Here is a 71,614-nt window from a genome sequence, read left to right on the forward strand (position 1 = left end):
CAGGCAGGTGGGATGGAGGCAGCACAGCGGGGCTTGAGCCTGGTGAAGAAGACAAAGAACCAGTCGCATCCCTACCAGACCAAACGCTCACCTGTACCTTCACAGGTATCAGAGTGAAACATTTCCTTCAACAATGAATGCATCCATGGGCGAACCTGTTGAGCATGCTTACTGATGCTCCTGGAATCACCTCCTGGCTTCAGGTACAGATTTTAAGTCTTTTTTCTTTGCATACTGTATTAGTCAGGCTTCTCCAGAGAAACAGAACCAACAACATATAGATAAATGAGACGTAGATAGAGAGATAGATAGAGAGATAGATAGATAGATAGATAGATAGATAGATAGATAGATAGATAGATAGATAGATAAAGGGAGACATTATAGGAATTCGCTTACACAATTATGGAGGCTGAGAAATCCCACAATCTGCCATCAGCAAGGTGCAAAACCAGGAAAGACAGTGCTGTGATTCAGTCTGAATCCAAAGGCCTAAAAACCAAGCACCATGGGTCTAAGTCCTAGAGGAAGTCCAAAGGCCTGAGACTCAAAATCACCAAAGTCTCTGAGCAGAAGCTGAAGTCCCAGCTCCAGCAAAAGGAGTCAAGTCACGCCTCCTCAGCCTCTTTGTTCTAGTCAGGCCCTCAACAGGCTGCGTGCTGCCCACCCACACTGGTCGGGGGGGGGGGTGAGGGGGGCTCTTTGTGACGTCTACGCGAGCAAAGGCTAATCTTTTCTGGGGAGATGCCCATCATGGCTCAGCGGCTTATGAACCTCACTAGGATCCATAAGGATGTGGGTTCAATCCCTGGCCTCCCTTGGTGTGTTAAGGATCCTGTGTCGCCTCGAGCTGTGATGTAGGTCTCAGACGCTGCTCGGATCTGGTGTTGCTCTGGCTGTGGCCTAGGCCAGCAGCTGTAGCTCCGATTCCACCCCTAACCCTGGGAACTCCCATATGCCACAGCTGCAGGCTTAAAAAGAAAAAAAGAAAGCTACTTACTCGTTTGTGGAAGCCCTCATAAACACAGCCAGAAATGTTTCACCAGCTCTCTGGGCATCCTTTTGCCCAGGGAGGTTGACACAGAAAATCAACCATCACCCATACTAAGAATACAGCAGGCTCCAGCTGGTCCCCTCCCCCCACCCCAACACTCTGGCTCAGACTCAGGAGGTTGGGGACGACAGTCTTTGCACAAAAATAAACCATTTGCCGAGTTCCCATTGTGCCTCAGCAGTAGTGAACCCGACTAGTATCCCATAAGGATGCAGGCCCGATCCCTGGCCTCACTCACGGGGTTAAGGATCTGGCATTGCCGTGAGCTGCAGTGTAGGTCACAGATGCACCTAGGATCTGGCGTGGCTATGGCCCAAGCTGGAAGCTGCAGCTCGGATTCTAACCCTAGCCTGGGAACTTCCATATGCTGCAGATGCAGCCATAAAAAGAAAAAAACAACAAATACATAAATAAATCAAGGGCAGGCTCTCAACTTGAGCCCTGGAAAGAGCGAAGCAGGAAGGAAAACCAGCGACAGCCTTGAGGACCTATGGGCAGGATGGGATCCCTCCGACTTTCTTAGGGGTTCCCTTCACTGCCTTCACGCCCCTCCCCTGTTCTGACTTCTGCAGTCTCAGAGTTGTGCTCCGACATTTGGCCTGAGGGTGGGTCGCCGTCCTGGCAGCCCCTGCACCGAGTTCCCACAGGGGACCTCCTGAGGTTTCACTCAGTGTGACCATCCCAACCCAAGGTTCAATCCAACGCCCATATGAGCTAAAGGCTCTCGAGCTACCAGAGATCAGGGGCTCCAACTCACTGACTGCCCATCTGCCAGGGGTCTGACAGCTGCCCACAAGTGCAAAAAGGTTCCAAGAACCCACTTCAAGGGGCTGCCTCACTCTTTCTCATGCCCAAGTTATTTTTGCCTTTCAGGGAACCTGAAGATACCGTCCTTAAACAAGAAGCATGGCTTCGAAGGAGCCTGTTAGCCTTTTTTCTAAAAGCCCCAACTTCTCAGCCTTCACTTCCTCAACCCAATATTTGCTTCGTGGTAAACCCTGCAGGTTTTTGGGGTTTTTTTTCCCCTTTATGTTTCCTCCTGGGGGTCCAGCCTCTGTGTGACCTGAATCTCAGATGACAAGGTCCCAGCACAACTAAAACCTTGGGCAAGTAGTAAAGCTGTGGGAATTTTCCATGATGTGGGGGGATTGTCTCATGTTTTTGTGCAGGTCACATGTGTGTGTAGATGTGTGTCTGGGACACGCCTGAGGCAAGTACCGAGGGGCACCGGCCCCCCTGCCCTTACGAGGACAGTACTAGAAATGGTGCTTTCGGGAACTCTGTCGGGGCTCAGCAGAAACAAATCTGACTACTATCCAAGAGGACGCAGGTTTGGTTCCTGGCCTCAGTCAGTGGGTTAAGGATCCCGTGCTGCTGTGGCTGTGGTGGAGGCCAGCAGCCGTAGCTCTGAGTAGACTCCTAGCCTGGGAACCTCCACGTGCTGCAGGTGCGGCCCTAAAAAGACAAAAAAGAGAAAGAAAGAAATGGTGCTTTCAGGAGTTCCCGTCGTGGCTCAGCAGTAACGAACCTGACAAGTATCCATGAGGACACAGGTTAAATCCATGGCCTCACTCAGTAGGTTAAGGATCCATCATTGACATGAGCTGTGGTGTAGGTCACAGACACAGCTCAGATCCCACATTGTTGTTGCTGTGGTGTAGGCAGGCAGCTGGAGCTCCGATTGGACCCCTAGCCTGGAAACTTCCATATGCCGTGGGTGGGGCCCTTAAAAAAAAAGAAGAAAGCAGAAATGCTGCTTTCCTCAGGTGCAATCCTCTCAGCGAGAGCAAAGGGTGGACACAGGGGGCTCTTGGCCCTTTGCTTTCTGACTCGGTCGGACTGGACCATCACCTAGAACTTCACTTGAAACCCTGCTTTGGACTTCCCGTCATGGCTCAGTGGTTAACGAATACAACTAGGACCCATGAGGTTGCAGGTTCAATCCCTGGCCTCGCTCAGTGCATTAAGGATCCAGTGCTGCCGTGAGCTGTGGTATAGGTCGCATACTAGGCTCAGATCTGATGTTGCTGTGGCTCTGGTGTAGGCTGATGGCCACAGCTCCCATTGGACCCCTAGCCTGGGAACCTCCATATGCCAAGGGTGTGGCTCTATAAAGACAAAAAAAAGAAAAAGAAAGAATTTAGACCTCTCCCTAAAGGGACAGGGAATGCTTAGCACATAAGCATGAATGTGACACCACGGGATTGATGTGGGATTTGGGGGCAGTCTGCCACTCAGAGACCGATGTGACTTTTCCATTGATGCGATGGTGACACCTTGTTTCTCCTCCTCTTCTGTGTTGCCAAGGGTGAAACACACCAGGGGAATGGCCCTGGGACAGAATCACACCACGGTGACCAGGTTCATCCTGCTGGGCCTCACAGACCAGGCACACCAAAAACCACTCCTCTTTGCCCTCTTCCTGCTCGTCTACCTGGTGACTCTGGTGGGCAACCTGGGCTTGATAGATCTGATCCGCACCAGCGCCCCCCTCCACACCCCCATGTACTTCCTCCTGAGCGTGCTTTCCGTCCTTGACGTCTGCAATTCCTCCTCGTTCACCCCCCGACTGCTGGTCAGCCTCCTCGCCACTGACCGGTCCATCTCCTTCTCGGGCTGTGCGGTCCAGATGGCTCTGCTGAACATCTTCGGCACAGAAGAATGTCTGCTCCTGTCCGTCATGGCCTACGACCGATTCGTGGCCATCTGCCGCCCTCTCCTCTACCACACCATCATGTCCAAGCACTTGTGTGTCCGGCTGGTGCTGGCCACCTGTGCCGTGGTGACGCTCAATTCGGTGCTGCAGACAGGGAATGTCTTCATCCTGCCCTACTGTGGTCCCAACATCATCGATCACTACATGTGCGACATCCCCCCCCTGCTCCACCTGGCCTGCTCAGACACCGCCACGGCCAATGTCATCTTGCTCGTCCTTTCTGCCTCCGTCACTCTCCCCACGATCTCCGTCATCGTGGTCTCTTATGCCTACATCCTGGGCACAATCTGCAGGATGAGGTCCCTGCAGGCCCAGAGCAAGGCCTTCTCCACCTGCGCCTCCCACCTCACTGCCGTCTCCCTCTTCTACGGCTCCGTGTTCCTTGTCTACGTCCAGCCTGACCCTCAGCGGGCCTCCGCCTACAACAAGATCCTCTCCGTGTTCTACACCATCGTGATCCCCATGCTGAACCCGCTGGTCTACAGCCTGAGGAATAAAGATGTCAAGGCCGCTGTGCAAGCGAGGGGCCTTCGCCTACACACAAGAGGGATGTGTCAGAAAGGTCTCTGGTAGCCCGGAAGACAAAAGCGAAACCTAGAGAACCCAGCCAGCACAGGAGCCGAGAGAGGCAAGGCACAGCCAGGAGCCGGCCCGAGAGCGGTCTCTTGTGACAGGACGTGATGGAAGATAATATGAGAAGAGGACGTGCATAGATGCATGGCTGGGCCACTTTGCTGTTCGGCACAAATCGACCCAACGTGCTACATCAATCACACTCTAACTTTTTGAAACTATAAACAACAACAACAACAACAGAAGAAGAGCCTGTGCAGGATGCCACGTAGGGAACACCACCTTGGTGCTCCCTTGAGTGAGCACCACCTGAGAGTGTCCTCCTAAGTGAAGGAAGTCGGAAAGAGAAAGCTTTCTCCCTGGCTGCAGCTAGCACTGCTGCCCCACGTTTCTGGCCCTGCTCAGCTGGTGGACAAAGCCACCTGCACCAGCCACCACACCACCCTCTACAGCATCCCACCACACGTCATTTCTACCGGTCTGAGATCTTTCCATCATTCCTTGAAGCCCAAGTCCTAGACAGGAGCATTCGCCTGTCTGGCAACATAACTCTAGTACGTCTCGTGATATACTGACTACATCCAGCAGGGCTCTCTCACACCCACTTATCTCCCACATCCCCACGTCTGTCTTCCAGAGCCCTGAGAGGTGGAAATAGGACCTACTCCGGGAGGAGGGGCTAGGTTCTAGCTTCCTCCTGTCTTTTTTCTTTTTTTTTTTTTTTTTAGGGCCACACACATGGCATGTGGAGATTCCCAGGGTCGAGACCGAATCAGAGCTGCAGGTGATGGCCTACACCACAGCCACAGCAATGGCGGATCCTTAACCCACTGAGCGAGACCAGGGATCAAACATGCGTCCTCATGGATACTAGTCAGATTTGTTTCCGCTGAGCCACGGCAGGAGCTCCCTGTCTTCCTCCTGTCTTGCGAGTTCTCAAATATAGGAAGGATCATGATCAGCGAATGCCAATGTTTCAACCAGAGCAATCTTCCCTACAAGGCTCTATAGGGAACGTTGCCCTCTGAATACATGATGTTGAAGAAAGAATCCCTGTGGTTTTTGAGTACGGGAAGGAGATAGGAGTCACGTGCCTTTGTGGGAAGCAATGGGGCCCCCTCAACAGAGATCTGCCCTGCAGTTAGCCAGGGACCAGCATGCACAGATGCAACTAGAGAGTGTCCTTCTAAGTGAAGTAAGTCAGAAAGAGAAAGACAAATACCCTATGCTATCGCTGATGTGTGGAATCTAAGAGAGGGCACAAATGAACCTATCTGCAAAACAGAAACCCACTCACAGACATGGAGAGCAGACTTGTGGTTGCCCAGGGGGAGAGGGACGGAGTCGGGTAGACGGGGAGTTTGGGGTTGGTCGATGCAAACTATTACATTTAGGACAATAAGGTCCTACTGTGTAGCCCAGGGAACTATATCCAATCTCTTGGGGTAGAAACTTACGGATGATTATATGAGGAAAAGAATGCATATTTGTAGGACTGGATCACTATGCTATAGAACAGAAATTGATACAAAACCAGAAATCAACTATACTCTAGTAAAAATACAATAAATTTTTTTAAAAAAGATTCTGTAACACCAAAAAAGCAACAATGAGCTGTCATTTCTATATAATTGGCGAATTTAAACAGAAAAACTGAAAGACCAGAATAACTTCTTTCAATCAAATTATGTTTCTGTTTTTTAGACAACGTGCTACTTTTACTGTAATAGAAATCAGTCTTAATAATTTACGTGAAGGGGTGAGGTGGTGGAATTTATCGTGAAACCCAGATGTCAGCTGGGGTTCTGTATCTCTTTGGGATTCAAATAAAATTGGCTCGAAGCCTGCTCCACGTGTGGTAGAGCCCTCACATCCCTGCCAGGCTCCCGGGGGATCCGAGGTAGCAGGAGATGGGCTGTAATGGCTTGTGTTTTTTCTGGGTGCCTCTAACTTGGAGTTCCTCAGTCCAATGAACGGCTTCAGCTAATGAATCACCCGGGGAGCTGGGGCGGGGAAGCACGGGGTTAGGAATGGAGATGCTATAAATGGGGAAGAGGGAGAAACAAAGCCCGACCATCCGACCTTCTGATGGGGAGGGAGAAGGCGGGAGAGTCAGGCAGGTGGGATGGAGGCAGCACAGCGGGGCTTGAGCCTGGTGAAGAAGACAAAGAACCAGTCGCATCCCTACCAGACCAAACGCTCACCTGTACCTTCACAGGTATCAGAGTGAAACATTTCCTTCAACAATGAATGCATCCATGGGCGAACCTGTTGAGCAGTGCTTACTGATGCTCCTGGAATCACCTCCTGGCTTCAGGTACAGATTTTAAGTCATGTTTCTTTGCATACTGTATTAGTCAGGCTTCTCCAGAGAAACAGAACCAACAACATATAGATAAATGAGACGTACATAGATAGATAGACAGATAGATAGATAGATAGATAGATAGATAGATAGATAGATAGAGATAGATAGATAGATAGATAGATAGATAGATAGATAGATAGAGAGAGAGAGAGATAAAGGGAGACATTATAGGAATTCGCTTACACAATTATGGAGGCTGAGAAATCCCACAATCTGCCATCAGCAAGGTGCAAAACCAGGAAAGACAGTGCTGTGATTCAGTCTGAATCCAAAGGCCTAAAAACCAAGCACCATGGGTCTAAGTCCTAGAGGAAGTCCAAAGGCCTGAGACTCAAAATCACCAAAGTCTCTGAGCAGAAGCTGGAAGTCCCAGCTCCAGCAAAAGGAGTCAAGTCACGCCTCCTCAGCCTCTTTGTTCTAGTCAGGCCCTCAACAGGCTGCGTGCTGCCCACCCACACTGGTCGCGGGGGGGGGGGGGGGGCTCTTTGTGACGTCTACGCGAGCAAAGGCTAATCTTTTCTGGGGAGATGCCCATCATGGCTCAGCGGCTTATGAACCTCACTAGGATCCATAAGGATGTGGGTTCAATCCCTGGCCTCCCTTGGTGTGTTAAGGATCCTGTGTCGCCTCGAGCTGTGATGTAGGTCTCAGACGCTGCTCAGATCTGGTGTTGCTCTGGCTGTGGCCTAGGCCAGCAGCTGTAGCTCCGATTCCACCCCTAACCCTGGGAACTCCCATATGCCACAGCTGCAGGCTTAAAAAGAAAAAAAGAAAGCTACTCTACTCGTTTGTGGAAGCCCTCATAAACACAGCCAGAAATGTTTCACCAGCTCTCTGGGCATCCTTTTGCCCAGGGAGGTTGACACAGAAAATCAACCATCACCCATACTAAGAATACAGCAGGCTCCAGCTGGTCCCCTCCCCCCACCCCAACACTCTGGCTCAGACTCAGGAGGTTGGGGACGACAGTCTTTGCACAAAAATAAACCATTTGCCGAGTTCCCATTGTGCCTCAGCAGTAGTGAACCCGACTAGTATCCCATAAGGATGCAGGCCCGATCCCTGGCCTCACTCACGGGGTTAAGGATCTGGCATTGCCGTGAGCTGCAGTGTAGGTCACAGATGCACCTAGGATCTGGCGTGGCTATGGCCCAAGCTGGAAGCTGCAGCTCGGATTCTAACCCTAGCCTGGGAACTTCCATATGCTGCAGATGCAGCCATAAAAAGAAAAAAACAACAAATACATAAATAAATCAAGACCCAGTCACTGAATTTACAAAGTTGCCAGGAAACAGGCGATGTGAGCAAGATGGGCAGGCTCTCAACTTGAGCCCTGGAAAGAGCGAAGCAGGAAGGAAAACCAGCGACAGCCTTGAGGACCTATGGGCAGGATGGGATCCCTCCGAATTTCTTAGGGGTTCCCTTCACTGCCTTCACGCCCCTCCCCTGTTCTGACTTCTGCAGTCTCAGAGTTGTGCTCCGACATTTGGCCTGAGGGTGGGTCGCCGTCCTGGCAGCCCCTGCACCGAGTTCCCACAGGGGACCTCCTGAGGTTTCACTCAGTGTGACCATCCCAATCCAAGGTTCAATCCAACGCCCGTATGAGCTAAAGGCTCTCGAGCTACCGGAGATCAGGGGCTCCAACTCACTGACTGCCCATCTGCCAGGGGTATGACAGCTGCCCACAAGTGCAAAAAGGTTCCAAGAACCCACTTCAAGGGGCTGCCTCACTCTTTCTCACGCCCAAGTTATTTTTTCCTTTCAGGGAACCTGAAGATACCGTCCTTAAACAAGAAGCATGGCTTCGAAGGAGCCTGTTAGCCTTTTTTCTAAAAGCCCCAACTTCTCAGCCTTCACTTCCTCAACCCAATATTTGCTTCGTGGTAAACCCTGCAGGTTTTTGGGGGTTTTTTTTCCCCTTTATGTTTCCTCCTGGGGGCCCAGCCTCTGTGTGACCTGAATCTCAGATGACCAAGGTCCCAGCACAACTAACACCTTGGGCAAGTAGTAAAGCTGTGGGAATTTTCCATGATGTGGGGGGATTGTCTCATGTTTTTGTGCAGGTCACATGTGTGTGTAGATGTGTGTCTGGGACACGCCTGAGGCAAGTACCGAGGGGCACCGGCCCCCCTGCCCTTACAAGGACAGTACTAGAAATGGTGCTTTCGGGAGCTCTGTCGGGGCTCAGCAGAAACAAATCTGACTACTATCCATGAGGACGCAGGTTTGGTTCCTGGCCTCACTCAGTGGGTTAAGGATCCCGTGCTGCTGTGGCTGTGGTGGAGGCCAGCAGCCGTAGCTCTGAGTAGACCCCTAGCCTGGGAACCTCCACGTGCTGCAGGTGCGGCCCTAAAAAGACAAAAAAGAGAAAGAAAGAAAGAAATGGTGCTTTCAGGAGTTCCTGTCGTGGCTCAGCAGTAACAAACCTGACTAGTATCCATGAGGACACAGGTTAAATCCATGGCCTCACTCAGTAGGTTAAGGATCCATCATTGACGTGAGCTGTGGTGTAGGTCACAGACACAGCTCAGATCCCACATTGTTGTTGCTGTGGTGTAGGCAGACAGCTGGAGCTCCGATTGGACCCCTAGCCTGGAAATTTCCATATGCCATGGGTGGGGCCCTTAAAAAAAAAGAAGAAAGCAGAAATGGTGCTTTCCTCAGGTGCAATCCTCTCAGGGAGAGCGAAGGGTGGACACAGGGGGCTCTTGGCCCTTTGCTTTCTGACTCGGTCGGACTGGACCATCACCTAGAACTTCACTTGAAACCCTGCTTTGGACTTCCCGTCATGGCTCAGTGGTTAACGAATACAACTAGGAACCATGAGGTTGCAGGTTCAATCCCTGGCCTCGCTCAGTGCATTAAGGATCCAGTGCTGCCGTGAGCTGTGGTATAGGTCGCATACAAGGCTCAGATCTGATGTTGCTGTGGCTCTGGTGTAGGCTGATGGCCACAGCCCCCATTGGACCCCTAGCCTGGGAACCTCCATATGCCAAGGGAGCAGCCCTATAAAGACAAAAAAAAAAAGAAAGAAAGAATTTAGACCTCTCCCTAAAGGGACAGGGAATGCTTAGCACATAAGCATGAATGTGACACCACGGGATTGATGTGGGGTTTGGGGGGCAGTCTGCCACTCAGAGACCGATGCGACTTTTCCATTGATGCGATGGTGACACCTTGTTTCTCCTCCTCTTCTGTGTTGCCAAGGGTGAAACACACCAGGGGAATGGCCCTGGGACAGAATCACACCACGGTGACCAGGTTCATCCTGCTGGGCCTCACAGACCAGGCACACCAAAAACCTCTCCTCTTTGCCCTCTTCCTGCTCGTCTACCTGGTGACTCTGGTGGGCAACCTGGGCTTGATAGATGTGATCCGCACCAGCGCCCCCTCCACACCCCCATGTACTTCCTCCTGAGCGTGCTTTCCGTCCTTGACGTCTGCAATTCCTCCTCGTTCACCCCCCGACTGCTGGTCAGCCTCCTCGCCACTGACCGGTCCATCTCCTTCACGGGCTGTGCGGTCCAGATGGCTCTGCTGACCCTCTTCGGCCCAGAGGAATGTCTGCTCCTGTCCGTCATGGCCTACGACCGATTCGTGGCCATCTGCCGCCCTCTCCTCTACCACACCATCATGTCCAAGCACTTGTGTGTCCGGCTGGTGCTGGCCACCTGTGCCGTGGCGACGCTCAATTCGGTGCTGCAGACAGGGAATGTCTTCATCCTGCCCTACTGTGGTCCCAACATCATCGATCACTACATGTGCGACATCCCCCCCTGCTCCACCTGGCCTGCTCAGACACCGCCACGGCCAATGTCATCTTGCTCGTCCTTTCTGCCTCCGTCACTCTCCCCACGATCTCCGTCATCGTGGTCTCTTATGCCTACATCCTGGGCACAATCTGCAGGATGAGGTCCCTGCAGGCCCAGAGCAAGGCCTTCTCCACCTGCGCCTCCCACCTCACTGCCGTCTCCCTCTTCTACGGCTCCGTGTTCCTTGTCTACGTCCAGCCTGACCCTCAGCGGGCCTCCGCCTACAACAAGATCCTCTCCGTGTTCTACACCATCGTGATCCCCATGCTGAACCCGCTGGTCTACAGCCTGAGGAATAAAGATGTCAAGGCCGCTGTGCAAGCGAGGGGCCTTCGCCTACACACAAGAGGGATGTGTCAGAAAGGTCTCTGGTAGCCCGGAAGACAAAAGCGAAACCTAGAGAACCCAGCCAGCACAGGAGCCGAGAGAGGCAAGGCACAGCCAGGAGCCGGCCCGAGAGTGGTCTCTTGTGACAGGACGTGATGGAAGATAATATGAGAAGAGGACGTGCATAGATGCATGGCTGGGCCACTTTGCTGTTCGGCACAAATCGACCCAACGTGCTACATCAATCACACTCTAACTTTTTGAAATTATAAACAACAACAACAACAGAAGGAGAAGAGCCTGTGCAGGATGCCACGTAGGGAACACCACCTTGGTGCTCCCTTGAGTGAGCACCACCTGAGAGTGTCCTCCTCAGTGAAGGAAGTCGGAAAGAGAAAGCTTTCTCCCTGGCTGCAGCTAGCACTGCTGCCCCACGTTTCTGGCCCTGCTCAGCTGGTGGACAAAGCCACCTGCACCAGCCACCACACCACCCTCTACAGCATCCCACCACACGTCATTTCTACCCGTCTGAGATCTTTCCATCATTCCTTGAAGCCCAAGTCCTAGACAGGAGCATTCGCCTGTCTGGCAACGTAACTCTAGTACGTCTCGCGATATGCTGACTACATCCAGCAGGGCTCTCTCACACCCACTTATCTCCCACATCCCCACATCTGTCTTCCAGAGCCCTGAGAGGTGGAAATAGGACCTACTCTTGGAGGAGGGGCTAGGTTCTAGCTTCCTCCTATCTTTTTTTTTCTTTTTTTTTTTAGGGCCACACACATGGCATGTGGAGATTCCCAGGGTCGAGACCGAATCAGAGCTGCAGGTGATGGCCTACACCACAGCCACAGCAATGGCGGATCCTTAACCCACTGAGCGAGACCAGGGATCAAACATGCGTCCTCATGGATACTAGTCAGATTTGTTTCCGCTGAGCCACGGCAGGAGCTCCCTGTCTTCCTCCTGTCTTGCGAGTTCTCAAATATAGGAAGGATCATGATCAGCGAATGCCAATGTTCCAACCAGAGCAAGCTTCCCTACAAGGCTCTATAGGGAACGTTGCCCTCTGAATACATGATGTTGAAGAAAGAATCCCTGTGGTGTTTGAGTACGGGAAGGAGATAGGAGTCACATGCCTTTGTGGGAAGCAATGGGGCCCCCTCAACAGAGATCTGCCCTGCAGTTAGCCAGGGACCAGCATGCACAGATGCAACTAGAGAGTGTCCTTCTAAGTGAAGTAAGTCAGAAAGAGAAAGACAAATACCCTATGCTATCGCTGATGTGTGGAATCTAAGAGAGGGCACAAATGAACCTATCTGCAAAACAGAAACCCACTCACAGACATGGAGAGCAGACTTGTGGTTGCCCAGGGGGAGAGGGACGGAGTCGGGTAGACGGGGAGTTTGGGGTTGGTCGATGCAAACTATTACATTTAGGACAATAAGCTCCTACTGTGTAGCCCAGGGAACTATATCCAATCTCTTGGGGTAGAAACTTACGGATGATTATATGAGGAAAAGGATGCATATTTGTAGGACTGGATCACTATGCTATAGAACAGAAATTGATACAAAACCAGAAATCAACTATACTCTAGTAAAAATACAATAAATTTTTTTTAAAAAAAGATTCTGTAACACCAAAAAAGCAACAATGAGCTGTCATTTCTATATAATTGGCGAATTTAAACAGAAAACTGAAAGACCAGAATAACTTCTTTCAATCAAATTATGTTTCGGTTTTTTAGACAACGTGCTACTTTTACTGTAATAGAAATCAGTCTTAATAATTTACGTGAAGGGGTGAGGTGGTGGAATTTATCGTGAAACCCAGATGTCAGCTGGGGTTCTGTATCTCTTTGAGATTCAAATAAAATTGGCTCGAAGCCTGCTCCACGTGTGGTAGAGCCCTCACATCCCTGCCAGGCTCCCGGGGGATCCGAGGTAGCAGGAGATGGGCTGTAATGGCTTGTGTTTTTTCTGGGTGCCTCCAACTTGGAGTTCCTCAGTCCAATGAACGGTTCAGCTAATGAATCACCCGGGGAGCTGGGGCGGGGAAGCACGGGGTTAGGAATGGAGATGCTATAAATGGGGAAGAGGGAGAAACAAAGCCCGACCATCCGACCTCCTGATGGGGAGGGAGAAGGCGGGGGAGTCAGGCAGGTGGGATGGAGGCAGCACAGCGGGGCTTGAGCCTGGTGAAGAAGACAAAGAACCAGTCGCATCCCTACCAGACCAAACGCTCACCTGTACCTTCACAGGTATCAGAGTGAAATATTTCCTTCAACAATGAATGCATCCATGGGCGAACCTGTTGAGCAGTGCTTACTGATGCTCCTGGAATCACCTCCTGGCTTTAGGTACAGATTTTAAGTCATGTTTCTTTGCATACTGTATTAGTCAGGCTTCTCCAGAGAAACAGAACCAACAACATATAGATAAATGAGACGTAGACAGATAGATAGATAGATAGATAGATAGATAGATAGATAGATAGATGATAGATAGATGATAGATAGATAAAGGGAGACATTATAGGAATTCGCTTACACAATTATGGAGGCTGAGAAATCCCACAATCTGCCATCAGCAAGGTGCAAAACCAGGAAAAACAGTACTGTGATTCAGTCTGAATCCAAAGGCCTAAAAACCAAGCACCATGGGTCTAAGTCCTAGAGGAAGTCCAAAGGCCTGAGACTCAAAATCACCAAAGTCTCTGAGCAGAAGCTGGAAGTCCCAGCTCCAGCAAAAGGAGTCAAGTCACGCCTCCTCAGCCTCTTTGTTCTAGTCAGGCCCTCAACGGGCTGCGAGCTGCCCACCCACACTGGTCGGGGGGGCGCTCTTTGTGACGTCTACGCGAGCAAAGGCTAATCTTTTCTGGGGAGATGCCCATCATGGCTCAGCGGCTTATGAACCTCACTAGGATCCATAAGGATGTGGGTTCAATCCCTGGCCTCCCTTGGTGTGTTAAGGATCCTGTGTCGCCTCGAGCTGTGATGTAGGTCTCAGACGCTGCTCGGATCTGGTGTTGCTCTGGCTGTGGCCTAGGCCAGCAGCTGTAGCTCCGATTCCACCCCTAACCCTGGGAACTCCCATATGCCACAGCTGCAGGCTTAAAAAGAAAAAAAGAAAGCTACTCGTTTGTGGAAAGCCCTCATAAACACAGCCAGAAATGTTTCACCAGCTCTCTGGGCATCCTTTTGCCCAGGGAGGTTGACACAGAAAATCAACCATCACCCATACTAAGAATACAGCAGGCTCCAGCTGGTCCCCTCCCCCCACCCCAACACTCTGGCTCAGACTCAGGAGGTTGGGGACGGCAATCTTTGCACAAAAATAAACCATTTGCCGAGTTCCCATTGTGCCTCAGCAGTAGTGAACCCGACTAGTATCCCATAAGGATGCAGGCCCGATCCCTGGCCTCACTCACGGGGTTAAGGATCTGGCATTGCCGTGAGCTGCAGTGTACGTCACAGATGCACCTAGGATCTGGCGTGGCTATGGCCCAAGCTGGAAGCTGCAGCTCGGATTCTAACCCTAGCCTGGGAACTTCCATATGCTGCAGATGCAGCCATAAGAAGAAAAAAACAACAAATACATAAATAAATCAAGGGCAGGCTCTCAACTTGAGCCCTGGAAAGAGCGAAGCGGGAAGGAAGACCAGCGACAGCCTTGAGGACCTATGGGCAGGATGGGATCCCTCCGAATTTCTTAGGGGTTCCCTTCACTGCCTTCACGCCCCTCCCCTGTTCTGACTTCTGCAGTCTCAGAATTGTGCTCCGACATTTGGCCTGAGGGTGGGTCGCCGTCCTGGCAGCCCCTGCACCGAGTTCCCACAGGGGACCTCCTGAGGTTTCACTCAGTGTGACCATCCCAACCCAAGGTTCAATCCAACGCCCGTATGAGCTAAAGGCTCTCGAGCTACCAGAGATCAGGGGCTCCAACTCACTGACTGCCCGTCTGCCAGGGATCTGACAGCTGCCCACAAGTGCAAAAAGGTTCCAAGAACCCACCTCAAGGGGCTGCCTCACTCTTTCTCACACCCAAGTTATTTTTTCCTTTCAGGGAATCTGAAGATACCGTCCTTAAACAAGAAGCATGGCTTCGAAGGAGCCTGTTAGCCTTTTTTCTAAAAGCCCCAACTTCTCAGCCTTCACTTCCTCAACCCAATATTTGCTTCGTGGTAAACCCTGCAGGTTTTTGGGGGTTTTTTTTCCCCTTTATGTTTCCTCCTGGGGGCCCAGCCTCTGTGTGACCTGAATCTCAGATGACCAAGGTCCCAGCACAACTAACACCTTGGGCAAGTAGTAAAGCTGTGGGAATTTTCCATGATGTGGGGGGATTGTCTCATGTTTTTGTGCAGGTCACATGTGTGTGTAGATGTGTGTCTGGGACACGCCTGAGGCAAGTACCGAGGGGCACCGGCCCCCCTGCCCTTACAAGGACAGTACTAGAAATGGTGCTTTCGGGAGCTCTGTCGGGGCTCAGCAGAAACAAATCTGACTACTATCCATGAGGACGCAGGTTTGGTTCCTGGCCTCACTCAGTGGGTTAAGGATCCCGTGCTGCTGTGGCTGTGGTGGAGGCCAGCAGCCGTAGCTCTGAGTAGACCCCTAGCCTGGGAACCTCCACGTGCTGCAGGTGCGGCCCTAAAAAGACAAAAAAGAGAAAGAAAGAAAGAAATGGTGCTTTCAGGAGTTCCTGTCGTGGCTCAGCAGTAACAAACCTGACTAGTATCCATGAGGACACAGGTTAAATCCATGGCCTCACTCAGTAGGTTAAGGATCCATCATTGACGTGAGCTGTGGTGTAGGTCACAGACACAGCTCAGATCCCACATTGTTGTTGCTGTGGTGTAGGCAGACAGCTGGAGCTCCGATTGGACCCCTAGCCTGGAAATTTCCATATGCCATGGGTGGGGCCCTTAAAAAAAAAGAAGAAAGCAGAAATGGTGCTTTCCTCAGGTGCAATCCTCTCAGGGAGAGCGAAGGGTGGACACAGGGGGCTCTTGGCCCTTTGCTTTCTGACTCGGTCGGACTGGACCATCACCTAGAACTTCACTTGAAACCCTGCTTTGGACTTCCCGTCATGGCTCAGTGGTTAACGAATACAACTAGGAACCATGAGGTTGCAGGTTCAATCCCTGGCCTCGCTCAGTGCATTAAGGATCCAGTGCTGCCGTGAGCTGTGGTATAGGTCGCATACAAGGCTCAGATCTGATGTTGCTGTGGCTCTGGTGTAGGCTGATGGCCACAGCCCCATTGGACCCCTAGCCTGGGAACCTCCATATGCCAAGGGAGCAGCCCTATAAAGACAAAAAAAAAAAAAAGAAAGAAAGAATTTAGACCTCTCCCTAAAGGGACAGGGAATGCTTAGCACATAAGCATGAATGTGACACCACGGGATTGATGTGGGGTTTGGGGGCAGTCTGCCACTCAGAGACCGATGCGACTTTTCCATTGATGCGATGGTGACACCTTGTTTCTCCTCCTCTTCTGTGTTGCCAAGGGTGAAACACACCAGGGGAATGGCCCTGGGACAGAATCACACCACGGTGACCAGGTTCATCCTGCTGGGCCTCACAGACCAGGCACACCAAAAACCTCTCCTCTTTGCCCTCTTCCTGCTCGTCTACCTGGTGACTCTGGTGGGCAACCTGGGCTTGATAGATGTGATCCGCACCAGCGCCCCCCTCCACACCCCCATGTACTTCCTCCTGAGCGTGCTTTCCGTCCTTGACGTCTGCAATTCCTCCTCGTTCACCCCCCGACTGCTGGTCAGCCTCCTCGCCACCGACCGGTCCATCTCCTTCACGGGCTGTGCGGTCCAGATGGCTCTGCTGACCCTCTTCGGCCCAGAGGAATGTCTGCTCCTGTCCGTCATGGCCTACGACCGATTCGTGGCCATCTGCCGCCCTCTCCTCTACCACACCATCATGTCCAAGCACTTGTGTGTCCGGCTGGTGCTGGCCACCTGTGCCGTGGCGACGCTCAATTCGGTGCTGCAGACAGGGAATGTCTTCATCCTGCCCTACTGTGGTCCCAACATCATCGATCACTACATGTGCGACATCCCCCCCTGCTCCACCTGGCCTGCTCAGACACCGCCACGGCCAATGTCATCTTGCTCGTCCTTTCTGCCTCCGTCACTCTCCCCACGATCTCCGTCATCGTGGTCTCTTATGCCTACATCCTGGCACAATCTGCAGGATGAGGTCCCTGCAGGCCCAGAGCAAGGCCTTCTCCACCTGCGCCTCCCACCTCACTGCCGTCTCCCTCTTCTACGGCTCCGTGTTCCTTGTCTACGTCCAGCCTGACCCTCAGCGGGCCTCCGCCTACAACAAGATCCTCTCCGTGTTCTACACCATCGTGATCCCCATGCTGAACCCGCTGGTCTACAGCCTGAGGAATAAAGATGTCAAGGCCGCTGTGCAAGCGAGGGGCCTTCGCCTACACACAAGAGGGATGTGTCAGAAAGGTCTCTGGTAGCCCGGAAGACAAAAGCGAAACCTAGAGAACCCAGCCAGCACAGGAGCCGAGAGAGGCAAGGCACAGCCAGGAGCCGGCCCGAGAGTGGTCTCTTGTGACAGGACGTGATGGAAGATAATATGAGAAGAGGACGTGCATAGATGCATGGCTGGGCCACTTTGCTGTTCGGCACAAATCGACCCAACGTGCTACATCAATCACACTCTAACTTTTTGAAATTATAAACAACAACAACAACAGAAGGAGAAGAGCCTGTGCAGGATGCCACGTAGGGAACACCACCTTGGTGCTCCCTTGAGTGAGCACCACCTGAGAGTGTCCTCCTCAGTGAAGGAAGTCGGAAAGAGAAAGCTTTCTCCCTGGCTGCAGCTAGCACTGCTGCCCCACGTTTCTGGCCCTGCTCAGCTGGTGGACAAAGCCACCTGCACCAGCCACCACACCACCCTCTACAGCATCCCACCACACGTCATTTCTACCCGTCTGAGATCTTTCCATCATTCCTTGAAGCCCAAGTCCTAGACAGGAGCATTCGCCTGTCTGGCAACGTAACTCTAGTACGTCTCGCGATATGCTGACTACATCCAGCAGGGCTCTCTCACACCCACTTATCTCCCACATCCCCACATCTGTCTTCCAGAGCCCTGAGAGGTGGAAATAGGACCTACTCTTGGAGGAGGGGCTAGGTTCTAGCTTCCTCCTATCTTTTTTTTTTTTTTTTTTTTTAGGGCCACACACATGGCATGTGGAGATTCCCAGGGTCGAGACCGAATCAGAGCTGCAGGTGATGGCCTACACCACAGCCACAGCAATGGCGGATCCTTAACCCACTGAGCGAGACCAGGGATCAAACATGCGTCCTCATGGATACTAGTCAGATTTGTTTCCGCTGAGCCACGGCAGGAGCTCCCTGTCTTCCTCCTGTCTTGCGAGTTCTCAAATATAGGAAGGATCATGATCAGCGAATGCCAATGTTCCAACCAGAGCAAGCTTCCCTACAAGGCTCTATAGGGAACGTTGCCCTCTGAATACATGATGTTGAAGAAAGAATCCCTGTGGTGTTTGAGTACGGGAAGGAGATAGGAGTCACATGCCTTTGTGGGAAGCAATGGGGCCCCCTCAACAGAGATCTGCCCTGCAGTTAGCCAGGGACCAGCATGCACAGATGCAACTAGAGAGTGTCCTTCTAAGTGAAGTAAGTCAGAAAGAGAAAGACAAATACCCTATGCTATCGCTGATGTGTGGAATCTAAGAGAGGGCACAAATGAACCTATCTGCAAAACAGAAACCCACTCACAGACATGGAGAGCAGACTTGTGGTTGCCCAGGGGGAGAGGGACGGAGTGGGTAGACGGGGAGTTTGGGGTTGGTCGATGCAAACTATTACATTTAGGACAATAAGCTCCTACTGTGTAGCCCAGGGAACTATATCCAATCTCTTGGGGTAGAAACTTACGGATGATTATATGAGGAAAAGGATGCATATTTGTAGGACTGGATCACTATGCTATAGAACAGAAATTGATACAAAACCAGAAATCAACTATACTCTAGTAAAAATACAATAAATTTTTTTTAAAAAAAGATTCTGTAACACCAAAAAAGCAACAATGAGCTGTCATTTCTATATAATTGGCGAATTTAAACAGAAAACTGAAAGACCAGAATAACTTCTTTCAATCAAATTATGTTTCGGTTTTTTAGACAACGTGCTACTTTTACTGTAATAGAAATCAGTCTTAATAATTTACGTGAAGGGGTGAGGTGGTGGAATTTATCGTGAAACCCAGATGTCAGCTGGGGTTCTGTATCTCTTTGAGATTCAAATAAAATTGGCTCGAAGCCTGCTCCACGTGTGGTAGAGCCCTCACATCCCTGCCAGGCTCCCGGGGGATCCGAGGTAGCAGGAGATGGGCTGTAATGGCTTGTGTTTTTTCTGGGTGCCTCCAACTTGGAGTTCCTCAGTCCAATGAACGGTTCAGCTAATGAATCACCCGGGGAGCTGGGGCGGGGAAGCACGGGGTTAGGAATGGAGATGCTATAAATGGGGAAGAGGGAGAAACAAAGCCCGACCATCCGACCTCCTGATGGGGAGGGAGAAGGCGGGGAGTCAGGCAGGTGGGATGGAGGCAGCACAGCGGGGCTTGAGCCTGGTGAAGAAGACAAAGAACCAGTCGCATCCCTACCAGACCAAACGCTCACCTGTACCTTCACAGGTATCAGAGTGAAATATTTCCTTCAACAATGAATGCATCCATGGGCGAACCTGTTGAGCAGTGCTTACTGATGCTCCTGGAATCACCTCCTGGCTTTAGGTACAGATTTTAAGTCATGTTTCTTTGCATACTGTATTAGTCAGGCTTCTCCAGAGAAACAGAACCAACAACATATAGATAAATGAGACGTAGACAGATAGATAGATAGATAGATAGATAGATAGATAGATAGATAGATAGATAGATAGATGATAGATAGATGATAGATAGATAAAGGGAGACATTATAGGAATTCGCTTACACAATTATGGAGGCTGAGAAATCCCACAATCTGCCATCAGCAAGGTGCAAAACCAGGAAAACAGTACTGTGATTCAGTCTGAATCCAAAGGCCTAAAAACCAAGCACCATGGGTCTAAGTCCTAGAGGAAGTCCAAAGGCCTGAGACTCAAAATCACCAAAGTCTCTGAGCAGAAGCTGGAAGTCCCAGCTCCAGCAAAAGGAGTCAAGTCACGCCTCCTCAGCCTCTTTGTTCTAGTCAGGCCCTCAACGGGCTGCGAGCTGCCCACCCACACTGGTCGGGGGGGCGCTCTTTGTGACGTCTACGCGAGCAAAGGCTAATCTTTTCTGGGGAGATGCCCATCATGGCTCAGCGGCTTATGAACCTCACTAGGATCCATAAGGATGTGGGTTCAATCCCTGGCCTCCCTTGGTGTGTTAAGGATCCTGTGTCGCCTCGAGCTGTGATGTAGGTCTCAGACGCTGCTCGGATCTGGTGTTGCTCTGGCTGTGGCCTAGGCCAGCAGCTGTAGCTCCGATTCCACCCCTAACCCTGGGAACTCCCATATGCCACAGCTGCAGGCTTAAAAAGAAAAAAAGAAAGCTACTCGTTTGTGGAAAGCCCTCATAAACACAGCCAGAAATGTTTCACCAGCTCTCTGGGCATCCTTTTGCCCAGGGAGGTTGACACAGAAAATCAACCATCACCCATACTAAGAATACAGCAGGCTCCAGCTGGTCCCCTCCCCCCACCCCAACACTCTGGCTCAGACTCAGGAGGTTGGGGATGGCAATCTTTGCACAAAAATAAACCATTTGCCGAGTTCCCATTGTGCCTCAGCAGTAGTGAACCCGACTAGTATCCCATAAGGATGCAGGCCCGATCCCTGGCCTCACTCACGGGGTTAAGGATCTGGCATTGCCGTGAGCTGCAGTGTACGTCACAGATGCACCTAGGATCTGGCGTGGCTATGGCCCAAGCTGGAAGCTGCAGCTCGGATTCTAACCCTAGCCTGGGAACTTCCATATGCTGCAGATGCAGCCATAAGAAGAAAAAAACAACAAATACATAAATAAATCAAGGGCAGGCTCTCAACTTGAGCCCTGGAAAGAGCGAAGCGGAAGGAAGACCAGCGACAGCCTTGAGGACCTATGGGCAGGATGGGATCCCTCCGAATTTCTTAGGGGTTCCCTTCACTGCCTTCACGCCCCTCCCCTGTTCTGACTTCTGCAGTCTCAGAATTGTGCTCCGACATTTGGCCTGAGGGTGGGTCGCCGTCCTGGCAGCCCCTGCACCGAGTTCCCACAGGGGACCTCCTGAGGTTTCACTCAGTGTGACCATCCCAACCCAAGGTTCAATCCAACGCCCGTATGAGCTAAAGGCTCTCGAGCTACCAGAGATCAGGGGCTCCAACTCACTGACTGCCCGTCTGCCAGGGATCTGACAGCTGCCCACAAGTGCAAAAAGGTTCCAAGAACCCACTCAAGGGGCTGCCTCACTCTTTCTCACACCCAAGTTATTTTTTCCTTTCAGGGAACCTGAAGATACCGTCCTTAAACAAGAAGCATGGCTTCGAAGGAGCCTGTTAGCCTTTTTTCTAAAAGCCCCAACTTCTCAGCCTTCACTTCCTCAACCCAATATTTGCTTCGTGGTAAACCCTGCAGTTTTTGGGGTTTTTTTCCCCTTTATGTTTCCTCCTGGGGGTCCAGCCTCTGTGTGACCTGAATCTCAGATGACCAAGGTCCCAGCACAACTAAAACCTTGGGCAAGTAGTAAAGCTGTGGGAATTTTCCATGATGTGGGGGGATTGTCTCATGTTTTTGTGCAGGTCACATGTGTGTGTAGATGTGTGTCTGGGACACGCCTGAGGCAAGTACCGAGGGGCACCGGCCCCCCTGCCCTTACGAGGACAGTACTAGAAATGGTGCTTTCGGGAGCTCTGTCGGGCTCAGCAGAAACAAATCTGACTACTATCCATGAGGACGCAGGTTTGGTTCCTGGCCTCACTCAGTGGGTTAAGGATCCCGTGCTGCTGTGGCTGTGGTGGAGGCCAGCAGCCGTAGCTCTGAGTAGAGCCCTAGCCTGGGAACCTCCACGTGCTGCAGGTGCGGCCCTAAAAAGACAAAAAAGAGAAAGAAAGAAATGGTGCTTTCAGGAGTTCCCGTCGTGGCTCAGCAGTAACAACCTGACAGTATCCATGAGGACACAGGTTAAATCCATGGCCTCACTCAGTAGGTTAAGGATCCATCATTGACGTGAGCTGTGGTGTAGGTCACAGACACAGCTCAGATCCCACATTGTTGTTGCTGTGGTGTAGGCAGGCAGCTGGAGCTCCGATTGGACCCCTAGCCTGGAAACTTCCATATGCCATGGGTGGGGCCCTTAAAAAAAAAGAAGAAAGCAGAAATGCTGCTTTCCTCAGGTGCAATCCTCTCAGCGAGAGCAAAGGGTGGACACAGGGGGCTCTTGGCCCTTTGCTTTCTGACTCGGTCGGACTGGACCATCACCTAGAACTTCACTTGAAACCCTGCTTTGGACTTCCCGTCATGGCTCAGTGGTTAACGAATACAACTAGGAACCATGAGGTTGCAGGTTCAATCCCTGGCCTCGCTCAGTGCATTAAGGATCCAGTGCTGCCGTGAGCTGTGGTATAGGTCACATACTAGGCTCAGATCTGATGTTGCTGTGGCTCTGGTGTAGGCTGATGGCCACAGCTCCCATTGGACCCCTAGCCTGGGAACCTCCATATGCCCTATAAAGACAAAAAAAAGACAAAGAAAGAATTTAGACCTCTCCCTAAAGGACAGGGAATGCTTAGCACATAAGCATGAATGTGACACCACGGGATTGATGTGGGTTTGCGGGGCAGTCTGCCACTCAGAGACCGATGCGACTTTTCCATTGATGCGATGGTGACACCTTGTTTCTCCTCCTCTTCTGCGTTGCCAAGGGTGAAACACACCAGGGGAATGGCCCTGGGACAGAATCACACCACGGTGACCAGGTTCATCCTGCTGGGCCTCACAGACCAGGCACACCAAAAACCACTCCTCTTTGCCCTCTTCCTGCTCGTCTACCTGGTGACTCTGGTGGGCAACCTGGGCTTGATAGATGTGATCCGCACCAGCACCCCCCTCCACACCCCCATGTACTTCCTCCTGAGCGTGCTTTCCGTCCTTGACGTCTGCAATTCCTCCTCGTTCACCCCCCGACTGCTGGTCAGCCTCCTCGCCACTGACCGGTCCATCTCATTCACGGGCTGTGCGGTCCAGATGGCTCTGCTGACCCTCTTCGGCACAGAAGAATGTCTGCTCCTGTCCGTCATGGCCTACGACCGATTCGTGGCCATCTGCCGCCCTCTCCTCTACCACACCATCATGTCCAAGCACTTGTGTGTCCGGCTGGTGCTGGCCACCTGTGCCGTGGCGACGCTCAATTCGGTGCTGCAGACAGGGAATGTCTTCATCCTGCCCTACTGTGGTCCCAACATCATCGATCACTACATGTGCGACATCCCCCCCCTGCTCCACCTGGCCTGCTCAGACACCGCCACGGCCAATGTCATCTTGCTCGTCCTTTCTGCCTCCGTCACTCTCCCCACGATCTCCGTCATCGTGGTCTCTTATGCCTACATCCTGGGCACAATCTGCAGGATGAGGTCCCTGCAGGCCCAGAGCAAGGCCTTCTCCACCTGCGCCTCCCACCTCACTGCCGTCTCCCTCTTCTACGGCTCCGTGTTCCTTGTCTACGTCCAGCCTGACCCTCAGCGGGCCTCCGCCTACAACAAGATCCTCTCCGTGTTCTACACCATCGTGATCCCCATGCTGAACCCGCTGGTCTACAGCCTGAGGAATAAAGATGTCAAGGCCGCTGTGCAAGCGAGGGGCCTTCGCCTACACACAAGAGGGATGTGTCAGAAAGGTCTCTGGTAGCCCGGAAGACAAAAGCGAAACCTAGAGAACCCAGCCAGCACAGGAGCCGAGAGAGGCAAGGCACAGCCAGGAGCCGGCCCGAGAGTGGTCTCTTGTGACAGGACGTGATGGAAGATAATATGAGAAGAGGACGTGCATAGATGCATGGCTGGGCCACTTTGCTGTTGGCACAAATCGACCCAACGTGCTACATCAATCACACTCTAACTTTTTGAAATTATAAACAACAACAACAACAACAGAAGAAGAGCCTGTGCAGGATGCCACGTAGGGAACACCACCTTGGTGCTCCCTTGAGTGAGCACCACCTGAGAGTGTCCTCCTAAGTGAAGGAAGTCGGAAAGAGAAAGCTTTCTCCCTGAGCTGTGGTGTAGCTCGCAAAGGCAGCTCGGATACCATGTTGCTGTGGCTCTGCGTAGGCCGGTGGCTATGGCTCCAATTCAACCCCTAGCCTGGGAACCTCCATATGCCACAGGAGCGGCCCTAGAAAAGGCAAAAAGACAAAAAAAAAAAAAAAAATCCTGCCTTAACAGTAGCTAACATTTATCACATACCTACCTACACATACATACAAATCACTTTGTTTCCATCATCTCATAAAATCTACCAACGACCCCCAGGAGGCACAAACTACTAATAGCCCATTCTCAAGATAATGAAACTGAGTCCAAAAGGGTAAACTAACTTGCCTAAGGTTACGCAACTAACAAGCAGCAGTGCTGAGATTGAACCTGACTCTGGAGTGCCCAACCACTGTGCTATATTGTCCCCACTATTTAGGAAGTAATTCACGGACGCTTAAAGAGTCTCCAAGATGGGCCACTGTTAATTCCTTCCCTCTCTGAACGCACATACACTCCTCCCAGCAAAGACGGGGCCCAGCAGAATCTCTTTCCTCTCGCTTGAACACAGACAAGTCTGGTTGACTAGCATTGCCCAATTTAGCAAATAAAAATACAGATGCCCTGTGAAAAAGGTCTTTCAGAAAAACGATGAGTCATTTTTTAGCATAAATACATCTCAATATTGTATGGGACATACTTATTCCCCAGATTATTTCTTGTTGATCTGAAATTCAAATTTAACTGGGCACCATGTGTCTTACCTGGCAACTCCACCTGTGACTTGCTTTGACCAATAACACACAGCTGAAGTGACATTGTGCCGGTACAGGTCTAGCTTTAAAGAGGAATGATGATTTTCAGAGTTCCCTTGTAGCTCAGCAGGTTAAGAACCTGATGTTTTAAGGGCTCAATCCCTGCTTCCATCAGTGGATTAAGGATTCAGTGTTGCCACAGGCTTCAGTGTAGATCACAGATGCAGCTTGGAGCTGGCTATGGCTGTGGCGTAGGCTGGCAGCTGCAGTTCCAATTTGACCCCTAGCCCAGGAATTTCCAAATGCCGCAGTGCAGCCTTAAAAAGAAAAAATATATATATATTTCGCGTTCTGGGCAGTCACTATATAATTATTGTATGTGTGGTCATAAAAAAATCCAAATTAAAAAAAAAAAAAAGAGGACTATTGGTTTCCCCTTCCTCCATCTTGGAAGCCCACCCTGAGACCACCATGCTGTGAGGAAGCCCAGCTAGCCACCTGGACAGGCCCCACAGGAAAGCACTCAGCACCAGACCTTGTGGAAGGCCTGGCCCTTCCAGGAAGGCCCAGCTGCCAGCTGCAAGCAGCTGAGTGAGTGACCTCAGTCTATATTATGTGAAGGAGAAGAGCCACGTACCCCAAGCTCTATCCAAACTCCCAACCCACAGAATTGTGAAACAAATTATTGCATTTTTAAGATACTGCATGTTAGGGAGTTTTCTTCTATCGTAAGAGATCAGCAAAATAACCCCTAATGAATCACCCTTGAATTACTTGTGTTTGGTCCCCAAACCTCATGGGGTTCTCTGTGGTGGCTCCAGCCCTATGCCCGGGCAACCTTGTCTGGTCTCACTATTGTTTTTCCTTAGGGAAGTCGTGTGTCCTTGAAGTTCAGAGGATGGGATCTGGAGAGAGCCAGACCTAGGACCGGATTCCAGCTCTATTCCAGCAAAGCTGTTTGACCTTGGTCTCTATCTGAAAAATGAGTATGTCAATATTAATTATCTCCTAAGGTGGTTTGTGAGGATTAAAGGAGATTTACTGTCTATAAAGTACTTAGAGTGTGCCAGGTCCTTAATTAGTGTTCAGTACATATTAGCTGTTGTTATTCTCCATCCTTAACGCTGAATAATTTCTCTGTGTTATTCTATAATGTTATCACCTTTATGCCTTATATCCAGTGGAGAAAGTTTAATGAAGCTACAAATCACAGAACAAACAAGGGTGGCAGGGGCCATAAAGAACCACAGTTCTCAGCAAAAGAGACCCCTGGGCCTGGGCAAATGCAGTGAGGGATCTGGTCTTTCTAAGTCCTCATTCTGCCATGCTGGTCCCTCTTTGCCTTTTTCCCAGGCCTGGCTCTCACTGAGAGACCACATTCTGGAGTTCCCATCGTGGCCCAGCGGTAACAAATCCATGAGGACGCGGGTTCAACCACTGACCTTACTCAGTGGGTTAAGGATCCGTCATTGCCATGAGCCGGCCAGTGGCTACAGCTCTGATTCAACCCCTAGCCAGGGAATTTCCATATGCCAAGGGAGTGGCCCTAAAAAAAAAAAAAAAAAAAAAAAAAAAAAAAAAAAAAAGGAAAGGAAAGAAAGAAAGAAAAAGAAAAAGAAACCACATTCCCCTAAATGCAGCCCAGACCTACTGGGTAATTACCTCCTAGGCCACCTAATTATTCTCCCAAATTTCCTCTTTTCTCTTTCCTCATGAACCAGAAATGCTGAGGGGAAAGAAAAAATTATAGACGCATGAGAGTTTAAGATGAAACAGAAGTTACATGGTTATGGAATCAGAGAGGACCAGTGTCTAAATTCAGTTTTACACATACAATCAAGCACAATTTTGGGGTTTTTTTTGTTTTTTGGGGTTTTTTTGTTTTTTGGGTTTTTTTTGGCCCTGCCCACAGTATGCAGCAATTCCTGGGCCAAGGATGGAACCCGCACCGTAGCAGTGGCAATGCCAGGCCCTAACCTGTCAGGCTACAAAGGAACTCCTAGCATAATTTTGTAAATAAGAAAGTTGTATGAAGATTAAATACTTATATGTCAAAAACCTTGACATATAACGTGGTTTGTTTGTTTGTTTACTCTTTCTTTTTAGGGCCACACTGCGGCATATGAAGTTCCTGGACCAGGGGTCAGATTGGAACTGCAGCTGCCGACCTATGCCACAGCCACAGCAACATCTGTGACCTAGGCCGCAGCTTGCAGCAACGCCGGATCCTTAACCCACTGATCAAGGCCAGGGATCAAACCCTCGTCTTCATGGGTACTAGTTGGGTTCATTACCACTCAGCCACCATGGGAATGCCATAGCATGGTTTTTATAGATGATCACTTGATACTAGTTTCCTTACTTCTAGGACTATCCACTGGGGGCATTAAAAGGGCATTGGCCCTTGGTATCAGTGATATGGTCACACAAAGTCACATCTTCATGGTGATCTTCTGTGCCCCACCCCCAGCCCCCGCCCCATCATTCGTCACTACTTCTGGACCGCAGCCTCTATGCCCAACCTCCAACTTACCTGTGCTGACATTGCCAAGGCAGAGGCCATGCTCTTCCTTTGTTCTGCTTGCCCTCTTCATCATCACTACCATCCCTGTCTCATCAGAAGGATGCATTCCCTGAAAGCCCATATCAAAACTCTCCCCATTCCCGCCTTTCATCTTACTGGCATCACCCTCTTCAGGGGTACCATCGTGTTCATAGATACTCAGCCAAGCTTGTGCAGTCTCAAGGCAATGGGCTAAACCTTGCAATCCTGTAGCAGGGCAAAACCAGGTCAAGTAATCAGACCCCAAAGAGCAGAGTAACTCTAAACCATGGCTGAGCCAAGAGCCAAATACCAGGAGAAGAAGGATAAGATCTCAAAACCCAGGTCAAGATAAGAAAGACAGCATCGTAAGTGAAATCAGGGTCAGACATCAAGTTAGACCAATAGGTGGTACCCTGGGGGACAAGACAAATATCAGATTCCTTGTCCTTAAGGCTATTGGAAGTCAAACTGAGCCTGTGAGGAGCCAAGCTCAGATTAAAGACGTATTCCAGACTGCTGCTCATGCACAAAATTTGTTTGGAGTTAGGCTTCTTTGGAAGACCCCTCATCTCATGTTCTGGCACCTGAAATTGACCTCTTCTCTACATCTCTATCACCCCAGATAAGAAACACTGGCCAGGTAGTTCCCTTTGCAGCTCAGGAGGTTGCTAACCCAACTCATATCCATGAGGTTGCGGGTTTGACCCCTGTCCTCACTCAGTGGGTTAAGGATCCGGGTGCTGCAGCAAGCTGCAGTATGGGTCACAGACATGGCTCAGATCTGGCGTTGCCATGGCTGTGGCAAATGGCTGGGGCATAGGCAGGCAGCTCAGCTCCAATTTGACCCCTAGCAGAGGAACTTCCATAGGCCACAGGTGCGGCCATAAAAAGAAAGTAATAATAATAATAATAATAATAAATAACAGTAAACTGCAGGCTAGCTGAAGCAGGACCCAAACCTCATTTCATTCCCCACTGAGCCTAGCACAGTGTTGGGTACTTAATCAGGGCATCTTATTTCAGGCCTACTTATGTATATATATTTCACCTCTTCCTCTTTGGCTTTTAGGCCAAAAAGGTCTCCGAACTTCAATTTTTCCTTGGGCAAGAGGAGGAATTTGGAAAATATGATCTATGTAAGTAAGGTTGCCTCCAGTCCTGACGTTCATATGAAATCAAAATCCTCTTGGCAGTTCCAAGGAATCTATATACTGATAAAACAAATACTGATGAGGTAACCTCCTTGAGACATATGTTGCTTTGCTTTGCTTTCCAATTATCAGATGGCCAAAACAGGAAACAAAATGGTCCCCCCAAAATAGCAGGAAGCAAAATGCCCCCAAGTAACCCTGGGTAAAGAATGGCTTGTCGAAGTTCCCTGGTGACCTAGCGATTAAGGATTGGACATTGCCACTGCCGTGGCTCCAGTTTGATCCCTGGCCTGGGAATTTCCACATGATGTGCCGGTATGGGGGGAAAAAAAGGAAAAGAAAAAAGAAATAAAACGTCCTCAGGAAGATTGGAATGCAAAGTGGGTATTAACAAAAAAATGGATTGTCAATTGCTATTTCTTTGAAAGGCCATCAGAAAACCCATTCCTTAAGCAAAGTAAGTTTATTAGACCTACCAGAGGAAGAGAGTACAGAATCTTAAGAATTCTCAAAAGGTGGAAATCAATAGAAGATACTGATAGGATTTGGAGGTCTGGATTCAGGTGGTTTAAAGTGGATCTTCCGAATCAGAGAGACGATCAGGACAGGAAAGTTGGTGACATTATAGTTCAGGCTTGGCAGACACAGGGAAGGAAGGGCCTGAAAGCAAATCTTGAAAAAGTAAACTATTGGTTGTTGAGAAAATTGTTTATCCAGGTGAGTGATCTATTGTCTTAATCGGAGAGATGTTTGCCTAGAGGAGCAAATTATTTCAGATAAATCGGCTTGCAGAAATTTCATGAAGCAAAGAGTGAAGTTATGTATTGGTTTACAATCATAACCTCCCAGGCCTGAATTTCCTAGAACAATAAACTAAGTCTTGTCGCCGTAGGAGGTCTCAGCTCCCAGTCCCAGTAGCTAGACTATAGATGATCTCCAAGTTCAAGTTCAACTTATTTTTTTTAAACCGCTACAAGATGCTTTTCTGTTCCCGGGGAAACAGAACTGCACTTCCTCCCACAAATGACACTAAACCTGGGCTATAAATGCTGTGTGTTTCTCTCATCCCACCCCCCACAAAGTAAGCAGAGATAGTTAATAGAGAAATAGTTTCAGCTACAGGAGACCTCATTGCCAAGTACCAGAGAGTCTATCTGTGCCCTTCGAGGGTTAATGACGCATCAACATTTATCCAAAAGGGTCTCCTGGAACTGGGAATAGCAACAACTCCAACTCTGGTAACGTTGAGTTATTTTAGGGAATAGCTTTTAATCCAGAAAAACCAGGTCTCCAGCCCCAGATTTCACTGTCTGTGTATAACTTCTGGCAAGCCCCTTCCTTTCTCTCAGCCTCCTTTCCCACTTTGAAACACTTTGAGCTAGATGGTTCCCAAGAGTCCTTTCAACTCCAGCTTTCTGGGATTCTTTGAGTTGGCCCTACTCATGTATATCAACCCTTGATTTAAAAAAAAAAAAAAAAAAAAAGCCAGAATTCCTATTGTGGTGCAGTGGTTAACGAATCCGACTGGGAGCCGTGAGGTTGCGGGTTCGATTCCTGCCCTTGCTCAGTGGGTTGAGGATCCGGCATTGCCGTGAGCTGTGGTGTAGGTCAGACACGGCTCAGATCCCACATTGCTGTGGCTGTGGCATAGGCTGGCGGCTACAGCTCCGATTCGACCCCTAGCATGGGAACCTCCATATGCCACAGGAGTGGCCCTGGAAAAAGGCAAAAAGACAAAAAAAAAAAAAGCCAAGACAGCAGAGGATACCCATTTGGCTGCATACATGGATTTTATATAGCTAAAAATCTTTGGAATAGTCTTTGAATCATATTGTCTGACCCTGGATCTACCCTACTCAGAAAAGAACTTATCATGGGAGTTCCCGTCGTATCGCAGTGGTTAATGAATCCGACTAGGAACCATGAGGTTGCGGGTTCAGTCCCTGCCCTTGCTCAGTGGGTTACCGATCCGACGTTGCCGTGAGCTGTGGTGTAGGTTGCAGATGCGGCTCGGATCCCGCGTTGCTGTGGCTCTGGCGTAGGCTGGTGGCTACAGCTCCAATTGGACCCCTAGCCTGGGAACCTCCATATGCCGCGGGGAGTGGCCCAAAGAAATAGCAAAAAGACAAAAAAAAAAAAAAAAAAGAAAGAAAAGAAAAGAACTTATCAGAGGGTCACACACAAGCAAGCACTGAAGGCGCATAGCAGGCCATTGTCTTTTCCATTTACTACCAGACAGTGAGAATGCACAGCCCTTTGCTTCTGCACCTCCCCGCCTCCCAGAGGATCCTGCCAGATGATATAGCTGGACTAAGAACATCAATATTTCACTCCTGAATGAGATTTTTATGAAAGACCTGAGGTGAGAGAAAGGAACTGTCCCCAAATCACAGTCACGTTAATTGACTCTTCGTGCTTGCTTAGCAACAAATAAGCTAATTTGGCAGAACGTGCGAGGTTGGTAAAGTTTGGTCCCAGACTTTCTTTCATCAAAGCATGTCACTTGTCTGTCAGGCTTGAAAGAATGAGGGTCCTACAGAACCTGCCACTAACAATTAGGACATATACATATGAAAAAATGAATTACCTGAGTTCCCACAATGGGACAGTGGGTTAAGGATCTGGCATGGCCACAGCTGCGGCTCAGAATTCCCCTGGCCTGGGAACTTCCATATGCCATGGGTTTGGATGACAAAGAAAAAAAAAAAAAAAGTGAATTGCCATAAATAAGTTGTGAGGATGCAATGCACAGTGTGGTGACTATAGTCAATAATGCTGTATTGTATTTTTGAGAGATATTAAGAGCAATCTTTTTTTTTTTTTTTTTTTTTTTTTGCTTTTTAGGGCTGTACTTACAGCATATGGAAGTTCAAAGGCTAGGGGTCAGATCAGAGCTGTAGCTGCCGGCCTACGCCAGAGCCACAGCAACATGGGATCTGAGCCACATCTGCAACCTACACCACGGCTCATGGCAAAGCCGGATCCCTGACCCACAGAGCGAGGCCAGGGATTGAACCAGCCTCCTCATGGATGCTAGTCAGATTCATTTCTGCTGTGCCACAATAGGAACTCCAAGAGATGTTAAGAGTAATCGCCAATGTTCTCATCACAAGAAAAGAAATTGTAACTATGTGTGGCCACAGATATTAACTAGGCTTATTGTGATCCTCTCTCAGTATATACAAACATCAAATCATTATGCTGTATGCCTGAAACTAAGACAATGTTGTATATCAATTATACCTCAATTTAAAAAAAAGATTTTTTTTTTCTTTTTAGGGTCACACCCATGGCATATGGAAGTTCCCAGGCTAGGGGTTGACTCAGAGCTGCAGCTGGAGCCTACACCATAGCCATAGCAACACTGGGTCCGAGCAGCATCTGTGACCTGCACCGCAGCTTGCAGCAAACCTAGATTTTTAACCCACGCAGGGAGGCCAGGGATGGAACTCGCATCCTCACGAATACTACGTCCAGTTCATAACCCACTGAGCCACACACAACAGGAACTTCTATATCACAATTTAAATATGCTTTAAGTAAAAGTCAAAACAGTATTTTTTTAAAAAATGAATTGCCTGTGGTCAATTAGTTAGATGCAGGCTCAGTGAGTGTGAAGGACGGACTTCCTAGAGGAGACAGGAAGGAGCCCAGCCTGAGAAGCACGGACGATGTGGGTTAGGACAGATGAGGTAGAAGTGGGGTCAGAGCCCAAACAAGAATGTACCCCTTGAAGACTACATCAGGCAGCTGAGGCTGCTGTATTAACAACAACACCCAGATCTCGCTGTTACACCAGCAGAAAGTTTATTTCTCACTTGCGTTCACATCCTTCATGGGTCAGAGGTGAGTCTGCTCTTTTTCACTCCCAGACCCCGGCGAACGCTAGAGAATCCCCTAGGTCTTGGATGTGGCTGGTGTCACAGCAGTGGGAAAAGAGGGGAGGTGGGGGACCATGGGGTGGCTCCTGAGGTGTCTGTGATCAGAGGGGACACCAGTCACTTCCATTCATCCTCCCGGGACCCAACACAGTCATGTGGCCAAGCCTATGATCAGAATTCTCATCGAGAGCTGCAGGGGGGGAGCACTGAGGCTCACGATAGAATCTAGCACATGGAGGGAGGCATGTTCATGAGTGACAGCAGGGAGGGGGCCTCCGTGGGCAAGAGGCATCAGACACAGCTTGGGATAGACACAGCTTGGGTGGTCGGAGGACTCTGCGCTGTTTCACGTCTACAGAAGTTCTCTCCCACGTGAATAAACTGCCTCTTCTTAGCTGCAGGAAACATGGGCTGTTGATCCAGCCTCTTGTCTGCTGAGACTCCCCCAGATCAGTAGCCTAGGGACCGAATTTCTTTTACCGAAACAAGTCATTTGCCTAAAGGGCCATTTGCTTCGTGTGGTGATTTCCCCTGGGACTGTGGAAACCCACAGGGCCAGCCTCCCCAGCGAGTGAGCCAGCGATAACTTCCTTCCTGGCCAGGGAAAAGCAGTCTCTCGACACTGTTCTCACTGGACTGGGCCCTCCAGGACCCATACCTGGGGGTGTTTGTCAGAGTTACTTAGAACATTGAAAAGTTGGAAATACCTTATTGTCAAACAAGGGGGACCTGTTAAGTAAATGATGACACACTTACACACACACGCGAGTATACAGCCATTAAACATGAATATGTAGGCTATTACTTACTGATTGACATGGGGCAAAAGCCCATGGCATGAGGGAGAAAGTAAATGACAGAAGAATTTGCGTAGTAGGATTCTGTTTATGGAAAATTATAACAAGGGGGTGCATTAAGAGATCTATAACATGAAGGCTCACCAATGCCCATTTTCAGGGGTGGCATTGGTTTCAGATGAGGTTCGGCTTTCTTCTTGGTTCTTTTCTGTGTTGCTTAAATATTGTACAGCTAGCATGTATTATTTTTACCAAGACAGAGCTATTTTGGAGGGACAAAGAATTATGGGTGGGTTATGGCTGGGCTATTTTGTTTTGTTTTTGAGGTAGAGCAATGTATTTCCAATACTGTTAAATGAATAAAGCAACTATGGTATAATTCCATTATTGTGTATATACGTGTGTGTGTGTGTGTGTGTGTATCATAAAGCATGTTTCCTAGAAGATCAAAGGAAATAACAATTGGGGAAGCCACATCTAGACCTCCAAAGAGTACACTATATCCATACCATTAGCACTTGCCATCACTTCCAGTGAGACCCAGGGATTATGTTGATATATGTCCCTTCTGTACGTCTTGGACTTTTGAGTTTCAGTAACCTGCAAAGAGAGGCCCACCATGGATGACACTGTAAATGAAGAGGGTGTGTCCTGGCTTTTGCTGGAGAATCCCTGCTCCTCAGTTTCCCAGACAACCCTCCCCAAGATCTCCCCAGTAACGCTTGGAGACAACCCACAGCCCCAGGGTGGCTCCTGGGAGAACTAGTCACAAATTCCCACGGGCACATTTCTGGACTCTGGGGTCAGGATGAAGAAAGCCAGATGAAACTCAAGAGGTTCGACTTCCCAGCAATAAGGAATCTTGAAGCTTTATAACACCCACGTGAGATGTTCCCTTTAGAAAACTGTTCAGAGGCAATGGATGAAAAGGGAAGAAGCACATCTCAATAGGTGCCCCCAAACAAGGCTCCTGGATGGATGGTCCCTGCTCCACCATAGGTAAATGGGCTGAGAAGGGAATCCCAGCATCAGTAAGGGCTTAAATTCCTGTATCCTTCCTTCCTTATGAACCATATCCACACTGTTCAAACCTGATCATCAGCTCCAGCACCTAGGGGAATGGGAAAAAAATTAGAGCCCAGAAGTTTCCATCATGGCTTAGCAATAAGAACCTGACTAGTATCCATGAGGATGTGGGTTCGATCCATGGCCTCACTCAGTGGGTTAAGGATCCAGCATTGCCATGAGCTGTAGTATAGGTCAAAGATGTGACTCGGATCCTGTGTTGCTATGACTGTGGTGTAGGCCGGCAGATGCAGCTCCAATTTGACCCCTAGCCCTTGGAGATTCCATATGCCACAGGTGTAGCATAAAAAAAAAAAAAAAAAAAAGACTTCAGCACAGATAGCTGGCAGGATGCTTTGTTTGCCCAGTCTTTTCAATGATTCTAAGAGCTGGGCTTATCGGTTTCTAGCACATTGATAACATCGGCCTAAAACAAGGGAATAAATTCCTGGATGAGAGAGCAGGAGGACAGCCTCCTCCAGTCCCTCTGCTGAGACAGTGATAAGGGGCTGTCGTGGCAATGGAGACACATGAATGAGAATGAGGCGTCCTGACATGAAAGAAGAGAGGAGGCTTATCAAGGTCCAAAGAGGGGTGGCTTATGGAGGTGGAGGCCGTCTCAAGATTGGAAAGTCCCTGGGAGCTTCGGAAGATCTTCTGTTCTGGAGTCATCTTACAGAGCCGTGGACGGGTTCCAGTTCTCTCTCTGACACCTCTGCTCTTTTGTTGGGCGCAGGAACTTGCCACTTTCAGCTCTACTTTTTTTTTTTCTTTTCTGGCCACTCTGCAACACATGGAGTTCCCGGGCCAGGGATCAGATCCCAGATGCCACTGCAACCCAAACCACAGCTACTGTAACACCAGATCCTTCAGCCACTGTGCCAGGCCAGGGATCGAACCTGCATCCCAGCACTCCTAGACCCTGCTGATCCCTTTTCACCACAGTGGGAACTCCCGGCTCTAAATTTAATTGCTTGATATGTGTTTGTACAGCACAGTGATTAGTAGTTTGGAGTCTCAGCTAATTTCATACATTTTCCTTTTGATAGAAAGAGCTTTAGTAAATGGGCAAAGAAAGTGAAGTTTGCAGACGCCCCCACGTTAGTCCAGACACTTTATTCCTTGCTTTTTAAAAAATAAACATTGACTAACCAATACTGATCATTGTTAACTGTAAGGAAATACTGCTCAGCTTCTGGAGAACCGGCCCTGAGAGCAGAGTCCTGTAAGTGGAGATTTGTTGAAGGATTTTAAGCAGGACGTGGTCAGACTAAGCTGTTAAAATGAATTCAAAGGAAGTTACGCAAGAGGCAGGGAGCTATATTAGGCAATTGATCACAGCAGCGGCTTTGGCTGGGGTGGTGTTATCTTAATGACTCACAAATAATAAAGTTCCATTATTGGGACTGGAGACACAGTGGTAGCCAGTGTAGGCGAGATCCTTGTTCTCAGAGAGAGTGGAAGGATAAGGATTGATCAGTACTTGCTCTTTCATTGGATATGTGGGCTGAAGGAGAGTCTGGGAGACATCCAGAGTCCTGGTTTAGGCAATGGAGTAAAAAGTGGTATCGTTCATCTTAACAGGTAACAGGTTTGAGGAGGGGTGTGAGGAGTCCATTTCTGATAGAGTTCGGAAGAGCCCAGTACACACAGGCCCGGGAGACAGGTGAGCGTACCACGTTGCAGCTTAGGAGGAAGGTCTATGTAAGAGAGGGAGCTTGAGAGTCAATGGACATATTCAGTCATTCAGAATATGTTTATTGTGCATGTGTTGTGTACTGTGCATTGTGTAGGAAGTGAGGATCCAACAGTGGGGGGGGGGCAAACATTAATGAAATAGTCACACAAATTATTGAAAAATTGCACCTGAAACAATCACTCTAACATGGAAGTACTTAGTGCTCTAAGTTTAAAACTTTGACTCAAGGACACCCAGGAGGATTTTCTCCAGGAAGAGTTTTCCATAGGAGAGAAGAGTGCAGGCAGCTTGTGCAAAGGCCCTGAGGCCTGAAAGAGCCTAGAGAGGAACAGGAGCTTCATGAAAGACCATTGCTCGGAGAGGGCAGAGAGGGAAAGTGTGCAGGTTGAAGCCAGCAGGCAGCCAGTGTTTTGTAACATTTATTGAGGGCTTTCTGAGTGTTGAGTACTGTTGCAAACACCAGTCATTTATTCAATCATCTCAACTTTATGAGATGTACTACTGAAATCTCTGTTTTACATAGGAGGAAACTGAGCCACAAAGAAGTGAAGGGACTTGCCCAAAGGCTCAGCAAGTAAGTGGCAGAGCTGGGGTTTGAATGTAGGCAGTCAAGTTTAAAGCCTACTCTGTTGTTATCTAGTACCCTAGACCATGTTAAGGACTTTTTTTTCTTTAGCCCAAGTCCGAGGCCTGCAGAAATTTCTCGGCCAGGGATCGAACCTACACCACAGCTGCTACCTGAGCCACAGCAGTGACAATGTCAGAGCCTTAACCCACTGAGACTCCAAGGAACTCTAAGGACTTTTTTTGTGGGATGCCATTGAAGAATTTTCTCCAGGGGATGACATGGCCATATTTGCTTTTAGACAAGATCTCTCGAAATGCAGTTGTGAAAAAAAATGATTAGAAGAAAGTAAACAGATGGGGGAGATTTGTTGGGAGGATGTTGAAGTCATCCAGGAGGGATTCATAGCTTAAACTAGAGGGGTGGGGGTAGTGGAGACCAATAAAGGTAAATGGGATTGAGAGGTGTTTGGTTATAAATATGTCCAGATTTTTGGGGGTTTTTTTTTTTAATTATTTATTTATTTATTTTGTCTTTTTGCTATTTCTTGGGCTGCTCCCGCGGCATATGGAGGTTCCCAGGCTAGGGGTCGAATCGGAGCTATAGCCACCGGCCTACGCCAGAGCCACAGCAATGCAGGATCCGAGCCGCGTCTGCAACCTACACCACAGCTCACTGCAACGCCGGATCGTTAACCCACTGAGCAAGGGCAGGGACCGAACCCGCAACCTCATGGTTCCTAGTCGGATTTGTTAACCACTGTGCCACGACAGGAACTCCCAGATTTTTTATTTTTAATTTTTTTAATTTTTAATTTTTTTCTCTTCTCTTTTTATGGCCACACCTGCAGCATATAGAAGTTCCCAGGCTACAGGTTGAATCAGAGCTGCAGCTGCAGGCCTACGCCACAGCCACAGCAACGGCCAAATCTGAGCTGCATCTTCGACCTACTCCTCAGCTTGTGGCAATGCTGGATTCTTAACCCACTGAGCAAGGCGGGGGATCGAACCCACATCCTCATGGATGTCAGGTTCTTAACCTGCTGAGCCACAATGGGAACTCCTGTATTTGGTGATGGAATGAAGATGCCAATGTGAGGAGGAGGGCAGTGTCAGGGTGAACTCCAACGTCTCTGGTGTACAAAATAAAGCTGGTCATTGAAACCAAGAAGGATAGGATATAGCAAGGAGAGTGTGAGCTGTAAAAGCCAAGAGGCCCTAGGGTAGAACCCTAAGGAAATTAATTTCAAACTTACTGCATGCTGCTTCTGGGTGCTGATTTTTGTTTGTTTGTTTGTTTTAGAGCCACATGTGTGGCATATAAAAATTCCCAGGCTAGGGGTCAAATCAGATCTTCAGCTGCTGGCCTACTCCAAATCCTTAACCCACTGAGCAAGGTCAGGGATTGAACCCACATCGTCGTGGAAACTAGTTGAATTCCTAACCCACTGAGCCACAATGAGGACTCCCTGTACTAACCTCTTCAGGGACATTGTAACTAGGATCCCTCCTCCTTAGGCAAATTCTGAACCACTTAAAAGAGACGAGGTAGAATCGAGGTAAAAGCAAGGCAGATAGAAAGCCAAATACCACCTGCATCACGGGTAAAACTTGGTCCTGCAGAACACGATTCATATTTGCAAGTGGTCTTCTTTAAAATTAGCCCGACCTACGAGTTACCATCATGGCACAGTGGTTAACGAATTTGACTAGGAATCATGAGGTTGTAGGTTCGATCCCTGGCCTTGCTCAGTGGGTTAAGGATCCGGTGCTGACATGAGTTGTGGTGTAGGTTGCAGACGCGGCTCGGATCCTGCGTTGCTGTGGCTCTGGCGTAGGCCGGCGGCTACAGCTCCGATTAGACCCCTAGCCTGGGAAACTCCATATGCCGCGGGAGCGGCCCTAGAAAAGGCAAAAAGACAAAAATAAAAATAAAATTAGCCCGACCTAGTTTTAAGACCTCTGTTACAGAGAAGTAGAGCAGAGCAGAACCTGTGTTTCCAATGAGCAAAGAAGAGCACCAGGCACAACTACACACATCAGTGCCTCATCCCAAACTCACTGATCACAGAAGGCACCCTTCCTCCAGGAGAGGGGTTGGGGGTGCCACACAATGGAGATCCCTCTGCGGGAAAGGAAACATCATGAAAAGGGAAGGAGCATTCCCACGGGTACCCTCCACAGGTAAAATCTCTAGGTATTTTTTATATTTCAGGAGGCCAGGAGTTGTCAATAGACGCTGATAGCTCAAAGCCATGTTAGCAGCTTTGATCAGAGGCCACCTATTTCTAGCTATCCTGGGATACACTGAAGAGCCCAGCCTTATTCCTTCTTCGTTCTGGGTCTCATTTAGACCATATAGAATTCCAAACATTTAATAACAAACCGCTGCAGGCACCAACCAATCAGAACAGACGCTCCAAAATCAGAACTTACGCTCAACCAATCAGAACTGACGTTCAACCAATTAGACCGGACCCTGGCAGGCATCCGGTAAAAGGGCCTCCCCTCAGAATAGCAGCCTTGCTTCTTTGAAAACCCAGAGAGTTGGGCTCCTTAGAGGCAAGTTCTTGGGAGCATGACAGCAGCTGAGGGAACTTATATCAACCTGAGAGCCCTACTGGGGAGGCTATGGAGATGGGTGTGTGAACTCTCTGACCTGTGCTCCTGGTTTGAGAGCTCCATTTGATTCTGCCCTAAGAGCCGTGCCCATCACAGGACCTCCATGCCACAAATGTAGTGTGTCTTGCTGCTTTTCGTTGTTTCTAGTGAGAACACAAGACGTTGGTTCTTTGGTCATGGTTTTGTTGAACTGAAGTTTTCATATTTACTGTAGTTGCCAATTCTCCCAAATGCACATTTTTCTTGGTTAGTAGTAAATAATGAAACAGATGTTTTGGTTTGGGTTTTTGTTGGTTTGTTGGTTTGTTTGGTTTGTTTTTCTATGGCTGCACCCGCAGCATATGGAAGTTCTTGGGTCAGGGATTGAATCCAAGCTACAGCTGCTGCCTATACTGCAGCTGCGGCAACACTGGATCCTTTAACTCACTGCACCAGGCTGGAGAGTAAACCCACACCCCTGCAGCAATCCAAGCCCCTGCAGTCAAATCCTTAATCCATTACCCCACAGCAGGAACGCTGTGTTGTTTTTGTTTTTTTTTAATTTACTTTATTGAAGTATAGTTGATTTACAATGTTGTGTTAGGTTGATTTTCGATGTTGTGTTAATTTCTGCTGTACAGCTAAGTGATTCAGTCATACATATGCATTCTTTTTCATATTTTTTCCATTATGGTTTATATTGAATGCAGGTCCCTGTGCTATACAATAGGACCTTGTCGTTTATCTATTCTACATGTAATAGTTTGTTAACCCCAACCTCCTAATCCTTCCCTCCCCATCCCCCTTCCTCCCTTGGCAACCATAAATCTAAAACAGAAATTTTTTTGTAAGATTGTTATCTTTTCTATTATAGTTGATTTACAATGTTCTGTCACTTTCTGCTGTACAGCAAAGTGACAGTATGTATACACATTCTTTTTCTCACATTATCTCCCATCATGTTCCATCAGAAGTGACTAGATATAATTCCCTGTGCTATACAGCAGGATCTCATTGCTTATCCACTCCAAATGCAATAGTTTGCATCTACTAACCTCAAACTCCCAGTCCATCCCACTCCCTCCCCCTCTGCCTTGGCAACCACAAGTCTGTAAAACAGGATTATTTTTTTTATTAAGTTTTTTTCATTTTCTCTCCTTGGCTTATTAGCTCTGTCAATAGAGAGAGCTCAGAAAGCCTGAGACAACAGCTCAGGAGGCCCCCATCAATGGCCAGGAGTGTTCTCAGCCGGGTGTATCAGTCTCCCAGAGCAGCTGTAATGAAGTACCACAAACTGCATAGCTTAAAACAAGAAAAAGGTATTCCCTTATAGTTCTGGAGGCTAGAAGTCCAAGATTAAGGTGTTAGCAGAGCCATGCTCCCTCAGAAGCCTTATGGGGGAGAGGGAATCTTTCCTAGTCTGTTCCACCTTCTGGAAGCCCCAGGTATTCCTTTTTTTTTTTTTTTTTTTTTTTTTTTGACTCTTTAGGGCTGCACCCACAACATATGAAGGTTCCCAGGCAAGGGGTCGAATTGGAGCTGCAGCTGCCAGCCGACACCACAGCCACAGCAATGCCATGTCCGAGCCACGTCTGCGAACTCCATCACAGCTCATGTCACACCAGATCCAAGCCACATCTGTGACCTACACTATAGGTTGTAGCCACACCAGATCCTTAACCCACTGATAGAGGTCTGGGATGGAACTCAAACCCTCATGGATACTATGTTTGTTTCTTTTTTTTTAATTACTCAAATGTATGTTTGTTTCTTAACCCACTGAGCCACGACAGGAACTCCCTCCATTTTCTCTTCTTATAAGGATACCAGTCAAATTGGATTGAGGGCTCACCCTAATTAAATATGATTCAACTTGATTGCATCTGCAAAGACCCTACTTCCAAGGTCACATTCACAGGTAGCAGGGGTTAGGCTTCCACAGATCTTCTTGAGAGATATAATTCACCCCACCTCCCTAGGAGAAATCACTGCTCCACTCAGTCACCTTATTTTCTGATGACGTTAGACCTGATTTCTTCTGTCCCTGGCCTTGGAGACTGCCACTGTTGGAACTTTTGCCCCCACAGAAATTACAGATTAATATTTCCATGTATTCCCTTTCTGGGCAACACATCAGGGCTCCAGCACTCACTAATGATGCCAGCTCCCCAAGGAACAGGAAATTTGGGGACAGAAAAAGCTTATACCTGTATAACAGGGACATGATTATTAATTGGACAGAGTTCTAATCCTACTTTCTTTAGGTACCAGCTCTCTTACCTTGGGCAAATTGATAATCTCATTAAATATAAATGGGCATATAATATTTGCATGAGAAAGTATGAAGTTTCAATTGCTGTCTGGGAAATGCGTTAACACATGGCTCAGAGTAGGTGTTCAATTCATGCCAGTGTCCCCTCCCCACGGCCCACTCCGGGGGCATTAAAAGAGCTTCAGGCACTGACCCCAAATCTGCCTCTAGATATAAGTATGTCTTGCTTGGTGTCTCTGCAGTGACATGTGCCCCACGGTGGAGAACTGCACCCGAGTCACCTGGTTCCTCCTCCTGGGGCTCACGGAGCAGGCAGAGCTCAAGGGCATCCTCTTTGGGTTCTTCCTTTTCATCTATTCAGTCACCCTCACAAGCAATCTGGCCATGATCACCCTGATCCATGCAGACCTGCAGCTCCACACGCCCATGTACTTCTTCCTGAGTGTCCTCTCCTTTATAGACTGCTCCTTCTCCACCGTGAACACCCCTAGGCTGCTGGAGAGCTTCCTCACCTCAAGCCAGTCCATCTCCTTTGCAGGCTGTGTGGTCCAGATGGCCCTCATGACTCTCCATGGCACTGCCGAATGTCTGCTCCTGGCCATCATGGCGTATGACCGATTCGCTGCCATCTGCCACCCTCTCCTCTACCACACCATCATGTCCCAACGTCTGTGTGTCCAGCTGGTGGCAGCCACCTACATGGCTTCTGTTGCCAGTTCAGCTTTGCTGACTGGGTACATCTTTAAGCTGCCCTACTGTGGCCCCAACATCATTAACCACTATTTCTGTGACATCTTCCCTGTGCTCCAACTTGCCTGCGCAGACACGGCTGAGGTTGAGGCCATGGTCTTCTCATCTTCTTCCCTGATTTTCCTCTCTACTGTCACTGTTATCCTGGTTTCCTATGCCTATGTCCTGGTGACTGTGTCCAGGATGCGTTCCCCTGAGGCTCAGAGCAAAGCGCTCTCCACCTGTGCCTCCCACCTCACTGCCATCTGCCTCTTCTATGGCACCGTCACCTTTACGTATGCCCAGCCAAGCATGCGCGGTTCCACGGAAGAGAACAAGGTGGTGTCTGTCTTCTACACTGTGGTCATCCCCATGCTGAACCCTCTGATCTACAGCCTGAGGAATAAAGATGTGAAGGCTGCGCTAAAGAGGAGAGGCTTTGGCATGCTGCCTTCCTAACCAAGCGCAGAACATTCTACCCCAAGCCATAACATAGTTGACACAACATAAAGCATGGATAACATGAACCCTTGGATAGAGGGAAATAACGTGACTGCACTATTTTAAATCCCTTACGCATAACAACTCATGTAGTCTTTGTGACAACCAAAATGAATACTATTATTATACCTTAGGAGTCTGAGGCACCAAGAGACTGAGTAACCGGCCCAAGGTCACACAGCTAATAAGGAGCAGAGCCAAAATTTGAATCCAAGCAGTCTAGCTCCGGAAACCAAGCTCTCAATCAATACACTGTAATGCTTTTTTCTGATGAGTGCATCTCACAAACAGACAATGGACGTGGTTTTTCCTAAATTCCATATTTCCAACAGAGGGACTGGCAGTTCCCGTTGTGGCCCAGCAGAAGTGAATCCATGGTATCGGATTCAATACCTGGCCTCGCTCAGGGGGTTAAGGATCTGGCATTGCCATGAGCTGTGGTGTAGACTGGCAGCTGTAGCTCTAATTGTACCCCTAGCCTGGGAACTTCCATATGCTGAGGGTGCTGCCATTAAAAAATAAAATAAAATAAAAATAAAAGGTTAGAAATGGTTCAGACTGACATGGAAACTCCATGAAAGCAAAAAACAGCCAGTACCAACATCTTCCTGTCTCAGCATCTTTCATGCATATCTTCTGTTATGGGCTGAATTTTCCCTACCCCCACCCCATTGCTATGTTGAAACCTTAACTCCCAGTACCTCAGACTATAATTGTATTTGGAGACAGGGAGGTGTTTTTGGTTTGGGGTTTTTTGTTTGTTTGTTTGTTTGTCTTGTTAGTGCCCCCTACATGGCATATGGGCTCGGGGTTGAGTTGGAGTGTAGCCACTGGCCTACACCTAGCCACATCACCTCAGGATCCGAGCCACATCTGCAACATACACCACAGCTCACGGCAACGCTGGATTCTTAACCCACTGAACGAGGCCAAGGATCCAACCTGCAACCTCTTGGATGCTAGTCAGATTTGTTTCCACCAAGCCACAACGAGAACTCCAGAGACAGGGCTTTTAATACAATGTGACTGATGTCTTTGCAAGAAAAGGAAGTTCGGACACACAAAGAGATGCCAGAGATGTGCACAGAGAGAGAAACGACCATGTGAGGACACAGCAAGAAGCTGATCATCTTCAAAATAAGAGGAGAGGCCCCTGGAAAAAACAAATCTTCCACCATCTTGATTTTGGACTTCCAGCCTCCAGAACTCTGAAAACATTCATTTCTGTAGTTTAAGTGACCCAGTCTATGTTTTTTGTCATGGTAGCCCAAGGAAACTAATACAGCTTTATCTTCAAGGCTTTTCCCTTAGCACCATATGGCTGCTAAAGCTCTGGCCATCCCTATGTTTGAAGAAGAAAGCTGGAAATGTGGGGAAAATGGCCAGCTGTCTATCCCTTCTTTTTGTAGCCTTTTCAATAAGAGCCAAGCACAGCCATTGGCCTCTCATTGGTCAGAACTTAGTCACATGGGAATCATATGACTTGACTGAGCAAGAGATGCTGGGAAATATGGTTATTAGCTGGGCATGTGGTCACCTGGACTATCCTGGGATCCTGTTTTTAAAAAAGAAGGGGAGGAGTTCCCATTGTGGTTCAGTGGGTTAAGAACCAGACATAGTGTCTGTGAGGATGCAGGTTCAATCCCTGACCTTGATCACCAGGTTAAGGATCTGAGGTCGCAGATGCAGTTTGGATCCTTTGTTACTGTGGCTGCTGGATAGGCTTGCAGCTGCAGCTCAGATTCAACCCCTAACCCAGGAAATTCCATATGCCTCAGGTGCGCCCCCCCCCCCCAGTCGGATTCGTTAACCACTGCACCACGGGGGGAACTCTTGTGTCTTTTTTTTTTTCAGATTCCACATGTAAGTGATAGCATAGGATGTTGGTGTCTCGCTTCTGATGCCTTTGGATTTTTTGTTTGTTTGTTTTTTCTTTTTTGGCCTCCCTGAGGCATATGGCGTACTCGGGCTAGGAATCAGATCTGGGCCTCAGTTGCCATCTAAGCTACAGCTGTGGCAACGCCAGATCCTTAACCCATTGTACCAGCCTTGGGATTGAACCTGTGTCCCAGCACTCCCAAGATGCACCAATCCCATTGCACCACAGTGGGAACTCCATGGCTCACCTTTGTTAAAGAAAAATATTTTTAACTACCAACAACCAAAGATTGAGTGCTGAACAGGAGGGGGAAAAAAAGAAAAAGGAAAAGCGCAAAGCTCAATCCAGCACATCCTAGGAAATCTTCGGATGGAAGGATGTGGGAGGAGAGATTGGTTTTTCTCCAGCCGGAAGACCACGGACTGTCCCTTTCCCTGGTTAGGACACCAAAGTTTCTGGGTGTTCTTCACTGGCTGCTGACAACTGGGCTTTATTTTTATTGATTTATTAATTGATTTATTTTAAATGGCCACACCGGCAGCATATAGACATTCCCAGGTCAGGGACTGAATCCGAGCCACAGCTTCAACCTAGGCCACAACTACAGCAACGCCAGATCCTTTCACCCCCTGCACCAGGCTGGGGATCAAACCCACACCTCTGAAGCAACCTGAGCCACTGCAGTCAGATTCCTAACCCACTGCACCACAGTGGGAACTCTTTTTTTCTTTCTTTCTTTTTTTTTTTCTTTTTCTTTTTTTTTTTTTTCTTTTCCTTTCTTTTTCCTGGAGTTTTTAATTAGAGAAGATCTGGCTTGGTTGGAAGTAGTCTTCTGGGGACACACGCAGTGCCTGGCTGGAGTGGGGGGATGTGCCTGTGTCAGGAGGGAGTCACCCAGCGAGCAGCCTCCCCCATCAGCAGCCAGGAGGTCAAGTCAAGGCTAATTACTTCCCTCCACACTAGCGCTTTCACACGGCCCTCATAAATGTCAGTTTTGTTTCTCTCCCTCATTAGCATTTAGTCTTTATTTTAACCTTATGTCCCAGTCCCCCAGCCCCTGCTCTAGTGTTGAATACAGAGAGCATGTTCAATTACTGCGTGTAGCTTGACACCAATAAGATAATGTAGCAAAGTGCCTTTGTGGTGTCTGACACATACTAGATGCTCAGTAAATTATTGTTCTTGTCAGACAGACAAGTGAGGCCAAATGATGATGCACAGGAAGCTTCATCCCAAGAACAGGAAGGGAAAGGTACCTCTGGCTGAAGCCTAACACAACTGCTACAGGTTTCGGGGCTGCGTCTTTCTCTAGGGAGCTGATATTATCACCTGCAAATCAGCAAGCTGCCCATGTGAGCAGTTTTCCAGCAGCAACAGCAATCTGGAAATCCCAGCAGGACAGACTCTACCCAGTGTGTAGGGAGTGGAAGCAGAGAGCAGAGCCTCATTTATTCCTAGATTTTATTACTGCCTTGGTTTCTCGGAGAAGGTCACATGGCTGGGAAGTGGCAGCGTCAGCATAGGGCCAAAGCCGGTGGGGTGCAGCGTGTAGGCTCTTTCCACAGTTCTGGGCAAGCCCATCATCACTCTGAACCCTGGCTCTCTGCTCCTTTGAAGCTTCTGTTACCACTGAGTCCCTGTTTTAAGCATGCAGGCTTTGTGCCCCCAGCCAGACTGTAAACTGTAAACTCCCTGAGGGCAGGGAGTGTGCCTTACAGAGCTGGGGTTTGGCATGAGAGCTCCAGGAACTCTTGTGGAAAAGCTATCGAGTGGACGTGTCCAAACACCAGCAATGCTGCTTCTAGCTGCATCCCCTGGAGACTTAGGTTTCTGCAAGAAATCCAGAGGCAAAGCCACATTTTCATTCTCTCTGAGAAAACCCTCTCAGCTTCCTCCAGCTTTCTTCTCAGCCCAACAATTCTGATAGCTATCTACCCAACATTCTGGTAGAGTCAGGTCTGACCTGGAGCTTCTGGGGAGCTCAGCTGGAAACAGGAAAAACAAAACGTAGACCTGCAAGATAAGGGAAAGGGAGTGGGTGACTAACCACATCCCCTCTGGACCAATCCCTTCTCGAGCCCTCTCTCCCAGAGGGTGTATCTCCTGTGAAAAAACATCTCTACCTGAGGCTTGGGGCCTGTGAGTCACCCCTAAGAAGAAGAGCTTGTCTCTCCACCAGGATGGGTTTAGGCAGGCTCGGAGCACAGGGGAAGGGCCATGTGTCACCATGATCAAGAAGGAGCCAGGGAGTGGGAGAGGGTGGGGCGGGCTCCTCTGCTGTGTCCGTGTCCACAGCCTCCCTCCCCAACCCCCCTCCAAGGACACCCAAGGGCTTTCCTAGGCAGGTCAGAGTCTCCTGACCCTTTTTTTTTTTTTTTTTTTAATGGCTGCACAGATCCAAGCCACATCTGCAACATACATCACAGTTGTGGCAACGCCACATCCTTAACCCGCTGAGCGAGGCCAGGGATTGAACCTGCATCCTCTCGGAGACTATGTCAAGTTCTCAACCCGCTGAGCTGCAACAGGAACTCCTATAGACTGTATCACAGCATCCCTGGCCTCTGCTGTCAGTAGCATCCTCACCTCACCCAGTGTGGCAACTGAAGATGCCTCCAGACAGTTCCAGATGTCCCCTGGGGGTAGGAAGGAATGAGCCTGGTTGAGACCACTGGCCTTAGTGGGCTTCCCCAACTCTCCGTCCCTTCCTCTACAGAAGGCTGGGCAAGGGTCTCAATCTTCCTTACCCCCCCCCCCTTTGCTGCCTCTTCCTAGCAATTCCTGAAGATTGTCCCTCTTATCACATCAAAGGGCTTAGGGCTGCTCCTTTCAGAGCTGTGGATGGGAAGGAGGAAGTAATGATAAGCAAGTTCCCAGAACCCAGACAGGGAAGGAAGAACTAGGACAGGACCCAGGTCACCAAAAGTCCTGAGGGACTGAGGCAGCATCCCATCCAACAGAAACCTAATGCAAGCCACAAATTCACACCACAAATGTAATTTAAATTTTCTAGTCATTACTTACAGTTTTTAAAAAAAGTCAAAGAAGCAGGTAAAATTAATTTCAAAAATATATTTTACATATCAAAAATATAGTCACTTCAACATGTAATCCTGTACTATACAATCGGTAATAAGGAGTTCCCATTGTGGCTCAGTGGGCTAAGACCCGACATAGTCTCCATGAGGATGCAGGTTCCATCCCTGGCCTCGCTCAGTGGATTAAGGATCTGGCATTGCCATGAGCTGCAGCCTAGGCCACAGGTGGGGCTTGGATCTGGTGTGGTTGTGGCTGTGGCATAGGCTGGAAGCCGCAGCTTGGATTCATTCGACCCTTAGCCTGGGAACCTCCATATCCTGCAGGTGCAACCATAAAAATTAATTAATTAATTAATTAATTAGTAATGAGATATATTCCATTCTTTTTTTCATACCAAGTCTTCAACATCCAAATCATGTCTCTTGCTTACAGGACATCTCAGCGTGGACCAGCCACATTTCAAGAGCTCAGTAGTCGCATGTGATGCTACCATATTGGCCATGGCAAGACTAAGTTCTCTTACAGAGGGCGAGGTTCACCCCTGCCCTTCTCCCAGCACCAGGGGGCGTCCCGAAGCCAAGATCTAGGCAAAAGAGGGAGGCAGTCTAATCTCCAGGAAGATATGTTTAGAGAACAAAATTTTAAGGGGCCCCCTGCCCCCTCCAAAACAGTGCCCGCCCCTGAGCACATAAACAAAGCCGCCTGCAGGTTGTCAGTTGGGTCCTTTTCAGAGATGGATCACAAGCATTGCACGCCACACCCCTTGTCACCTCAGGGTGTGTATCAGCCTGACCTCACCCTACACGTAGACTTTCTCCCAGGAATCAGGTCCTTCCACCCAGCCTTTCCACACCCTGCTTCCTCTTCTGGAGCTCTGTGTGCACTGCTTGCCGCATGCAAAACTGCAGATCTTCGAGGCCCTACAGACCCTGCCCTGCATGCCGTTGTCAATGTACCAACCTTCACCCAGTTCTGCTTCCTGGGAGACAGAGATCATGCTCAGTAGAGTTGAAGGTGTCCGTTCACTTGATAAACTTCCAAGCCTTATGGACAAATTCCTAATTAAGTCACTAGATCTCGGATTGGGGCCTTGATGGACACTTATAACCTTTCCTGGGGGTGGGCTCCTCCCCTGTCCTTGTTCTGCCAGGATGTGCATCCTGAAATCAACTCATGCTGGTTCAAAGATCCTGCAGGGGCTGGGATGGAAAAAGATGGGGAAATGCTGAGGTCAAGACCAGCTAAGGGGAAGAATCCCAAATTTTTCCAATTTTTTCCTCACTAGATATGTTCCCAGATGCAGCAGCTTAAAAAAAAAGAAAGAAAGAAAAGGTTCTTAGGTCTTTACATCCCTAGTACTTGAGACCTGGCAGAGAGTAGGATCTCAATGACTACATGTGTGAGTTTGTCGTAGGCGGCAAGTACAGCCCACACCCTGGGAGGGAAGGGGTCTCTGAGAGGTCACCGTGCCTGACGCTGTGGAAGGACGAGCCCTTATCTGCACAGATTTCCAATGACCTGACCCTTTATCCACAGAGGTCTAGGTGGACAACAGGATTTATGACTCCTGAAGTCAGTTCCAACACAGTCCTGCCTATGCCAAGCCTGCGGTCCAAACCCCTCTCCCTCTGTGACTGTTCAAGCCCCGGCCCCTACTGTAAATACTCTTATCCGGGTCCCTTTCCCTTGAGTCCCCTGTTCAAGTTCCACAGGCTTTTCTGGCTCTTAGGAGCCTCTTTAGTTCTGACTCTTGGGAATTTCTTTTGATTGGATTTGAACTCAATCATCTCTCTCACATTTTTTTTTGTTCTTTTTTTTCCCCATTCCTTAAATTTATTTATTTTTCTTCTTTTTCATTTTTGTAAAGTATACTTGGTTTACAGTGTGGTGCCAATTTCTGCTGTACAGCAAAGTGACCCATTCATTCATTCATATATACACACACGTATATATATACATCCTTTTTCTCATATTATCTTCCATCATGTTCTATCCCAAATGATTGGATATAATCCCATGTGCTGTACAATAGGACGTCATTGCTTAACCATTCTGAATGTAATAGTTTGCATCTACTAACCCCAAATTCCCAGTACATCCCATTCCCTCCCCCACTCCTTTTTTTTTTTTACATTTTATTTTTTTAATTACTCAAATGAATTTATCATATCTGTAGTTGTATAATGATCATAATCCAATTTCACAGGATTTCCATCCCATAACCCAAGCACATCCTCTCACCCCCCAAACTGTCTCCTTTGGAAACCGTAAGTTTTTCAAAGTCTGTGAGTCAGCATCTGTTCTGCAAAGAAGTTCCATCTGTCCTTTTTTCAGATTCCACATGTCAGTGAAAGCATTTGACGTTGGTGTCTCATTGTGTGGCTGACTTCACTTAGCATGATAATTTCTAGGTCCATTCATGTTGCTGAAAATGCCCGTATTTCATTCCTTTTAATGACTGAGTAATATTCCATTGTGTATATGTACCACTTCTTCTTGACCCACTCCTCTGTTGATGGACATTTAGGTTGTTTCCAGGTCTTGGCTATTGCAAAGAGTGCTGCAATGAACGTTGGAGTACATGTGTCCTTTTGAGTCATGGTTTTCTCTGGGTAGAGGCCCAGGAGAGGGATTGCTGAGCCAAATGGTAGTTCTATGTTTAGTGTTCTGAGGAATCTCCATACTTTTTTCCACAGTGGTTGCACCAATTTACAATCCCATCAACAGTGTACTAGTGTTCCTTTTTCTCCACACCCTCTCCAGCACTTACTGTTTGTAGACTTTTTGATGATGGCCATTCTGGCTGGTGTAAGGTGGTACCTCAGAGTGGTTGTGATTTGCATTTCTCTAATAATGAGTGATGTTGAACATCTTTTCATGTGTTTTTTGTCCATCTGTATGTCTTCTTTGGAGAACTGTCTGTTTAGATCTTCTGCCCATTTTTTGATGGGGTTGTTTGGTTTTTTTGGTATTGAGCTGCAGAAGGTGTTTATAAATTTTGGAAATGAATCCCTTGTCAGTCGATTCATTGGCAAAGATTTTCTCCCATTCTGTGGGTTGCCTTTTCGTTTTGTTTAGGGTTTCCTTTGCTGTGCAGAAACTTTTAAGTTCGATTAGGTCCCATTTGTTTATTTTTGTTTTTATTGTCAATACTCTGAGAGGTGGATCTGAGAAGATGTTGCTGTCATTTATGTCAGAGAGTGTTTGGCCTATGTTTTCCTCTAAGAATTTTATAGTGTCTGGTCTTATATCTAGGTCTTTAATCCATTTGGAGTTTATTTTTGTGTATGGTGTTAGGGAGTGTTCTAATTTCATTCTTTTCCATGTGGCTGTCCATCTTACATTATTTTGTTATGAGGTTTTCTTCCTGCATTTCTAGGTTTGAGATAAGAAGAGGTTCCTGTTTCCTCTGTTAAAGTAACCACCTTGGGCCCAAGATGGGGTTGCTCGAGCTAAGCTCCACGTCAGCAAACCAAAACTTAACTAAATATCTTTGCTCTTCCAGAAAAGGAAGCTCGAGGTCAACCAGTTAGCATTTGCCTACTCAGCACAAGTTACTTGACCAGGATCCAAGAATATCCTTTTCTCCATACAAAGAAACCAGCCCTGCTTTACCAATCAGCAAATGCCCAGTTTAACTTCCTTGTTCCTGCTCCAGTTGGTCTGTAAAAATCTCTCACCTTACATGGCTCTTCAAAATTCTTTTTTTTTTTTTTCTTTTCTTTTCTTTTTTTTCCTTCTTTTTTTTCTCCTTTTCTTTCTTCTTCTTCATTTTTTTTTCTTCTTTGACCACCCCATGGCATATGGAGTTCCCAGGCAAGGGATCAAACCACATCCCAGCACTGCAGAGACACTGCCCCTTCCATTGCGCTACAGTGGAAACTCACTGGCTCCTTTCCATCTGCTAGTTTGGATGCTGACTCATGAATCACTCAATAAAAGATCACTAAACTGTCTCTGCAAATTCTCTCTTTTTTTTTCTTTTAGGGCCGCACCAACATCATATGGAGGTTCCCAGACTAGGGGTCTAATCGGAGCTACAACTGCCAGCCTACGTCACAGGCATAGCAACTCGGGATCCGAGTCGCGTCTGTGACCTACACCACAGCTCACCACAACGCCAGATCCTTAACCCACTGAGTGAGGCCAGGGATTGAACCTGCAACCTCATGGTTCCTAGTTGGATTCATTTCCACTGCGCCACGACGGGAACTCCTAGAAATTCTTTTAACACAGCTAAGTCTCCCGTACTGACTGCAAGTGCCAGGCTGAAGTACTAAGGCAAATCCCATCATCTAAATCCCCTGCTGCAAACCCATCACTGATTCCCACCCCCCTTCAGGGTGGAGTCCAGAGAGCATAGCCTGGCTCGCAAGACCCCTCATGATCAGACCCAAGGTGACCTCTTGGGCTGCTTCTCAGGCAACCCCATCTCACACCCTTCACGCCAACATCACTGAAATCTTTGTCAAGTCCCCCAAGTCAGCCACGGTCTCTTACACCTCCTCCCTCAACACACGCTACCGATTTGCCTGGGACACTCTACCCCCCTCACTCCCACTCATCCAAATGTCATTTTCCACAGCAAGTGTTCCCTCGCATCTATTCTGCAAGCTTGAATCAATCCCCCGCTTGCATGTGCGTGCTCTCTTAGTTCACCCAAATCTCCTCTCACAGTACTTTTTTTTTTTCCTGTCTTTTGTCTTTTTAAGGTTGCACCTGTGGCATATTCAGGTTCCCAGGCTAGGAGTCGAATTGGAGCTATAGCTGCCCGCCTATGCCACCGCCACAGCAACGTAGGATCTGAGCCATGTCTTTGACCTACACCACAGCTCACGGCAACACCAGATCCTTAACCCACTGATCAAGGCCAGGGATCAAACCCACATCCTCATGGATACTAGTCGGGTTTGTTAACCACTGAGCCACAATGGGCACTCTCTCATCTCATAGTATATTGTACTTATCTATCTCATAGAATTTTTTTTTTCATTTTCCCAAGAAACACCCACCTCATCCACCAGATTAAGTTTCCAGCAAACATTTTGTTCTACATGACTCTATTCCAAGGCAAATTTTCCAAGAAGGTGACAAACCCAAATCTTCAGGGCTCCTTACCAGCCAAGAAGACCCTGGGAAGACCATAGCTCTGTGTTCATGTCATCAGATGTCTTTTTGCTCCATTTTAGAAGGAAGGTATTTTAGCCACTGCATCTTTTCCACCCCTATTTCCCCTCCTGCAGCTTTAGAGTTACTGAGGTCCAGCTAAGGGGTAGTTGAGGTGGGAAAAACACTATGCTTGGGTTTATTGCATATATTTATATGAGTTGTAAATAGTTTGGCATTTAGTTCAGTTATTGGTAGTTGCCCCAGTGGAGAATGGCTTCTGGGAACACAGATATCACCCATTGTATAGACTCTCCCGGCATCATGCATGAAAGTGCAGAGCCAGAACTCAGATCACGGCACTCATGTGGCCTACAGCACTCAGATCCATGTGGGTTCGAAATGGACAGAGCAACTCCTGTTGTGGCTCAGCAAGGTAAGAACCTGACACAGTGTCCAAGAGGATGCAGATTCCACCCCTGGCCTCACTCAGTGGGCTAAGGCATTGCCACAAGCTATGGTATAGGTCACAGATGCGACTTGGATCTGGCTTTGCTGTGGGTGTGGCATAGGCCAGCGGCTGCAGCTCCGATTTGATCCCCTAGCTTGGGAACTTCCTTATGCCGTGGGAGCGGCCCTAAAAAACAAAAAAAAAAAAAAAAAAAAAGAGAGAGAGAGAGAGAGAAAGAGAGAAGAAAGAAAGAAAAGAAAGAAAGAAAGGAAGGAAATGGACAGAGAGCCTATGGAAAACTCTTTCAACCATCAGCATTAATTAATACAAACACCATGCAGTTTGTTTTATTTTGTAATGCTGCAGTATTTGTCGACTATAGAACATTTTTAATTTGTGGTGATTTTTTTTTCATCCACTCCAAGGAATCTTTTTTTTTTTTTTTGTATGTAATCTGTGTCCTTGTTCTTAATGAGCCCCCTCCCCAAAGATAAAATCTCCAAGCCCCGTGAGACTTGGATTTGTCCCTACACCTATCCCCCTGCCACAACTGACCTAAACTGGACCCATATTCTCTCCCTCAGAAATTCGAAACTGAGATTTCTTTGTCACGAGAACTGTAGGAGCCATGAGATATTCATGTTTCTCTCGGCAGATGACATACTGGAGAAAGCTAGTAGGCAGAGTAGCCAGAGGCAGAGTTCTGTCTACTTTTCCTATCTGCTGGTTCCTGCCTTTTCCCTTCCAGTAGTGTCTATCTTAGTTACCTACTGCTGCATAAAAACGATCCCCCCAAAGTTAGCAGCTTAAAACAACAAACATTCATTTTCTCACAATTTCTGTGAGTCAGGAATTCCAGAGCAGCTGAGCCAGATGGTTCTTTTTTTTTTTGTATTTTTAGGGCCACACCTGTGGCATATGGAAGTTCCCAGGCTAGGGGTCGAATAGGAGCTGTAGCCACCAGCCTACAGCAATGCCAGATCCGAGCCACATCTGCAACCCACACCACAGCTCACAGCAATGCCGGATCCTTAACGCACTGATCAAGGCCAGGGATCAAACCTGCCTCCTCATGTATTCATTTCCACTGAGCCACGACGGGAACTCCCTGAGCCAGATGGTTTTGCTCAGGGTTTCTCAGAGGCTGCAGTCAAGATGTCCACCAGAACCCCTGTCCACCCCAGGTGGGAATGTGAACAGGAGAAGCCACTAAGGAAAGCAATATAGCCATTCCTCAAAAAATTAAAAATAGAAATGCCTTCTGATCCAGCAATCCCACTTCTGGGTATATATACAAAGGAAATAATGTCGAATCTCAAAGAGATACCTGCACTCCCATTTTTATTGCAGCGTATTCACAATAGCCAAGACATGGAAACTATCTAAATGTTGACAAGTGAACAGATAAAGAAAATGTTATATACATAGATATATGTGTGTGTGTATGTGTATACACACACACAGGAATATTATTCAGCTTTAAAAAAGGAATTCCTGGGAGTTCCCATTGTGGCTCAGTGGAAACAAATCCAACTAATATCCATGAGGATGTGGGTTTGATCCCTGACCTTGCTCAGTGGGTTAAGGATCCAGCATTGCACTGAGCTGTGGTGTAAGTCGCAGACACAGCTCAGATCTGGTATTGATGTGGCTGTGGCATAGGCCAGTGGCTACAGCTCCAATTCGACTCCTAGGCTGAAAACGTCCTTATGCCATGAGTGTGGGCCTAAAGAGCAAAAAAAAAAAAAAAAAAAAAAAAAGGAAGGAATAAGAAGAAGAAGGAAATCCTGCCATTCTTAGTAATATGAATGAATGAATGAACCTGAGGACATTACGCTAAGTGAAATAAGTCAAACACAAAAAGACAAATACTGGAGATCTCTTGTGGTGCAGTTGGTTAAGGATCCGGTATTGTCACTGCTGCAACTTGGATCGCTGCTGTGGCACATGTTCAATCCCTGGCCTGGGAACTTCCACATACTGCAGGTGCAGCCAAAAAAAGAAAGAAAGGAAGGAAGGAAGCCAAATACTGCATGGTCTCACTTACATGTGGAATCTAAAAAACTCAAAATCCGAGGAACAGAGAATAGCGTGCTGGTTACCAAGTGCAGTTACGCGAGATGAATAAATTCAGCAGATCTAATGCGCAACACTGTAACTATAGTTAAAAACAATATTGTATTGTATGCTGGAAATTTGCTAAGAGGGTAAATCTTTTTTTTTTTTTTTTCCTTTTTGGGCCGACCCACAGAATAGGGCATTCCCAGGCCAGGGATCAGATATGAGCCACATTTGCAACCTACACCAGTGCTGTGGCAGCACCAATCTTTTAACTCACTCTGCCAGCCTGGGGTTCAAACTTGCGTCCTGGCACCACAGAGAGGCCGCTGATCCTGTTGTGCCACAGCAGGAACTCCTAAAAGGGTAAATCTAAAGTGTTCTACCACCAGAAGAAAATCATATATATGTATATATATATATATATAAAAATACATGATAACTATGTGAAGTGATGATTATGTTAATTAGCTTGATTGCAGTGATTATTTCACAGTGTATATCAAATCATAAATTATAGTTTTCACATACCCCAAATTTTATTTATTTATGTGTCTTTTTAGGACCGCACTTGTGGCATATGTTAGTTCCCAGGCTAGGGGTCGAAATGGATCTGCAGCTGCCAGCCTACACCACAGTCACAGCAAGACCAGATCTGAGTCTCATCTGTGACCTACACCACAGCTCACAGCAATGCTGGATCCTGGGCCCAGTGAGCGAGGCCAGGGATTGAACCTGAGTGCTCGTGGATACGAGTCAGGTTCGTTACCACTGAGCCACAACAGGAACTCCCACATATACACAATATTAAATTGTCAGTGATGCCTCAGTAAAGCTGGAAGACTTTTTTTTTTTTTACATGCCAGCAAGGGCTGCAGTCATCCCAAGACTTGACCAGGGCTGGAAGAGCTGCTTTCAATGAGGCTATTTCACCTGGTTGTTAGAAGGGGGACACTGCCATTGATCCTCTTGAGTCTCTTCACAACGCGGCAGCTGGATTCCTTCAGAGTCAATGATCCCAGAGAGAGAACACAAGGAGGGAGCCACCAAGCCTCTGATGATTGCTCTGGATCGAATGCGTCTTTCCCAAAAGTCATATACTGAAGTTCTAACCCTCAGTATCTCAGAACGTGACCTTATTTGGAGATAGGCTCTTTACAGGGTAATCACATTAAAATGAGCTCATTAATGGGGACCTTAATCCAATGTGACTGATATTCTTTTAAAAAGGGAACTTCAGGAGTTCCTGTTGTGGTTAATGAACCTGACTAGTATCTATGAGGATGCAGGTTCGATCTCCGGCCTTGCTCAGTGAGTTAAGGATCTGGCTTTGCTGTGAGCTTCGGTGTAGGTTGCAGATGCAGCTTGGATCCCACATTGCTGTGGTTGTGGTGCAGGCCAGTGGCTATAGCTCCAATTTGACCCCTAGCCTGGGAACCTCCACATGCCGTGGGTGTGGCCCTAGAAAGAAAACATTTTTTTTAATTAAAAAGAAATAAAAAGGGGAGCTTTGGACACAAATACTGACATGCATAATGGGAAAAGACGGTGTTACAATGAAGGCAGAGAGGAGGAGACTATCAAAACATTGCAGGCAAACCACAGGAAGTAAGCCGAAGGGCCAGGAACAGAGTCTCCCCCACATCCTCAGAAGGAAACAAGCCTGCTGACACCTTGACTTCAGAATGGTAGCCTCCAGTACCATGAGACAATAAATGTCTATTGTTTAAGTCACCCAGTTTCTGGTACCTGACACAGAGACCCTAGGAATGGAGTGCAATGACCAAGCCTCAGAAGTCACACGTCATCACTTCTTCCTGTTCCTTGTACCAGGAGTGAGTCACCGGGTCCAGCCCTTGCTCCAGGGGAGGGGAATTAAGCCCCACCTCTTGAAAAAAGGACTATCAGAGACCTTGCGGTCAAGTTTCAAAACCACTACCAGTTCTGCGAGATACCTCTGTATCCTCATGATTAATTCTTCCCTTTGGCTTTAACTGGCTCAAACTGGATTCCTCAGTTCTGCACTTAAGTGTCTTTATTAAGAATTTATTTAGGGAGTTCCCATCGTGGCGCAATGGTTAACGAATCCAACTAGGAACCATGAGGTTACAGGTTCGACCCCTGCCCTTGCTCAGCGGGTTAAGGATCCGACGTTGCCGTGAACTGTGGTGTAGGTCGCAGACATGGCTCGGACCCCGAGTTGCTATGGCTCTGGCGTAGAATGGTGGCTACAGCTCTGATTAGACCCCTAGCCTGGGGAACTCCATATGCCACAGGAATAGCCCAAGAAATGGCAAAAAGACAAAAAAAAAAAAAAAAGAATTTATTTAGGAGTTCCCATTGTGGCTTGGCAGGTCAAGAACCCAACTTAGTGTCCATGAGGGTGCAGGTTCAATCTCTGGCCTCTATCAGTGGGTTAAGAATCCAGCATTTCCATGAGTAGCCGTGTAGGTCAGATCAGCTGAACTACAGATGTGGCTCAGCTTCAGTGTGGCTTAGGCCAGCAGGTATAGCCGATTCGACCCTTAGCCCAGAAACTTCCATAAGCTGCAGGTGCAGCCATAAAAAGAAATTTTTTTTGAAAAGAATTTATTTATATGTCACTCCTCACTAATAACTTCTTAAGGATAAATTTTGTATCTTTGCCTCTCAGGGATCTTATCTAGGTCTGGGCATATTTTTTCCAAAAAATTGACTAGTCCATTAATTATGTCAAAAATGACAACATGTCACACTTGTAGAGCCTGGAGGACTTCATATGTCACGTTCCCTGTGGATTCCTACTTCAGAAACCAGCAGCAGAGCTCAAGTGAAAGAATGGCTGTGAAGTTCCCAAAAGCATGAGATGTCATGATTTCCTCTAGGTGAGATTCACTCAGTAGATACTGATAGCTAGCTTTTATACTCTTACATAAATGCATAAAACTTTTGTTTGTTTGTTTGTTTTTTGCTTTTTAGGGCCACTCATGCAGCATATGGAAGTTCCAGGCTAGGGGTCGAATTGTAGCTGCAGCCGCTGGCCTACACCACAGCCACAGCAATGGCAGGATCTGGGACCTACATCATAGCTCTTTATACTTAACCCTTGAGCGAGGCCAGGGATTGGACCCACATCCTCATGGATCATGGATACTAGTCTGGTTCGTTACCACTGAGTCACAACAGGGATTCCCAAAACTCTTTATGTAACTTCATACCTTCACGTGTTCAACAAATACATATGGTCTACTCTGTACTTAATGCTGGACCAAGTCCTGGAGATAATATGATGACTAAGAGAGGTCCCGTCTTCAAGGAATACATTGTCTTGCATTAAAATCCTTGTCAGACTATGTGTCCCAACTACCCCTGGGTGGCTCTGCCTGTGACCATCAACCTCTCCCTCGCTGGGCCTTACGTACTGCGAATTCCTCTTTTCTGGGGACTGGATGGAACACTGAGGCCAAGAGGCCCTGTCTTTGAGAAGTGGCTGTTCTAGCAGGGACCAGATGGTCAGAGAAACACAGTTGTCTGAAGTTTAATTTTAATGTTCTGTGAATACTTTTTCCCCTTGAAAACTGCTGGGGATCTGGGCCAAAGACTGAGTGGGTGAAGAGAAATGGAGAAATGAAAAACTAAAAATGACAAACAAGGGAAGCAATGATACATTCTCACTTGAGAAGGAACTGAGAAGAGATGGCAGGGGGTTGATGTGGGTGTATGCAAATGATATGTAAATGTAACATCCATATCAGCTCAAATTGTTACCATCCTTTCATTTTACATGGTTGAACGCTGGTCACCTGGAATATTCTCCTGGGACCTACTGGGTGAAATTAGTTGCCTGCTAATCTCACTCAACTTCACTATGTATTTATTATTTATTTATTGATTGATTGATTGATTTTAGGGCTGCATGCATGGCATATGGAGGTTCCCAGGCTAGGGGTCAAATCGGAGCTACCTCTGCCAGCCTATGCCAACAGCCACAGCAACTCGGGATCTGAGCCGTGTCTTCAACCTACACCACAGCTCACAGCAAGGCCAGATCAGTAACCCACTGAGCAAGGCCATGGATCGAACCTGCAACCTCATGGTTCCTAGTCAGATTCATTTCCACTGTGCACAACGGGAACTCCCTTCACAATGTATTTAATCATGTGATTGAGATATTTTCCCAGTCTGGCCCTTAGTATCTTCTTTTACATGACACAGTTAGATACATAATCTTGCAGGTTTCTTCTGTATTTTTATATGTTCTTAGAACTGAGAGTGATCATTTTTTGCTCTCAGTTTTTCCAAAGAAACTACCCCAGGATTTGAACATTTTTAGAAAGGCTAAATTGTGTGACTAGGTGGGGGCGGCGGGGGGGGAGGAGAGGATAGGAAAAGAACGTTGTGGGAAAGAACTAACCACAAAAGGAAGTAAAAGAGAAGGTAGGAAAAAAATAGAGATAAACCTGACAAAAGGTTATAGGAAACTCCTCCACCACTCCCTAGGATCCACAGAAATGCAAAGCCATTGGCCATCCATTCCTTCCAGCAACAGCACCTGCCACAATGCTAGGTATGTGTTAAGTTCTCCTTTTATAAAACTGTTGAACTGAGCCAAATCAGATTCTGTTTCATCTCTGTGGCTAGCAGAGTCCTCAGCACTAGAGGGGTCTGAGGAGACGTTTGATGCCAGCCTGATGAGAATGTTGAAAAAGTGAATCACACATCAGCCAATGCCTTTTGGAGTAACCCCTGATGTCCCTTCGAGCTCGGTGATTCTACATTTCTATGACAATTTCATCAGATTAGATTGAACAGAATTCCCTGAAATGCTCACATGTAGGTTCAGCAGCACCTGAGTCTGTATTTACAAATCCTGTTGTAGCCGGGTCCTGTCCTGTGCCCTTCCTGAGACGCCATTACTCAATTTTCAGTACACTTCTCTGTTCCCTTCATCTCCCCAGAGTCCTTTCCTTCTCTTCTTCAATCAAGAACTATTTCTTGAGGACCACTGTGTATCCAGCCTATACGTTTGGAACTATACAGAACATGGAGTTCCCGTCGTGGTGCAGTGGTTAACGAATCCGACTAGGAACTATGAGGTTGCGGGTTCGATCCCTGCCCTTGCTCAGTGGGTCAAGGTTCTGGCGTTGCCGTGAGCTGTGGTGTAGGTCGCAGACGCAGCTTGGATCCTGCGTTGCTATGGCTCTGGCGTAGGCTGGCGGCTACAGCTCTGATTCGACCCCTAGCCCGGGAACCTCCATGTGCCATGAGAGCGGCCCAAGAAATGCCAAAAAGACAAAAAAAAAAAAAAGAAGACGGAACATGCCAACACCTTGGTTCCTGCGCCCCAAGGTACCCTGAGGTAGGCTTGAGAGGCAAAAGTACCACATGTTTAGTGATTTTCAAAATGAGCTTAAGGCAGTTTATAGCCAAGGACTAAGTTCATGTCCATGGTGAAAATGCTGTAGGATTTCAGAAGAAAGAAATGTAGCTTTCAGTTAGGGTGGTCTGGAGGAGGGGAATTTTTTTTTTTATTATTTTTATTTTTATACAATTTTTAACAGTTACTTTCCACTTATAGTTATTACAAAATACTTGCTATATTCCCTATGGAGGAGGGAAATTTGAAAGTGGACATTTAAATATGGGAAAGATATATCTTAAATGAGGAAGAAAGAAGATGATCCAAAGCTTGAAAAACAACCAGAAGACAGGAATTAGAGCAGGGCGTTACATGCAAAGGCCTGAGTCAGTGGAGTGCAGGGACAGTCCACACGGAGAGACTTGGGAGATGGAGATGAAGGGTTCAGCACAGAATAACAGGCAGCTATAACCATGTTTCTGAAAGCTGTCATCCTCAGCTTCTTCTGTCCTCGAGGCTGTAATCCAGCCACATTGACACTAGGGGCTATTTATGACTGAGGGAGGAAAGTGTTTTGTAGTCATCAGCCCTCAAAGGCTCATTCCAGCTACTTCCCACAGCCAGCACCATCCCAGGAATGAAGCATGTGTGGGCAGCCGTGAGGATTATTTGCAGGAAGGTCGGCAACCAGCTAGCTAGAAGAGAAGATGGGGTGAGGTGTGCAGGTTTGAGTGAGAACGGTAGATGGAGGTGGAAGTTTGAGGTGACAGACTCTGAGAAAGGTGGAGAAGAGGAGCAGTACCTGAGAGATGATTCTTAGGAAGCAGAGATGTATTCAGACAAAAGTCCTTGCTACTAGTTGTACGGGGCACTGCATCGTTTCAGCACCCTCAAGACTGGACAGCACTCCCTCCAGTCTGGCTCTTCCTGTTGGCCAGAGTCCATAAGTGGTATTTGGCTCCAATTCCACCTCAGGTGCACCTTCCTCTTCTTCATTCCAATCACCATGTACCAACCACAGCCATTCACCAATCTTCAGCTTGCTGCTTTATACATTTCTGACAGCTCCTTGGAGATGCCAGTTTTTACTACCTCATGGAAAGTCTGTTCTACCAGGATGGAATCAAATAGGTCTTTGTTTATAGGCAGACAAAACTATATTTGGAAATCAGTGAATCTAAACTGCAATCCATAGTCAATATAAGTTATCATGAACAGAAACATACTTTGTGCCAGGCACTACACCATTCTACACACCGTATGTGCTGTACTTCATTTGGTTCTCTCAACATTGCTTGTGAGCAGGAATTTTCTACCCTACTTTATAGATGAGGTACTATGTAGTTTGTCCAAGGCTAAACCAGTAGTAATATCAGAACCAGGATTTTAAACTAGTTTAAGTGGTTTCCAAAGCTATGTTAGTGGAGACCACAGAATTTTAGGTGAAACACAAATTAACAAATTTATCTTGGAGTTCCCATTGTGACTCAGTGGTCAATGAATCCAACTGGTATCCACGAGGATGCAGGTTCGATCCCTGGCCTTACTCAGTGGGTTAAGGATCCAGCTTTGCCATGAGCTGTAGTGTAGGTTGCAGATGCAGCTCGGATCCTGTGTTGCTGTGGCTATGGCATAGGCTGGCAGCTGTAGCCCTGATTCAGCCCCTAGCCTGGGAACTTTCATATGCCATGAGTATGGCCCTAAAAAGCAAAAAAAGAAAAAGAAAAAAAAAACCCCACAAATTTGTCTTGACAGTTATATCTTTCTTTTAATTTGCACATGTTACTTTAGTGAGCTCCTAGAGTCCTTTATATTCAGCTCCTACCAGGTACCTCTTCTTGCTTCCTTTAGATTTCGAAGACAAGGACTTATCTAAGACAAAGAAATCATATGCAGTTTCTTGCACATGGGTGGTAATCAGTTGATAGCCACTAAATGAATCAATAAATGAATGCTTACACACATGCATGAATGAGTTAACAGTAGGCATTTATAAATAAAGTTTTGAGTGTGTAGTAAAGAGATAAGATATTCACAGTGGGAGAAGATAAATTTTCATTTTTCCTTCATAGAGAAAACAGTTCAAATACAGACACCAAATCCATCCAGGTCATACTTTTTGGCCCTCCATTAATACAGGGGATTAAGTAGTCATTCCTGGGTCTCCTCCCAATCTAAGCCCAGGGTCATAGATGCAGTAACCATCCCTACTCCTTCTCCTTTGTCTGCCTCAAAACATAGAGGCTTAATAAGCCATATGCTCTTTATTAGTCAACTTCCTGGTTAGAGGTGACCATGTGATCTACTTCTGGCCAATTAGCTTTCAGGAGAAATTAGCTACCTGGCTTCTGGGGAAGACATTTGCTCACTGATTAAAAGAAGCTACCATGGAGTTCCCGTCATGACTCAGTGGTTAACAAACCCAACTAGGATTCATGAGGATGGGGGTTTTATCCCTGGCCTCGCTCAGCAGGTTAAGGATCTGGCCTTGCCATGAGCTGTGGTGTAAGCCGCAGATGCACCTTGGATCTGGCGTTGCTGTGGCTGTAGCATAGGCCGGCATCAATAGCTCCAATTCGACCCCTAGTGTGGGAATCTCCATATGCCGTGGGCACTGCCCTAAAAAAAAAAAAAAAAAAAAAAAAAGAAGAAGAAGAAGAAGAAGAGGAAGCTACCACCAAATTTTTTTTTGTCTTTTTGCTATTTCTTTGGGCCGCTCCCCCGGCATATGGAGGTTCCCAGGCTAGGGGTCGAATCGGAGCTGCAGCCACCGGCCTACGCCAGAGCCACAGCAACGTGGGATCTGAGCCACGTCTGCAACCTACACCACAGCTCACGGCAACACCGGATCCTTAACTCACTGAGCAAGGCCAGGGATCAAACCCGCAACCTCATGGTTCCTAGTCGGATTCGTTAACCACTGCGCCACAACGGGAACTCCCCAAATCTATTATTAATTAAAGAATAATAGGTATCACATTAAGTATCTTGCTTGAGTTTTCTGTTACTTATAACTGGACAAATGTAATACAGATGATCCTTGAACAACCTGGGTTTGAATTGCAGGTCCACTTATGCTCAGATTTTTTTTTTTCAGTAAATATGTGCTACTAGTACCACATGACATGCAGTTCATTGACTCCATGGATGCAGAACCACAGATGTGGAAGGTTGACCATAAAGTTATACTTGAATTTTCAGCTGTGCAGAGGTAGGCATGCCTAACCCCAATATTGTTCAAAGGTAAAATGTAGGCTCATCTAATAATTCCATTTAATTCAGTAGATGTCTTTAAGCCCCTCCTAAGAACTAACTAAACCCTGTTCTCTTCAGACCTTCCTCTGAATTTGCCATCCTTTCACAAGTCCTCACTCTTCCTCTACTTTTACTCCCTAGGAAATAGCTCTTCCCTCTCGTCTATTTTACATTCTGTAAGTAAAACATCTGCTTGATTGATTCTGTTTTAAAATAGAGAAGGAAGGAGATTAGAGTTTATCCATGTATTATCTTTACAATGACACTTTGGGGTATTTTTACTCCTGTTTTGCAAAGGGAAAAACTCAGGGTAACTGACTCAAGGTTATACAGTTCGTGAAAGCTGCACATGGTCAGTAATTGATTGATAGCCACTAAATGAATCAGTAAATGCAAGCCAGGTTGCCTCAACCTGTTTAATTGCAAAAGCCATGCTCTTTCTACCCCATTCTCTCCCACTCTCACTCCATGTAAATTGGTTCCTTCGGGCTTATGCGATTGGAACAATCCACACAGCCCACAGATGCACCTCCATTTCTCTATCTGTGTTTAATTTACAGTCAGCACTTTGTTATCAGCATCTGTGGGGAGAGAGCAGTTACACAGACATTCCAAACATAATTCATGTTGTCTCGAAACTCACAAGGTAATTTGTTTTTATAGCAGATATTCCTTCTAATCATGTTTTCCTCAAGCTAACACTAAGATAAATTTGAACTTTCTAAATTCTCACCCAGTGATGGCAGGGTAAAAAACCCCAGAAAAAGCATTAGAATGACAGTAGGTTGAAAAGTAAAGGCTATGTGGATACTGGAAAGTTGGCCACACAACCATGTCCTCAGGATCTGTATTAATCTACTAGGGCTGCCCTAACAAAACACCACAGACTAGTGGCTTCAACCACAGAAAGTTACTTTCTCACTGTTTTGGAGGCTAGATGTCTAAAATCCAGGTGCATTAGTTGTTTCTGATAAAGCCTCTCTTCCTGACTTGTGGACAGCAGCTTTTCGCTGTCCACATATGACCTCTTCTCTGTCTGCACACACAAAAAGCAAGAGAGACCTGATGTCTCGTCCTCTTCTTATAAAAACATCATTGCTAGGTCACAGATGTGGCTCAGATATTGCATTGCTGCGGCTGTGGCTGTGGTGTAGGCCAGCAGCTGCAGCTCTGATTCAACCCCTAGCCTGGAAACGTCCATGTGTCATGGGTGCAGCCCTAAAAAGACAAAAAATAAATAAATAAATAAAAACTTATTGGATGGGCCTCTGACCCTTATGACTTCATCCAACCTGAATTACCTCCCTAAGAATACTACCCCCCCCCAAATAGTGACACTGAGGGTTAAGACTTCAGTATCTGATATGGGGAGGCACACAATTCAGTCCTTACAGACCCTAAATTTAAAAATTAACACAAGTCAGAAGAAGATGAAGGATGGGAGTTCCCATTGTGGCTCAGTGGTAAGGAACTGGACTAGTATTCATGGAGATGCAGGTTCAATCCCTGGCCCTGCTCAGTGGGTTAAGGACCTGGTGTTGCTGTGAGCTGCAGTGTAGGTTGCAGAGGCGACTTGGACCTGGCATTTCTGTGGCTGTGGAGGAGGCCAGAGCTACAGCTCCAATCAGACTCCTAATCTGCAAACTTCCATATGCCATGGGTACAGCCCTAAAAAGGCAAAAACAAAAAAAAATTGTAGCTACTATTATTATTTATGGATTCCTATGTGAAGTAAAATATAGAAATATAGATTCACTAAGAAAAAGTATTCAAAACTTGGAAATAATGGGAAAATGTGAGCAGCATGTTCTTTCACTGTCATTCTGGGGCATTATCTAACATGCTCACTCAAGGATTTATTTAAGAAAATAAATCTGGTTTGACTCACTGTTTACTATTGATTAAAAGTTTCAGGAGTTCCCGTCGTGGCGCAGTGGTTAACGAATCCGACTAAGAACCATGAGGTTGCGGGTTCGGTCCCTGCCCTTGCTCAGTGGGTTAACGATCTGGTGTTGCCGTGAGCTGTGGTGTAGGTTGCAGACGCGGCTCGGATCCCGCGTTGCTGTGGCTCTGGTGTAGGCCGGTGGCTGCAGCTCCGATTCAACCCCTAGCCTGGGAACCTCCATATGCCGAGGGAGCAGCCCAAGAAATAGCAACAATAACAACAACAAAAAGACAAAAGACAAAAAAAAAAAAAAAAAAAAAATTTCAGACTTAGTAAAGTTACATGTTAATTTATAGATTTTTTAACCTGTAGAAATTCAAATGATATCTTATAGATAAAATAGCCCCAAAGTTTATAGTTCATTGCCATATAGCACAAGAATCACTTGGATATGTAGCTCAACTACCTTCCTCTAATTCTCTTTATTAAGTTAATAAATTTTATTAATTTTATTAAGTTCATTGCCTAAAGATACTCATTCCCTCAAATGCTTTTTGAACCAGCCTTAACATCCTGCAGTTTTCCTCACTGATAAATTGGATTAACTCTTTGATGTGTGTTTCTTTTATATTTGTATGAGTCGGGGTTTTTTTTGTTTGTTTGTTTGTTTGTTTGTCTTTTGTCTTTGTTGTTGTTGTTGTTGTTGTTATTGCTATTTCTTGGGCCTCTCCCTCGGCATATGGAGGTTCCCAGGCTAGGGGTCGAATCGGAGCTGTAGCCACCGGCCTACACCAGAGCCACAGCAGTGCAGGATCCAAGCCGTGTCTGCAACCTACACCACAGCTCACGGCAACGCCGGATCGCTAACCCACTGAGCAAGGGCAGGGACCGAACCCGCAACCTCATGGTTCCTAGTCAGATTCGTTAACCACTGCGCCACGACGGGAACTCCGGGTTTTTTTTTAATTATGCTTTCATAGACTAAGGAGATAAGCCAAATTTATGATGGTTCTCTCTAAGGAGGGAGAAGCATTGGACTGGGGTAGAACACATGTGTATTTCAATGACCTTTAATGTGTTATTTCTCTGATTTAAAAAAAAGATCTGAAGCATTTATAGCAAAAACATTTACACTTATTAAGCCAAAGTGGTGGACAGATGATATTATATTAGTCTTTGTATTTTCAATATAAAAAAAATGTTTCCAAAAAGTGAAGCACTAAAATACCAAAGGATCTTTTGGGGAAAGATAAAAAGTTCTGTACATTAATCTCATTAATCGCAAATTATTGACCAAACACCATTTAAGGATGAAGGCACTGTCTAAAGATTTGTAGACTGGGACCCAGAAGACATGAGTTAAAGTTTTGAGTACAAAACTAATTAGCTGAATGACCTTGGGTAGGACACTGCCTTTATTTGAGTATCAGTTTTATTTTCTTTAAGATAAGTACTGAAGGAGTTCCTGCTGTGATGTAGTGGGTTAATGATCTGGCTTGTCTCTGTGGAGGCATGGGTTTGATTCCCAGCACAGTGGGTTAAGGATCTGGCGTTGCTTCAGCCGTAGGTTGCAGCTCCAGCTTGGATTCAGTCTCTGGCCTGGGAACTTCCACATGCTGAGGGGGCAGCTGAAAAAGAAAAAAAAAAAGATAAATACTGAAAAATATGGTGCATTCCACTCTACTTATGAATTTTGAACTATAAACTAAATGAGAAGAACTGCAAGAAAGGTTTAACTTTTCTGTGATGCTTTGGTGCTTTTTAAAATTAACATTCATATGCTCTCCCATGTTTATTGCAGCATCATTCATGATAGCCACGATATGGAAACTACCTGAATGCCCATCACTGGATGAACAGACAAAGATATAGCATACATATAATATCACTTGTGAACTTATCATCTATGAAACAGAAACAGAGTCACGGTCATAGAGAATAGACTTATGGTTTCCAAAGGGGAAGGAGGATAGGGGAGGGATGGATTGGGAGTTCGGGTTTAGTAGATGCAAACTATTACATATAGAAGGAATAAACAACAATGTCTTAACTGTACAGCCCAAGGAACTATATTCAATACCCTGTGATAAACCATAATGGAAAAGAATATGAAAAAGAATTTGTATGAATGATATAAGTACACACACACACACCTGAACCTCTTTGCTGTACAGCAGGAATTAACACAACATTGTAAATCAACTACACTTGAATAAATTTTTTTTAAAAAACAAGATACAGTATACAGGTATAGCTATAGATAGATATACATGTGGTAAATATTATGGAATGTTCTTCAACCATGAGAAAGGACATTCTGCCATTTGCAACAACATGGATGGACCTTGAGGACATTAAACAAAGTGAGAGAAATCAGAGGCAAACCATGTGACATCACTTACATGTGGAACCTAAAAAAGACAAACTCAGAGTTCCCTTGTGGCGAAGCAGGTTAAGGACCTGCCATGGTCACTGCAGCGGCTGAGGTCTCTGCTACCACACTGGTTCTTTCCCTGGTCTGGGAACCTCCACATGCCACAGGCTCAGACAAAAATAAAGTAAAATTTAAAGATTAATTAATTATTTAAAAGACAAACTCATAAAAACAGAGTAAAATTGTGGTTACAGGGAGCTAGGGAATGCGAGGATAGGAGAAATATTAAGAGCACAATTTGTATGAAGTCGTAATTAGAGGTTAAAGCTCCACTAATGTGCAATATAGTGAATATAGACAACAATATTGTATTATAATCCTCAAGCTTGCTAAGGGACTTCATCTTTTTTCAGTATTTTTTTTTTCATTAAAGTATAGTTGATTTAAAATGTTGGCGTTCCTGTCGTGGCACAGTGGTTAACAAATCCGACTAGGAAGCATGAGGTTGCGGGTTTGATCCCTAGCCTTGCTCAGTGGGTTAACAATCCAGCGTTGCTGTGAGCTGTGGTGTAGGTCGCAGATGCAGCTTGGATCCCGCATTGCTGTGGCTGTGGTATAGGCCAGCGGCTACAGCTCCGATTCCACCCCTAGCCTGGGAACCTCCATATGCCGTGGGGAGTGGCCTCAGAAAAGACAAAAAAAAAAAATCTTGTGCCAATTTCTGCTGTACGGCACAGTGACTCAGTCATATATATATATATATATACACATCTATAATTTTCCACTATGGTCTGTCCCAGGAGATTAGATACATTTCCCTATGCCGTACAGTAGGACCTTGTTGTCTATCCGTTCTAAATATACTAGATTGCATCTCTTAACCCCCAAATCACAGTCTATCCCACTCAATTTCCCCTCCCCCTTGGCAACCACAAGTCTGTCCCAAGTTAGGGGTCTAATCGGAGCTGCAGCTGCTCGCCACAGCCACAGCCACAGTCACAACACCAGACCCAAGCTGCATCTGTGACCTACACCACAGCTCACGGCAACACAGGATCCTTGACCGCACGGAGTGAAACCAGGGATCGAGCCCATGTCCTCATGGATACTAGTTGGGTTCTTTCCACTGCACCACAGTGGGAACTCCTTTCTGCCCATTTGACAGTTGAGAAATAGAAAGTAAGTCCTAGAGCTCTATTAATATAGAGAATAGTGAATATAGACAACAATATTGTATTATAATCATCAATCCCACTGAGACTACATCTTAATTATTCCAACCACTAAAAATAATTGTGTGACCTGATAGAGATGCTCTTGATCACTATAATGGCAATCATCCTACAATATATAAATGTATCAAATTAATATACTGTACACCTTCGATTTCCACAATGTAACATGTCAAATATGTTTCAATTTAAAGAATAAAATATTATTAAAAGTTTCAGGAGTTCTGGTTGTGGTGCAGTGATTAACGAATCCAACTAGGAACCATGAGGTTTCAGGTTTGATCCCTGGCCTTGCTCAATGGGTTAAGGACTCGGCATTGCTGTGAGCTGTGGTGTAGGTTGCAGATGTGGCTCAGATCCCATGTTGCTGTGGGATTCGAACCCTAGCCTGGGAATCTCCATATGCCATGAGAGCGACCCTAGAAAAGACAAAAAAAAAAGTTTCAGGAGTTGCTCAGCGGAAATGAATCTGACTAGTACCTATGAGGACGCAGGTTCAATCCCTGGCCTCACTCAGTGGGTTAAGGATCCAGTGCTGCTGTGAGTTGTGGTGCAGGTCACAGGATGCAGCTCAGAACTGGTGTTGCAGTGGCTGTGGTGTAGGCCAGCGGCTGCAGCTCTTATTTGACCCCTAGCCTGATAATCTCCATATGCCGTAGGTGTGGCTCTAAAAAGACAAAAAAAAAAAAAAAAAAAAAAAAAAAAGCTTCAAACATGTACAAAGCAGACAGCAGGATAAATTAATTACCATTTACATATCATCCAACCTCAACAATTAATAATTTATCCTCACCAATCCTCCAACCCAGACTTATTTTAACTTTATTAATATTATTTAATATATTTTATTTTCCTAATGTATTTTAATATAATTTTAAAGTTCAATCTATGTGCCCTTTAGAGTCACCAATTATTTATATTTTGCCCCATATAAATATATATGTACATAATATATATATAAAATAGTCATATATATATAATTTTTTCTGGACCATTTATCACTAAATACTTCAGTAAGTAGTTCCTAAGAATAGGTCCCTTTTGTGCGCGTGCCTGCGCGTGCGTGCGTGCATGTGTGCATGTGTCTTTTTGTCTTTTTCTAGGGCCACACCCTCAGCATATGGAGGTTCCCAGGCTAGGGGCCTAATTGGAGCTGTAGCCGAGGGCCTACATCAAGCCACAGCAATGCCAGCTCCGAGCCACATCTGCAACCTACACCACAGCTCTCAGCAATGCCAGATCCTTAACCCACTGAGCAAGGCCAGGGATCGAACCTGCAATCTCATGGTTCCTAGTCGGATTCATTAACCACTGAGCCATGACGAGAATTCCAATAGGTCACTTTCTTATGTAGACAGTATAGATATCACTACTGGGACATTTTAGGTAGTTCCCACCATGGCTCAGCAGTAACAAACCCAACTAGTATCCATGAGGTTTCGGGTTCAATCCGAGGCCCCCCTCAGTGGGTTAAGGTTCCGGCATTACCATGAGCTGCAGTGTAGTTTGCAGACGAGGCTCGGCTCTGACGTTGATGTGCCTGTGAGTAGGCCAGCAGCTGCAGCTCTGATTCGTCCCTTAGTCTGGGACCTTCCATGTGCCATGAGTGCAGCCCTTAAAAAAAAAAAAAAAAAAAAAAAAAAAAAAACTGGGACATTTTACAGTGATAAACTACTATTATCTAACCCTCCTGTTCAGATCTTATCAACTCTCTCCTTGATGTCCTTTAGATTTGTATTTTTCCATATGCACCCACCCAGATGATTTTAAAGAAAATCCTGATGTCCTATCATTTCCTGAACCTTATCTTTTTTTTTTTTTTCTTTTCTTTTCTTTTTAGGACCTGCAGCATAGGGAAGTTCCCAGGCTAGGGATCCAATCAGAGCTGCAGCTGCCAGCCCCTACGACAGCCACAGCAACACCAAATCCAAGCCACTTCTGCAACATACACCGTAGTTTTCTGCAACACTGAATCTTTAACCCACTGAGCAAGGCCAGGATTTGAACCCGCATCTTCATGGACACTAGTTGGGTTCCTAACTCTGGTCCACAATGGGAACTCCTCTTATACTTTATCTTAATGACCAAATAGGTACTTTTTTTTTTTCGGTCTCACCAACAGCATTTGGAAGTTCCCAGGCCAGGTATTGAACACACGCCACAGCAATAAACTGAGCCGCTGCAGTGACAGCTCAAGATCCTTAACCCATTGCATCACAGGGAACTCCCCCCAGTGCCATCACCTCTCAGCTGAGAGCCCACTGAGCCAGAGCCTCTGTAATGCCCTTCAGCTCAATCATCACCATTCATAGACTCACAACCACCCCCGCT

The 71,614-nt window shown here is 47.1% G+C and overlaps 3 protein-coding genes and 2 pseudogenes across 3 annotated transcripts; all 5 read left to right on the top strand.

The window, feature by feature from the left end:
• Positions 3,369-6,721, top strand: LOC110259258 (olfactory receptor 1052-like). The gene has a single exon (XM_021083010.1). The coding sequence runs from the start codon at positions 3,381-3,383 to the stop codon at positions 4,341-4,343; it is 963 nt and encodes a 320-aa protein (XP_020938669.1). The 5' UTR covers positions 3,369-3,380; the 3' UTR covers positions 4,344-6,721.
• Positions 9,928-11,143, top strand: LOC110255246 (annotated as a pseudogene).
• Positions 16,320-17,585, top strand: LOC100513457 (annotated as a pseudogene).
• LOC100513644 (olfactory receptor 1052-like) lies at positions 22,707-23,844 on the top strand. Its single transcript, XM_013994319.2, has one exon. The coding sequence runs from the start codon at positions 22,743-22,745 to the stop codon at positions 23,763-23,765; it is 1,023 nt and encodes a 340-aa protein (XP_013849773.2). The 5' UTR covers positions 22,707-22,742; the 3' UTR covers positions 23,766-23,844.
• On the top strand, positions 41,683-42,826 carry LOC100513843 (olfactory receptor 476-like). The gene is made up of 2 exons (XM_003122756.3): positions 41,683-42,251; positions 42,333-42,826. Exons 1-2 carry the CDS (start codon positions 41,683-41,685, stop codon positions 42,622-42,624), a joined length of 861 nt encoding a protein of 286 aa, XP_003122804.2. The 3' UTR covers positions 42,625-42,826.

The sequence above is a fragment of the Sus scrofa genome, chromosome 2, assembly GCF_000003025.6.
Source record: "Sus scrofa isolate TJ Tabasco breed Duroc chromosome 2, Sscrofa11.1, whole genome shotgun sequence".
Taxonomy (NCBI): Eukaryota; Metazoa; Chordata; class Mammalia; order Artiodactyla; family Suidae; genus Sus; species Sus scrofa.

Excerpts from the sequence above, each read along its gene's own strand:
- LOC110259258 (XM_021083010.1), top strand. The coding sequence starts at position 3,381 with ATGGCCCTGGGACAGAATCACACCACGGTGACCAGGTTCATCCTGCTG.
- LOC100513644 (XM_013994319.2), top strand. The coding sequence starts at position 22,743 with ATGGTGACACCTTGTTTCTCCTCCTCTTCTGCGTTGCCAAGGGTGAAA.
- LOC100513843 (XM_003122756.3), top strand. The coding sequence starts at position 41,683 with ATGTGCCCCACGGTGGAGAACTGCACCCGAGTCACCTGGTTCCTCCTC. Across the intron at positions 42,252-42,332 it reads TTCCCTGTGCTCCAACTTGC|GGTTTCCTATGCCTATGTCC; the intron begins CTGCGCAGACAC and ends CACTGTTATCCT.